At 39.1% G+C, this 72,089-nt stretch overlaps 1 protein-coding gene across 2 annotated transcripts; it reads left to right on the top strand.

The window, feature by feature from the left end:
- The first annotated feature begins 21,560 nt into the window (after positions 1-21,560).
- LOC114658150 (NADPH oxidase activator 1-like) lies at positions 21,561-68,478 on the top strand. 2 transcript variants are annotated; one of them, XM_028810229.2, is made up of 15 exons: positions 21,561-21,924; positions 27,468-27,646; positions 27,735-27,817; positions 27,892-28,000; positions 31,091-31,225; positions 36,673-36,780; positions 42,416-42,475; positions 42,725-42,762; positions 43,111-43,246; positions 57,627-57,686; positions 57,763-57,954; positions 63,436-63,602; positions 63,764-63,869; positions 67,302-67,425; positions 67,651-68,478. In XM_028810229.2, the coding sequence occupies exons 2-15, from the start codon at positions 27,473-27,475 to the stop codon at positions 67,764-67,766; spliced, it is 1,608 nt and encodes a 535-aa protein (XP_028666062.1). In that variant the 5' UTR covers positions 21,561-21,924; positions 27,468-27,472; the 3' UTR covers positions 67,767-68,478. The 2 variants fall into 2 exon arrangements, with proteins under 2 accessions (XP_028666062.1, XP_028666061.1); XM_028810228.2 differs by having other exon boundaries at positions 21,563-21,924; positions 63,433-63,602.
- The last annotated feature ends 3,611 nt before the right edge of the window (positions 68,479-72,089 follow it).

The following is a 72,089-nucleotide window of genomic DNA, read 5'->3' as shown; positions in this document are numbered from 1 at the left end:
TAATATTGCTTCAGTCCTATGAACATTAATCGTCGTACACGTAGATAGAGAGATAGAAATATAAAATGCTACAATTTATATACACACGAGCGCGCTCACGCTCCTACACATGCGCTGTGTGTAAATTAACATGCTGATAATTCCTGCACACTGTAAACAAATATTTTTAAAATGGAATTACCGGAGAATCAACTTGGAAAATATTAAGTATAAAATATAAGGATTCATCCCTCCGTTTTAAAACATGCTCGTTTAACACTTATAATAATCCTGAACGGTTCTTACCGTTATATTGACTGTCGGTGCTCTGTGCAGATGGCCGGACACCGAAAAGTCCTGTATTTTTTAAAAAAGGTCCTTCGTTATGCATAGATTTATTTTAGCAAATGTGTGGCCTCACTTTAAGTGTGTTTCAAACTGAACCTTATGTTAAAGTAATTATGTGTGAACATCTTTTGTGTCGGTATAAGGTTTGATCAGTCCTAATAGCTCCACCCCCCTTAGCTTCAGGATGTCAGAGCTGATGACCGTGAACATCCGTGTATTGTTCGGGTTGAAAAGTCAACTTTGTAAGCATTCTAAATCTTTTAATATCACAAGGTGAGACCATTTTTACACTGCCCCGAACGATCTGAGCCTTGCTGAGGTGCTTAAGACAATTTCACTTGGCAGGGATTTTTTTAAATATATAACTCCTTGGGGTAAAATTTATACGTCTCAAACGTTATTTAAAAGGATCCTGTTGCCTATTATTTTACAGATCTTATATCGATCTCGTTATCATTAAAAACTTTTACATTTCGTGGGGTTTAGCTCCTGATACGCATGCGCTGAGAACGCAGCGCCCGAGGCTCGTAGCCTTGGGGGTAGGGTCTAAACCACTCTGCTCGAAGGACGCATCCTGTGGGTCTGTCAGTTTCCTGGGGCTGTGCGGTCAGAAAGTTTGCCTGCTCTGCGTGCACGCGCAGCGGTCTGCTCCAACAGTAGACGGAGAGAACCGGGCAGATTGTGTTTATAAACTACAGGCAGTCTGCTCCGAGACAGACAGCCGGACAGCACCCTGCGGGGTGAAGTAAAGGCTTTTTCAGCTTAGAGACGGTCTGTGAGGTGAAGAAATCATTTACTTAGATAAAGAAATAGATATTTTAAATCACAGAGTTTCTTGCCCAAAGCACTAGAGACAGGAATGGACCCAAGAGGCTTGGATGGTAGGGGCCCTTCCTTAACATGTTGGGTTGCGTGTGCGTGTGTGCGTGTGTGTGTGTGTGGAGGCGATCTCTCCTCGGGCTACAGGCAGAGGCCTCCTGCTCCGAGACAGAGAGCCGAACAGCACCCGGCTGGGGTGAAGTAATGGCATTTTCAGCTTAGAGAGCGTCTGTGAGTTGGTTTAAATAAAAGGTTAGATATTTTAAATAATAGATACAGAGATTTTCTTACCCAAAGCACTAGAGTCAGGAATGGCTATAAGGCAGAATGGACAGGCTGAAACATGTGTGTGTTTGTCTCTCCTCGGGGAGAAATGATCAAGGACTGGCCTGGGGCTGGACTCAGAGTCAAAATGACTATGATGGCCATCCGTTGTGTGTGCGTGTGTGTGTGTGTGTGGGTGTGTGGAGGCGATCTCTCCTTGGGCTACAGGCAGAGGCCTCCTGCTCCGAGACAGAGAGCCGGACAGCACCCGGCTGGGGTGAAGTAATGGCTTTTTCAGCTTAGAGAGCGTCTGTGAGTTGAAGAAAATCATTTTGACTTAAATAAAAGGTTAGATATTTTAAATAATAGATAGAGATTTTCTTACCCAAAGCACTAGAGTCAGGAATGGCTATAAGGCAGAATGGACAGGCTGAAACATGTGTGTGTTTGTCTCTCCTCGGGGAGAAATGATCAAGGACTGGCCTGGGGCTGGACTCAGAGTCAAAATGCCTATGATGGCCATCCGTTGTGTGTGTGTGTGTGCGTGTGTTTGTGTGGGCGGTCTCTTCCTCTAGGGGTGGGGGATCGGAAGGGGGCGTCCTCAGGGTTAACCGACCGTGGGCAGGAAACTCTAAGTCAGAAGACCTGCGACCACCAAGAGGTGCGGACGGCAGGGTCTGCTACAGACTTGCCTGAACTTGTCCTCGGGAGAGGTGGGGGCGGGTTCAAGGAGGGGGCACCCATCCATCAAATAAAGTCTTGGCCATTTCCCGGGGTAAAAACAGGATGGGAGGGTTCAAGGAAGGGACAGGTGTTTCCTGGTTTAAAAACAGGATGGGAGGGTTCAAGGAAGGACCGGACATCCGCCAAACGGATCTTGGCCGTTTCCTGGAGTAAAAACAGGCAGGGCGAAGGTCACGGAAGTGACGGACTTCCGGCCGGGAAAACCGGAAGGGGGCGGGAGTTTATGACGTCAATCCAAAAGGGGCGGGGCTTAACTCATCAATCATTTTTTGACATTTTGACAGAAGCCGCAGTCATATAACTACTCAGTTGAGCTATCAAAAGGTTGTGGTGCTAAGCAAAACTTAATTATAATAAGCCAATAGAGATTAAAAAATCACAAAACTAACTGCTCCCCCTCCCAACCCTTCACTTACTAAAGCCAATCAGCACCACTGCCATTTGAATTCTCTCACTGTTCTGAGTAATAATTATACTTCCACAATTATCAAACTGACCATTTGGACTGCCATACCATTATGCCTGAACAAATGACCAGCTGGACTTCACCTCACTCAGGGAATCAACACATTGATCAAATCTGTGATAACTTATACAGCTCAGACTGACCATCACAGTTTTCACAAATGTCAGTTGATAATGTTAAAAAAAGCAATCATGGTGTGCACACCTGTTATGCTTCCATTCATGTTGCTCAGCTATCTTTACCTGGCAAAAACAACTGACTGGCAAACACCTGATGACCATTCAAGTTCTACTTACTTAAACTGTACTACTTAAACTGACCCCAGTATGAAATTCCATAACTTATTCTAATTCTTGTTTTGCTTTTACGAAAGTTGTAGAAAGTTTCTGCTTAGCCTTAGGATTTTGAATTTTTTCATGTCATCCTATTATTCTATTTTATTGATCCATGCTTGGCCTTTAAAATGTTTTTGATATTTTGCCCACTTATGTTTCTATATTTTTCAGTCCACTTCTCTCCACTTAAAATCCATCTAACAAAAACACTGGCAGCATCCCTCATCTGTGTAATCTGGCACAAGGCTTTTATGCACACTTAAAGGATAAGTTTGGTATTTTTCAGCCTAAGTTTATTTCCTTACATTTATTATATATAATATTTGCCATATAAAATTGTCATCTAAAGCTAAGCACTTTTTATAATTTTTAAAAATATCTTGTCTGTTCTTGATCTTACAATGCGGCTAATGAATACATGGATCAATAGTTGAACAGAAAAGTCTTAAAAGTTGCCAAGTATGCCCACTTTGAGGTAGCAAAACTTTTGATTTAAGAAAATATGCCTTCTGCATTTATGAGGCATCCTTGTGATAATGAAAGGAAACAAGAAATAATTAGTTTTAGCATGGATTCTTGGTACCATTTTTCTTGAAGTAAGAATACATTTTTGTTTACTTGTCTGTTCACAATGACCATCATCAGGGGAGTTATGACAACTCAACAAGCCCACAGCATCAAGCTTTATTTTGCTTTTAATCCTACTTTTGCATCTGTAATTCTGTTTCTCCATTTCTCTCTTTTTGCCCATTTTAAATACCCTACAGAGTGTGATTCACACCAAGTGGAGGTGTTGTGAAAACAGCACATAAGAATTTCATTGTACTTTGTACACATAACAATAAATCTGAATTTTGAAATTAAGATTAAAACTGCCTCACTACCAGTTAAGACTATAAAATGACATTAAAAACTCAGAATCAATGTCTCCATGATGGGACAGTTAACTTTGTGAGCTGGAATGTTAAAGGCCTGAATCACAAATTAAAGAGAAAGAAAGTATGCTCTCACCTAACAGGCTTAAATGCTAAAATAGTATTTTTACAGGAGACCCACTTACTGAGCAAGGATCAGTTCAGACTACAAAAAGACTGGACTGGCCAAATGTTCTATTCTAGCTTTATAAAGAAAAATAGAGGGGTGGGAATTCTCATACACAGAACAGTTCCATTTGTAGCATCAGATGTAGTATCGGACCCTGAAGGGAGATATGTGATGGTCATGGGCAACTTATTTAACAGTTAAATGATTTTGATAAATGTTTATGCACCCAATGTCGATGATAAGGAATTCATGCAAAATCTATTTGCATCCATTCCCAATGTGAACACTCATAAAATTATAATGGTTGGGGACTTTAATTGTGTTTTAAATCCACTCTTAGATAGGACTCCTGTGACATGGGGGACGACTTCTAACACTGCAACAACTTATCAGACCCCTGGAGATTTCTTAACCCAAACTCAAGATCATATTCATTCTACTCACCAGTGCATTATAGCTAGTCAAGAATTGATTATTTTTTTATAGATAATAATTTCCTGCCTACGATTAAATCGTGTAAATACGACACAATTGTTATCTCCGGTCATGCCCCTCTAGTCTTGGAGCTAAACTCATTAAGCCCCTCACACTCACCTCACAGATGGCATTTTAACCCTCTTCTATTGGCAGACGAGAACTGCACAGAATTTATATCCAAACACATCAGCTTCTTCCTAGAGACAAACACGCCCACAGAGGTTTCTGCAGGAACACTCTGGGAAACTCTAAAGGCCTTCTTAAGAGCACAGATTATTTCATATCTTTCCCACAGAAATAAATTAGAAACCAAGAAAGTGTCAGAGCTAAGAAGTGAAATTACTAGAATAGATGAAGAACAAGCCAGGCTCTTCACAGGAAAAGACAGGCCCTACATACAGAACTCAACATCTTAACAACTAAAGAAACTGAACAACTTATTTATAAGTCAAGACATCATTACTATGAACACGGAGAAAAAGCTAATAAGCTTTTAGCTCAACAAATTCACAAACAAGAAGTTCGCAATGCAATACCAGTAATCACCAACACGAATGGAGTAGAAATCATTGACCATAAAAATATAATGCATGCATTTAGAGATTATTATAAATCCTTATATTCTACTGAGTTCAAAGAAGACAACACACAATTTAATGCAATTCTGGATACATTACAGACACCACAAATAGATGCTTTAAGTGCTGAGGAACTGGATAAACCTCTAACGCTAACAGAATTACTAGATGCTCTAAAGTCACTTCAGAGCGGGAAATCAGCAGGCCCTGACGGTTACCCCGTAGAATTTTATGAGAAATTCTCCACTCAGCTAGCTCCCCTCTTATTGGCAACATTTACAGAAGCTAGAGACAACTAAATACTACCTTAAACATTTCGTCAAGCATTAATTACCGTCTTTCCTAAACAAAATAAGGACTTGTTTCAATGTGCATCATACAGACCAATTTCACTTCTGAATAATGATGTTAAGATACTCTCAAAAATTCTAGCTAGAAAGATGGTGAAAGTGCTGCCCTTGGTAATATCACAGGATCAAACTGGATTTATTAAAGGCCGACACCTATCTTCCATACTCCGACGCTTGTTTAATGTAATATATTCATCAGCAAAATCAAACACCCCAGAGATATTACTATCATTAGATGCAGAAAAAGCATTTGATATGATTGAATGGAACTACCTTTTCACTGCATTGGAGAAATTTGGGTTTGGCCCGAATATTTGTGCATGGATCAAACTACTGTATACCAATCCAGAAGCTTCGATTTGTATTAGCAAAATTTGTTCAGACTACTTTAAACTAGAACGTGGTACCAGACAAGGATGTCCCTTGTCACCACTGCTGTTTGCAATCGCCATTGAACCATTGGCGGTTCTCTTTCGAAATTCTTATCAGATAAAGGGGATTATCAGAGAAGGACTGGAACGGAAAATTTCTCTATATGCAGATGATATGGTTTTATATATATCAGACCCAGAAAACACTATGCCTGCAGTTTTAACAGCTCTAACAGAATTTCAAAAGATATCTGGTCTTAGAATTAATCTGAATAAAAGTATACTCTTTCCAGTGAACTCACAAGCATATACCTACCTTTTACCATAGCAGATCAGTTTTAAATACCTAGGGGTAAATATCACAAGTATAGCAAAGCATAGAATTATTCAACTAAAAATTATATATCGAGCTCATCAAACTCGCTTAAAACTGTCTAAAATGTTTCCAGGGCAAGATCCAACCTGCGAACGCTGCAACCAAGCTCCTGCCTCACTGGGTCATGTATTTTGGGCCTGCACCTAACTAACATCATTTTGGACCAAAATTTTTAAGTGCCTTTCAGACAGCCTTGGTGTCACAATCCCTCCTAACCCATTAACAGCTGTGTTCTGTGTTCTTCCAGATGGACTTGAAGTGGAGAAGTACAAGCAAATGGTGATTACATTCACTACACTTTTGGCACGCAGACTTATTTTGTTAAATTGGAAGAATCCTAACTCTCCTCTGATAAGTCAGTGGGAAACCGATGTTTTATATTATTTGAAATTGGAAAAAATCTAATTCTCAGTTAGAGGATCTGTACAGAATTTTTTCAAAACCTGGCAGGATCTAATCAATATTATTTTAGAATAAGAGAAATAGCTATTACCGCATTTATTTCCCTTCTCCATTTTTTATTCACCTATATGTATTTCTTCTTTTCTTTTGTTTATTGTTGCCTTATTAAAAAGCCCTAAGCAATTCTCCTTTGGCTAAGCTCTCCTTCTCAGGGGTGGGGTTTGATTTGTCTTCAATTTTTTTTTGTTATAAATTGATCTATTTGTATGGAATGATTACAATAAAATTAACAAATAATATTAAAAAAAAAAAAAAACAATAAATCTGAAGTGAACTGATTACACTGCATTGTATTTTCACTTAGCTTTTTGAAAGCCAGCTGTATGTAGAATGCATGACAAATGAATGCTTGCATGATAAAAAAAAATAAAAATGAAAAAGGCAGAGTGTGCAATGAAACAGATTGAAGGGACTCAGACCAATTATCAGCTTTTTTAATGCACAATGAGCCACTCTTGTTGAGGATATGGTAGTAAAAAAACTTACTGACATTCATTAATACCAATCAATCTTTAAATACACAGGAAGAATGAGTAAAACTGGTGCTGTGAGACAGGAATGACAGTCTGCATTACCAGGAGAAGCCGGTATAAAAGAAACTCTGCAAGCAGCAGTGGCAGCAGCAGCTGGAGGTATGCAGACAAAGCACTTAGAGAGCACTTCAGATGTTTCTCCCAGATGCTAGAGTCCATTGGCTTTGATGCGCATCCACCAAACAGGGGATTGATCATCACAAGTGAAGAGCTCAGAACAAAATACAAGCTAATTGCTGTTCCAAGATTACAAACACTTAACAGTTAATGTCAGGTAGTCAGAAATTCACCAAACAAGAAAGTCTTTAAATGCCCATTAAAGGCATTGAGGGAGTCAGAATTCTGAATGGTAGCTCATTCCAACAGTTAGGAGTTACACATGAAAAGAGCCTGGACTAAAGTTTAATACTATGCAAAGGTGGCATCACCAGATCTTGTTCATCAGTAGACCTAAGTGGGCAAGAACATTACAACATTACAACAACCTAGACAAGAACAAGCCATTCAGCCCAACAAAGCTTGCCAGACCTATCCACTTAATTCTTTTAAAATAACATCAAGTCTAATTTGGAAAGTCCATAAAGTCCTACTGCCTACTACACTATTTGGTAGCTTATTCCAAGTATTTATGGTTTTCTTTGTAAAGAAAAACTTTGTAATGTTTGTGCAAAATTTACTCTTAACAAGTTTCCAACTGTGTCCACGTGTTCTTGATGAACCCATTTTAAAATAACAGTCTCGATCTACTGTATAATTCCCTTCATAATTTTAAACGCTTCAATCATGTCACTTCTTAATCTTCTTTTGCTTAAACTGAATAGGCTTTGCTCTTTTTATCTTTCCTCATAATTCATCACCTGTAGCCCTGGGATGACCCTAGGTGCTCTTCTATGGACCTTTTTGAGTGTCTTTCTGTCCTTTTTTGTAGCCTGGAGACCAAAATTGTACACAGAACTCCAGATAAAGCCCCACTAGTGCATTATAAAGCTTGAGCACAACCTCCTTGGACTTGTACTCCACACACCGTGTGATATAACCTAACATTCTGTTAGGATTCCTATTGGCTTCTGAACACAGTCTGGAAGATGATAGCGTAGAGTTCTAAATATTAAATCCTTTTGATAAATTATACCATCGATTTTCAGACCTAAGATTTTTACTTCCTACATGCAATACTTTACATTTACTGACATTAAACTTAATCTGCCACAAATCTACCCAAGCCTGTATGCTGTCCAAGTCCTTCTTTAATGATTTAAAGGATTCCAGGTTTTCTGCTAATCCATCTATCTTGGTATCATCTTCAAACTTAACCAGCTTGTTACTTATATTCTAATCCAAATAATTTAGCTATATTGAAAATAAAGCAGCCTTAGCACTGACTCCTGTGGAACACCACTCTTAACATCAACCAATTCTGAAAAGGTTCCTTGCACCATCACCCTCTGCTTCCTGTGTCTGAGCCAATTCTGCACCCATCTAAAAACATCTTTTAGTTTGATGTCCATCCTTGTCATGTGACACCTTATCAAATGCTTTCTGAAAGTCCAGATACATAATATCATATGCTCCACTTTTGATAATACCCTTTGTTGCTTTCTCGCAGAATTCCAGAATGTAAGAAAAACATGTACTTGTCATGTGCTGCTCAATCTTATCCTTAATAATTTCTTCCATTAACATTAAGCCTACAGGCCTATATTTGCTTGGATCTGCCTGGTCACCCCGTTTATATAACAGGATAATATTTGCCATTTTTCAGTCCTTTCGAATCTCTGCAGTGCACAGTGTCATCATAAAAATATGTGTCAAGTTTTATATATATACATAATGTATATATACACACTAGCTTCTTTCAGAACTTGAGGGTAAATGTTATCTAGTCCTGGTGATTTGTTTAATTTCAGCCTATTTAATCTGAGCAGTACTTCTCCCTCTACAATTTCCAAATCAATCAGCACCTCCTTAGTAATCCCATTTACCACTAGGATGTTATCTACTTCCTCCCTTGTAAAGACTTAATGAAAAATGCTTATTTAGAGCATCCACTATTTCACAGTCTATATTTTTCAGTTCCCCTTTTTCACCTCCTCCTTGGCTGATCTTTCACTGCTAAATTAATCTTTTACAACTAGGAGCATAACAGGAAGCCAATGTAGTGATCTGAATAGAGCTGGTTGAACACCAGACATGCCACTGCATTTTCAATCATCTGCAGTGGCTTAGTGACACATAATGGTACTCGCATCAGCAGATATTTGCAATAGTCCAGACATGACAAGACCCAAGCCTGGGCCAAGAGCTGTGCAGTATACTCTGTTAAATATGATCTGATCTTGAGGATATTGTGCAGAGGGAATATACAAAACTGAGAGACTGTAGCAAAATGGTCCCTGATAAATAGCTGGTCACCCACCCTACTGACTTGGCAGATGTTAGTGATAATGAACCAAACTGAACCGAGATGAGTTACTAAACAGATGGACAAGCTCGGACAACAGGAAATCCATCTTTGCCAGGTGGAGCTGTAGATGGTGTTCTTTCATGACAGGTTACAATATAAGTGAGACATAAAGAGATGCCACATGGTCTACTGGTAGGAATGACAGTTACGGTTGTGTATCATCAGCATAGCACTGAAAACAGACACCATGAGACGGGATGGTAGGGCCTAGTGAGGAGGCATTGGGCAGTCCCAGTGAGTCCAAGGTTAGAGAAATTGGTTTTAAGTTTCCACCTAAAAGCATTGGCATATAATGACTACCTAGCCTCTACTGTGGAGTTGCAAAAGCTTAATCATAAAATGCCTTCCTCAAGAATGTCAGCATTTTATCCTAGGCAGTAAGTAAATAATATGGTAATTTAAAAGCAACATAGTTTAACTGTCCAAAGTCATAGTACTAACTAACAGTTTTCAATGGGAAATGATAATTAAAGCCAATAATTAACCAGAATGCCATGTGCTAGTGAAATAACTGTTATTATAAAGCAGAAAATAATTAAAGAAACAAACCATGAATATGTAATAAATAATCCCTGATTTAATTCCAATTTCACAGTTAATATTATCAGAATAATGAAAATCAATAAACATTTGAAATCTAAACCAAAGCTTCAGAGACGATTAAAACTCCAGAACAGCAATCCAAACTGTTACAGCCAACATTTCCCATAACATTCTATTTGGAATAACACAGTGAAACAAAGGTTGCCCAAATATACTGTAGCTTCATCCATGCCTACAACAATTGGGTGAATCAAACCACAAGAAAGTTACACAACAAATACTGCAACAAGACTAAAAATTGCTAGGGGCTGTAACATTTTAAAGCACAAAAAGTACTGAAGAATTAGGAAAGGCTAGAAAGAAAGATGTTGTTTAAGCAGAAGAACCCAGACAGTAATGTTGCAAGACAACATTGCACCTTTTTTTAATTTCACCTATTACGTAACAGATGTAAAATTAACATTAAAAATGATTTCCTGAACACATGAAACAATAAGTAAATAGCTTAAATGGCTTAAAAGGTCAAATATAATGATCATAGCCATTGGCAGGGATCATGCAAAGTGTTACTTAAAAATGAATGGTGCAAAAGAAAAATTATGGCATTGCCTTTAGCTATGGGCACGTCATTTCAATGGCCACACCTTTATGTGCTATTTCTCTTTAGCTACGCCTCCTACTGCTGTCACATGTTTGGAGTTTGCTGTCATGTTAAAAGAAGCTCCTAATGTTTAGTCCATTTTTGGCTATTGAATCTTTTACCTTATATTTCTCCCAGTGACGTTTATGAATTAAGGGACAGTGCAGCACAGTTCCACCAGATGCTGTGAAAATTAAGTGATACACTCCTGTAAGTAATCTAATGCAATACAATGTCTATAACAACCTTCGACTTTGTATTCTTATGCATTTTTTCCACATTTTCTACCATATGCTCAGTGCAATTTTCCATCTAGAAAATGTTGTGCTTTTATGTGAAATTGTCTTTCTGCCCAATGCTGCAATCCTGTTTTCGATTTTATTTAACCTGCAGTTTTCTAATGTTATACCTACATGTATGTGTGCATGTGCAGCCTCAACCCTCCAGTTTAGTAATGGGTTTTGAAGGCTACAGCCCTTTATTCTTACAATTAAAATGAGGACTGTCTTCTTCTTTTTTTTTCCAGTCATATATTTGACCTTCTATTCTAAGCTTTTGTTAGTCAAGGCTATGCAGCGCAAGCCAGCTCAGGAGTACAAAAAAGTCTAATAACATTTGTTCCATTAAAGGTAGCCATGATAATCTGAAAGAAAAAAACAAATATGAAGAACGCATCAAGAAAAAGACATTAAGCTGACAGGGTTAAGTGATTTCTTCATCATCATCCACTATTGAGGAGGACCACCCAATAAAGCTACTGTACATTTGAAAATGCTATATTTTGTAAAAGTTATGTTTCATTTATTCCACTTGGTGTTTATGGCTGAGGTTTAAGGAGACACATAAAAAGGCAGCAGAATATGATATATAAGTCAGTGCCTAGTCAAGGCTGTAATCAGTAGGACAATCCTATTGTGCATCCAGGCAAAAAACTGAAACTATTGCAGCAATAAAATCTTTATCTGGAAATTGCATCCATATTTCACAAATACCAAATTTTGTAGTTTATCTTTGCAGTTTTGGATTACTTGGAAGTACATGGCACTGACCTTTACACAGTCAAGTTTATTATGCCACACACTGCACGCTGCTGACAATCCATAGATGCCTAAAACATAGCGACTTTAAGCAAAATTTCCATAAAATGGCACCCATAGGAAACAATAATAACATTGTGGTAAGATGTGGTGACACATGCATTTGATACAACTATAAAGAAAAACACACTGAAAAATATGGTTAAACCTCTCCTGCATTAAAAACAGTCAAAGATCCCAAATCTGCCATAAAAGATGAAGCAAAAAGTCACAAATAATTAAACCTGAACATGACTTCATTGACAAGATGCCAGCGGTATGATGCCTCTGTTTCAAAGAAATAAAAATGTTCTGATGTGGAAAGAACAGGCAAGTAGAAAGTCATGTTTTCAATTATTTGCCAATTTGGCAAACACCTGGTTTCAGAGTGCTTAGCACTGCTACCAGGTAGCCCCAGAGACCTGCATTCATGTTGTGCAGTGTGTGTACTCTGCATGTTCTGTTTGTGCTATTGTGCCTTGCCTGTTGCCACCTGAAAGTCATTTATTTCTAAAAATGAGATGTTATTGTTTCAACTTCACAAAAACAAGATGTATTTATACAACATATTCCAATATAAAGTATAATTCAAGGTGCTTTACGAATCGCAATAAGAAGAAAAACAAGACAAACAATAATCAAACTAATTATACTAAGGGATAGATAGTGGGGAAAGAAAAAAGAAAACTCCAACAGAGAGAAAAATTAAATAAACCTCAGCAGTTCTGCAATCAAAAGACACAGCCAGTGCTGACGTCATCAGGCACAGGACTTCAGTGTTGCTCTTCCTCCGTCAGCCTTGTGGAATTTGGTCCAGAAGGTGGTGGCACAGGGCTGTCACATGTTAGCAAGAAGAGAAAGCAAAAGACAAACAACATGATTAGTCACAAATTTAACAAAAAGCCAGATTAAAAAAGTAAGTTTTAAAACATGACTTAAACCATTCTGCCATACTGTCCTTATGTTTGGTAAATAATTCCAAATTTTTTGAGCATAAAAACTAAAAGTAGTCTCACCACTTTTTTATGTTTTATTCTCAAAATAGCAATCAAAGCAGAATTGCAGGATCTACAATTATGATAGAAAGTGTAAGGGGACAAATATTTCTGAGCTCTGCTGCGGCTCTTCACTGAAGCAAACAGAAAAAATTTCGATGGGTGATGCAAGAAACATTGTAAATTCAGGGAACAGTATTACTTGGCCACTAACCTGGACACAAACCTTTCTGACTGCTGTGTCGGTTTATAGGAGAGTGGCAGATCCCGCTACAATAAATAACCCTGCTGTTCCTGTTTCAAGCTGAATAAAGCTGGTTTTGCTAAAGTACTGATTCTCAGCCTCGTGTTTTGGTGTGTAAGACAGGGACTTATAGCGCGACCACAATCTTTTAGGATTCACTTCTATGGCACTTTACTGCAGCGCTGTGAGCCTGCTGTTGCCCTGCCCCGGCAACGAACAAACAACCTTACACAGAGACGGCAATCGCGCTTTGGGACGCACTTCAGGGTGACATTCCTGTTGGTTGGGGGGGGATCCTAAAAAAGTTCAGAAACCTCACAATATAAAGAAGAAGAAAAGGATGATTCGGCTTCTGATTGAAAACTGTGCTGCCCACAACATGCATCCGCATTTAGGTAATGTTCGTGTTGAATTCCACCCACCCAATTGCACAGCAGTGCTTCAGCCATTGGGGTTGGGCATCATTCACACCCTGAAAGTGTATTTTCGTCAGCATAACTTGTAGACAGGAGAAGATTAAAATTAACACAAAAGAAGCTATTAAAATGATTGCAAACACCTGGACGCATGTTAAAGAAAGCACTATAGCAACAAATACAGTCTCATTACAAAGAAATTTCCATTACAACGAAATATTTTTTAGGTCCCTGAAAGTTCGTTGTAATGGAATTTTACCTGTATTTGCATTACAGGCATACAGGCACTATTGGGCACCCCACCTTTACCCACTCTGCAGACTCAGTATCCAGCCAGGCTGGAAGAGTGCTGGAGAAGCCTGAGGAGGAAAATCTGAGACAGCGATGGAGCAGCAGCACGTGGGGCAGAGGCAGAAGATACCCATTGTTCAAGTTGGCAGATAAAGTGGCTACATTCAAAGCCAAACTTGATTTATGGGGCCGACGAGTGAATATTGGGATTTTTGATATGTTTCAGACATTAGCAGAGGTTCTTAAAGATACCAAGTCAGGGCCTTCTTTCGCCCAGCTGGTGTATGATCACCTATCTCAGCTTTCAATAGAGTTTGAGCATTATTCTCAACCTCAAAAAACCCAGAAATGGGAAGAAATGGATCTATGAACCATTTGTGAATAAGTCAGGTGAATCAACTTTGTCTGTGCTTGAACAGGATCAGCTGCTTGAGGTTGCAAATGTTGGTGGCCTTAAAAGTATGTTTGAGACAACTTCAAATCTCCATAAGTTTTGGATTAAAGTCAAGGCGGAATATCCTGAGGTTGCCAGAAAAGCACTGAAAAATCTGCTTCCATTTCCAACATCCTATCTTTGTGAGGCAGCGTTTTCTGCAGTGACAGCAACCAAGACAAGATTACGGAGTAGACTGAACGTAAGCAGCACACCACGTATGTCACTGTCTTCCATCATCTTCATTCCATTGTCTGGTTGCAGGAAAACAAACTCAGGGCTCCCACTGATTCTTCATTATGGAAAGTTGTATAATTTCTATTACGATATTATAACTTAATAGATAATAGAAATGTAATGTAAATTGTGTATAAAACTGCCCTACGAACCCGCCCTGAATTCTTTCCCTGGAAAAATTTGCTTCTATAAAAACGGTCGTTGGTGTCAAAAAAGTTGGGGACCACTGCTCTAAAGTATTAAAGGACCAACCACAAGCTGTATTTCTTAAATGAAAAAATACAGTTCTGGTGACATAATTATTTTAAGATTAAAAATTAAGTTCTGAATCTAAAATAACTCCAAGATTTTTTCCCTCGTTTTTTTTTTTTTACTGATTTCCAGTTTTTCCAAATTAGGTCATTAGTCGCCAGTTTATTTTCCTGTGTAACAGATGTCAAGACTTTTACTTTGCTTAATGTTTAAATCAATACTGCTGTATTTTGGCAGATGATGCTGATGACACAATGATTTGATGCCACCTAAGAGAGACCAGGCATCCCTTTTTTATTTTTTTTTTGTGATGCCAACAGTTTGTGAACTTGCATGTCTCTGTAGTCATTAGTAAAACATGGACAAATATTATTATATAGGTAAGTTAATGTTAATGTTAGAGAAGTCTTCATTCAAAAATGATACTGAGTTCTAGTGCTCTTTTATTTTTATTTTTCTGTGTTTACAAACACTTACAATATTGCCTGGCATTTTACCATCACTATTGACTCCAATACTTTATTTTTACTAAGCAGGCACCCATCTTCTTCCTTGACCGTGTCTCATCATCTTTTGTCTGGCAGCTTCATGTCACCAGACACTTTACTTTTCTTACATTTACTGGCTCAAGATGATCTTCCTCTTCAACGCCCACTAAAAGAACCAAAAAGGGTGAAAATCCATTATAGGCTGGTTTGTGTGAGCAGTGATATGCTAGAGATTCACACGATTTTTTAGGCTTACTAGCAGAGATTTATCACATACGCAGTAGAATCAACAGACCTTAAAAAATTCATCATAGCTCTCTGATCTGTAAGAATGAGTGTTTTGCTGTTCACAAGTTGACATCAGTATGACAAAGAGGAGCTATGTAGAACTGGGCAGTTCTGAGACTCTTTTATTCCTGAGGTTAAGTGTGTTAAGTGTACCAGAACCACAAGAAAGGTTCATTTAATTTCCTGTGCAAATTAGGATTTGTCTTGGGTGAATGAAAATTCTACCAAGCAGTACAGTTATATATCAAGTTTAATTATTAGTGAAGACTGTCTTCTAATTAAAAAAACTGGTTTGAATGAATCCTGCAGCCACCACAGCTCTCCAGGACCATGAGTGAAGATTCTCGACCCGCAGGATGACATTTAAATTTGAAATCTACTTCTCCAACTCAGGCACTGCACAGCTAGATGATGAGCACATTCTATTCCTACATGCTGCCCACAATCCCCAGCTCTGCCAGACAAACTTTTAACTCCTTTTGTTTATAAGTACCAAACCATTTAAACACAGACATATTCCTAGGTACATTTGGGTTACTCCAGTCTGTTTCACATTTCTGCACCTGGGAATTGTCCAAACACTCTAGAAGGTGACTGAAAAACAGGCTATCCTGAAGGTAGGAGCTATAATGACCAGAATTAAATGAAAAAGAAAAACAAAAGTACTTCCAACTGATTGTTTTCCTGACGGCTGATGCCACCTACAGGATGGCAGATGAATCTAAACTTTGATGATGACACTTTTATTACTACATGCACAGTATTACTAGGAAATGCACACTTCTTTTTTCATGATGTCCATAATTTTTGGTATCCGTTTCAATGACCCTTATCTATACTAATAAAACTGCATGTTTGTATGTATGCATGTTTGTCCAGTTTTGAAAACCAACTTCCAAATGAGTTATAAAGTTGAAATTTGGCACATAGCTGTGTAAAGCTATCACCTTGATGGTAAAAATTTGAAATATGTGAAAAGTCCTCTATGAACCCTGAGTAGTAGGGGGTATTGAATTAACTTACAAATGTGTTAGAAACTTGAAATTTGGCACAAGTTTAGTATGTATGCTTATTTAATTAATACATAGTAAAGAAGAAATAATTTGCCATTAATAAGAAGTATTAATGAGAAGATGTCCGTGTTCACATCTCTGCCCACTGCGGCCTCTGCTGCTAGCCTACACCTGAAGCAAAAAGGATCATTGTGTGTCATCATGTGACCAGACCGACCAGCATATACCTTCACTAAACTCATTCTCAGCACTTCATAGGGGTGGTGGGATTACAGCCCGATGCTTCCATTGGTCCCACTACTCCCCTACCATACCCAAGGCATATAAGGGCGCCCGGTTCGTCGTATGGCTCATCCAATCTTATGCTCTTCATACACTCAGACAGAGGATACCAATCGCATTATTCACATTAGTTTAGTGAACGATTAGGAAAAAGTTTACGACAAAATTCTGAAAAGTGTCTACAAAAATCAAGGAAAAATATTCTTTCTGGATGCACCACGGCGGAAAAGGAAAAAACCTTTTTAATTAACTTAATATTGACTAAAATTAGATCAGATTATAAAACTGCAATAGCTGTAGCATCCTCTGGCATTGCTGCCGCTTTATTGTTTGGGGGGGGTGGGGGGGGGGTTGGGGGTTAGGGACCACTCATTCAGCTTTTCAGTTGCCATTAAACCCAACGTACAGTGAAGCTTCTCTATGTAACAACAAGAAAAGGACTCCTCTAGCCCAACTTTTAAAAGATTGTGTGGTTAATATTTGGGATGATAATACTATCTCCCACAAAGGGGGAACAGAAGTTCTGAACAGAATACTTAAGGATGTAAGAGACAATGAAAATTTAATGAACTGTTCTGTTTTCAGGCGATTTTCAACAAACTTTCCAGCAATTCAAAGAGGTGCCATGGCCGATGAGGTGAGGGTATCCCTGAAGTCATCCTTTATAAACAGTAAAATACATAAATTAACTCTTACAATTAATATGAGAGTTCTGTTGAAGGTGCATTTTCACAACTGATTTTGAAAATAGGCAATGGGCAAATAAAAGAGACATCTAATGGGGATATTGAAATTCCAAACAACCTTGGAAACTTGGTTAACTCTGTTGAAGAAACTTTACCCAGATATTATAAGTTTACATAAAAAAAACGATTCGTGATTATGTGAAAGAGGCATACTATCACCTAAAAACGATACCACTGATGAAGTAAATTATTTGCTTGTCAAACTACAAGACGATAAAAAACTTATTTATCTATCGATTCTGTTTTAGATCATGAAGAAGCAGTTCATTATACTATTGAATTTTTTAATTCCCTTAATCCTTCCAGAATGAATCCTAATAAACTGATCCTTAAAGTTGGTACACCAATAATGTTGTTAGGAAATCTAAATGATACAAAACTATGTAACTGTACCTGTTTGAGAGTGACTGTATTGCAATCCAATATTGTCAAGGCCTAAATAGTAACTGGGTGTGCAAAAGGTGAAAAAGTATTTATCCCTTGGATTTCAATGATCCCCAGTGACTATCCCTTTGAATTTAAAAGACTGCAATTCCCTTAAAGAGGTTGCTTTGCTTTAACTATAAACAAAGCTCAAGGGCAAACTTTATAGGTTCCTGGATTTGATTTGCTTGAGTCTTGCAACTCATTCTTACAACTCAATGTTCTGCAGCCTTACAACTTGTGGGCAGAAACTAGCCCTGAATACTGAAGGCTTTCTTTAAAAGGACAGATTATTTCATATCTTTCCACAAAAATAAATTGGAAATCAAGAATCAATGAAATTGCCAGAATAGATTAAGAATATACTAGGTCTCCAAATAAGGACATTTACAGGAAAAGACAAGTTTTACAATCAGAATTTAACCTCTTGACAAGAAAAGAAATGGAACAGTTCATCTGTAAATCGTGACATCAATAGTATAAACATGGAGAGAAGACTAATAAGATCTTAGCTCAACAAGTAGGAAGTTCACAATGCAATAACAGAAATTACCAACACAGAAGGAGATAAAATTATTGACAATAAAAATATAACCAACACATTTACAGGGTACTTTAAGTCCTTATATTCTACCCAGTTTAAAGATGAGAAGACACAGTCTAATGAGTTTTTGACTAATTACAAATTCCACAGCTAGATACTCTCATTGCAGAGGAACTGGATACACCTCTGCCACTCTCAGAATTAATAGACACTATAAATTCATTTCAAAGCAGCAAAGCAGCAGGCCCTGATGGATACCCAATTGAATTTTATAATGTGCATCATACCGACCAATTTCACTTCTGAATAATGATGTTAAGATACTCTCCAAAGTTTTAGCTAGAAGGACTGAGAAAGCCCTTCATCCTGTAATATCACAAGACCAAACCAGATTAATTAATGACAGACACTTGGCTTCTAATCTTTGTTGTTTGTTTATTGTAATATATTCACCCATAAAATGTAACACACCAAATATCTCATTATCTTTGGATACAGAAAAAGCATTTGGAACCGTTGAATGGGACTACCTATTCACCACATTGCACAAATTTGAGTTTGACCCAAATATATGTGCATGGATCAAATTACTCTATACCAGTTCAGAAGCTTCTGCTTGTAATAACAATATTATTTCAAACTACTTCAAACCAGAATGTGGTACTTGACAGGGATGCCCCCTATTATCGTTGCTCTTTGAGCCATTAGCCATTAACTTTGAAAATGTATCAGAGATAAAGGAGATTACCAGAGAAGGACTTGAACAGAAAATATCAGTAAATGCAGATGATATGGCACTGTATATATCTGACACACAAAATTCTGTACCAGCAGTCCTCAATGCACTAGCAGAATTGCAAAAGATACAGTATTTGGAATCAAATTTAATTTGAATAAAATTGTGCTTTTTCCAGTGAACTCTCTAGCACACAATATTAGACTGGGCACCTTTCCATTTATTTTAAGAGACCAGTTCAAATACCAAGGGGTAAACATCACAAGTACATATAAAGTTCTTTTTCAACAAAAGTTTGTTATCTGCATAGAAAAAATTAAACAAGAGGTGAACAGATGGTCTTACCTCCAACTCACACTACCAGAGAGAAATAGTACTGTCAAGATGAACATCCTTTCCAAGCTTCTATTTTTATTTCAGAGTATCCCCATATACATTAACAAATCTTTCCTTAAGAAATTAAATTCAATTGCAACATCATTTATTTGGAATTCGAAACATCCACGCATCTAAAGGACTACTTTACAATGACCTAAAGCAGAAGGGGACATGGAACTACCTAACTTTCAATTTTATTACTGGGAGGCAAATACACAAGCTATAAAGGCCTGAACAGTGATACAAATTGATGAATATACACAAGCCGGGTCTGCAATAGAAATAAAATCTTGGTGTACTTCCTTATATGCCCTTACTTTGTGCCCTAGTAAATACAAATTATCGTCAATATACTGATAATCCAATTGTCCATCAATCACTCAGAATATGGAACCAATATAGGAAGCACTTTAAGACAGAGAAGCTCTTACCTGTTGCACCTCTACATGATAAATCACATTTTTCTACCCTCTCAAACCTAAACAGTATTTAATTTTTGGAAAATGTCTGGGATTAAAACACTTAGAGATTTGTATATAGATAATGTTGTTGCATTTTATTAACAATTGTACTTCAAATTTAACTTCCCATCAACACAATTTTTCCACTACTTTCAAATCAGTTTGCTTAAAGGAACCTGCCCAATTTTCCTCAACTCCCACCCATTTCTATTCCAGAGGCAAAACTGATCCTAGGGTACTCTGGGGAATGGATCTTTTATTTAGCATCTCTTTAAAGGAGTGGAAGGAGCCATTCCTAGAATACACTCTAGCTCTATATGCGCAAAACATTCAATCATTCAACTTAAAATCTTTTATCAGATACATTTATCTCATTTAAAATTGTCCAAAATGTATCCAGGGCAATACTCAACCTGTGGAGAAGGACAAATTGATTGTAATTGCCTTTACCACACTACTAGCACATAGACATATCTTGCTCAACTGGAAGAATCCCAGTCCACCTGTTATAAGACAGTGGGGAATTGATGATCTATACTGTTTGAGACTGGAAAAAAAATTAAATTCTCACTTAAGAGGATTTGTTCATAACTTTTTAAAAATATCTTTTAAATATATTTTTAAATATGTAATTAATCAAATCTCAGAATAAGCATTTAAATCAGGGAAAATTACATTCTACCTTCTTTGTTGTTTTTAAAGATTTGCTCTTGTTGCAGGCTCTCCTCTCTTTCTCTTGGTCGGGGTTGAATTATGGCTTGTTAAGTTTGACTTGATTGTACGGAATGTTGTTCACTTCAAATATGTTATATTTGACTTGATTATATGGAATGTTGTCTTCTTCAAATAAAATCAATAAAATAAAAAAAGACACTAGCCCTGAATCTACTGGTGTGAGTGCTATTGTCTGGTATTATTTCCTTTGTTGGATGGTTGAGATCTTAAGTTATACTGTTTGCCTTTCTACAGCAGTGTATTGTATACAGTATGCCATGAATAGAAGGCAGCTGGGTGCTGGTAAGATTCTGTGCTGCCTTAACCACCCTCTGCAGTGTATTACTATCTTGAGACAAGGAGGTGACATACCAGGATTTAATGCACCCAGTGGGGATGAACTACACTGTGCAGCTGTAGAAGTTTGTGAAAAGTGATGGAAAAATGCCAGCTGCTCTCAGATGTCTGAGGTGAGCCTTTATGACAGTGATGAAATGTGCTGTGCCCATTCAGATCATCAATTATGATTTCTCCAAAAACTTTAAAACTGCTTATTCATTCAAAGGCCAAGTCACTAGATAATACACATTTCTTTTTCTTTCATGATGCCCAATGTATCTGGGCTTTGTTTCTGTGATTCACAAATCTGTGTTGTAATCTTTTTTTTCTTTTGCTGAAAGAACACAGCAGTTGAAGGATAGGCACATTCCATTGCACCTGAAGAGTCACATCTGCCTCATAGTCTTACTACCTGGATACAGTCCTATCATTTCAGGAGAAGGAGGAGCTCTGATCACTACTTTACACCTACTTACTTCTCCCCTGCTTTAAGTAACAATAAGGACAGTGTTTTGAGGGAATTCCTGGCCGTGTTATTCAACTCTTCCGTTTCCAGTAAACTCTCTTTTTTCCTTCTTTCTCCACGCTTATGTCTTCCTGCTCTCTTTTAAGGGAGAAAGAAAAGGAAATTCCCGGAGTCTGCAGGTGTAATCTGACCTGAAGCAAGAAAACTGGTGCAGCAGGCTTGAGAATCACACAGGGCCATTAGCACACAGATTACGTGAATCTCCTGGCAATTGTTGTTTTGTCTAGAAGAAAAACATCATTCTAGAAAGTGAGCATTTGCTTATTTAAAATGTACTTATTTTTAATTTTTAACTCTATTTTTCACTTCTTCTAGTGTCTAGTTGTTATATTATTTGTATTTCTCAAGGGATTGAGTGGCAAGAAGTGTTTGTTTTTCTCTTTTTCTATTGTAATTTTTTGTTGTAATCTCATCATGATGGTCACCAAACTTAATAGTTTCCTCTTTGTATCTCCTTAAACTATAGTTGCTTGAGTGAGTTTCTTGATTACGTGTCTGTATACAGTGGAGATGACAGTCAATTGCTCCTTTCACTATATTTATCAGGAGGACTGTCAGTGAAGTTATTTCTTCTTTTATTTAATTGGAATGATGTCCATTGAGGTCACTTCTTTCTAATCTTAATATGTCTTTGTGAGAGATGGAATAATTATTTACGGTTACTGCTTTTTCATTTAGCTTTATCTATGAAGGGTTTTTTTTTATCTTTCTAGTTGTAGTTCTTACTTTTACTTCTTGGAAAGCATGTTGAGCTAGTTTCGGTATGAAAATATACTATATAAATAAGTGATGCTGTTGTTTTGCATTTGGGACAATAACTATATTTATTATGTCGTTAAGAAATGCATTGAATATTCAGTCTATACAAGTGGATATTAGAGTAATTTACTCCTTTACCATGTGTCTGTTTTTAGAACATAAGATGCTAGACAAACAAGAAGAGATGATTCAGTCCATCAAGTTCAATTGGTTAGCCAATAGCAACTCATTGGAAAATGTTACTTCTCAAAGGTTGATACTTGGTGGCTCATGAGACTTAAAAAAGATTCTCATTTATGTTTAATCTAGGAATCAACTTTGTCACAGATGTTTCTCCTAAAATTCCTTAGGAGAAATAGCTTTAGACAAAAAGGAGACTTGAGATACAACTGAGGTAAAAGAAATGAAAATTGCAAATTTGGTTTGAAAAGCATATTAGGTTTTGTGAGATGACTTTCTTGCTTTAATCTTTTTTAAGACTTGATAATTTTTACTTATTATTGCACTGATGCCTTTAACTGAGTTGACATACATTTAAGATATGATTGGTTACGTTTTTTTTTTGTTTTGTTTTTCCATTTGGAGCACGGGCAGGTGAAGTCAACTGCTCATAGTTACATGGTGTCAGCAGTGGGATTTAAACATATAACCTCAGGGCTTGAAGTTCAAAGTCATATTACCTACTTTATCCTCCAGAATTGGAATGATCTAATTCAAGCACAGCAATATAAATATAAGCAATAATAGTATTATTCAGAAGGAAGGACTACAGGTTTGTGATTGTAGTAAAGTGTTTGATTACCAAAAATACATTTCACTATATATTACTGAGCACACAATGCAAATACATTCAAATTATAAAAAATGTCTACATACTACTTGGAAAATCTAAGCCTGTTTTGTGGCTTTTCTGAGATCTCTGCTAAAACTCAAAAAGACACACTTGTGAGACTACTATGTTACATTTTCTCAGAAGAAAAATCTGAGAAGCATGAGACAAAAAAACATATTTCCATTTTATTTCTTTCTGATCTCACTGTTGTCTAGGAGAAACCAAAAAAGATATTAAGGAGTTCCTGTGTTTGATATTTCATTCCTATGGGAAACTAGTTACAAAATTTCATCTATATACTTTTTACAAGTTGTCAACAAAGGCATCTGTCTTTCTAATGGTCAGGTTTGTGTTTTTATGTGATCTTTCTCAATGTCAGTTTTTCTAATTTTTATATCTTTCTACATAACAGCAATCAGGATAAGATATTATTGATTATTTGAATCTTAATTAATTCACCCATCCATTAGTGAACTTGTTTAATCCTCTTCATGGGGTTGTCCTGGTGGTTGAAAATTATCCTATATAGCTAAAGCAGTACAGATAAAATGACAATTTAAGTTTCATTTCAACTACCATACACATCTTTTTGATGTGGAAAACTGGAGTAGTCAGAGTGAAAAGAAACTACATAGGCACAGTCCAGGGGCCTCATGTATAAATGTTGCATACGCACAAAAATGTTGCGCACTCCCGTTTCCATGATCAAATCGCGATGTATAAAACCTATACTTGGCGTAAAGCCATGCACATTTTCACATCAGCTAAATGCTTGGCGTACACAAGTTCTCCGCTCGGTTTTGCAAACTGGCGGCACCCAGCGTCAAAGCAGTGCTTTTGTTTAAGTGTGCTTTCTCTTTCTTTTTTAGATCCACATCCCTGACGTGGCTTTATCAAATAACCGCATATTGTTTATTAGTTTAAGGCATCTGATTGTAATTAACCTGTAACAATATTATGGTCCACAGAATGGCCAAACTATTCCAAATACTATAGCTGCTTTAGCGTTGTTCCTCTCAATGCACCACTCAGAGTATTTATCCTACTGTATCTGAGTGTGGAATCACAGCTCTACAGCAGCTGATCGGAAAGAGAATTATTGGTTTACAGCATCAAGGACATGCTGCCTCAGCCATGCGCACAGTCTATTGAACTGCTCCCATATGGCAAACGCTTCAGAGCCTTTCCTGTAGGGACATCGTGCTTCAGAAACAGTTTCATCCCAAGAACTATAAATGCACTCAATCAGTCCATCAAGTGCTCCTTGTAGAACTGTTTGTATTTATTAGTACAATTACCTCACTGTAAACTTGCTATACAGTTATAATATTGCACAACCTGAGCCACTTTATAAAGTGCGTATTTTCATATGACGACGCTATCATTTTTAAGATGAAATGCAGCAAAATATGTTTATTACATTATACAGATAAAATGTTAACATCATTTAAATAATGTATGTTGTTAATAATTAAACATGTGAGGACACGGTGTCACAGCGTTATCTAGTTCAGGGATTGTCCCTGCCTCGCACTGTATTCTTGCTGGGGCTGGCGTGACACTGGATGGACAGATGGATAGAATAATTAAACATGTACTATGAAGATATTTCAATGTTTCTTAAAAGTTTTGAAGAATCGGCGTTCTAAGCATACAGATGGCTTAACATCTATTACAGAGTTGATTGTGTGGCGATTGGTTACTTGGAGAAAGAAAAGGAAGGACAGGAATTGGAGGTTAGTACGTTTGAAAGAGACAGTACTGCTGCAATAAATTATTTCATCGAAGGTCGCGCACGCCGCAACAAGCATCTTGCGGGAGGCAAGAACAATCTCTGGACAAGGTGTCACTATCACTGCGCCACCGTGTTCCCATGTTTAATAACATGCTTTAACTCCTATCATCATGAAAATGATATCAAGTATACATCTCAGTATTTTAATTATTCAGAAAGCTGTAATATCACAAATGTAATGGATTCTGTGTCCTGTTAGAGGAAGAGAAAGCCCGTTTAAGAAGCACATAGTGATTCACACACATAGAGCACATAGAAGAACACATTCAAAACAAAGCATTTAATGTGCTACTTTAGTTACGATGGTATTTGAGAAACTAGTAAATTAAACAATTTAAAGATGGAGATTATGATATTCTACTTTAATGACAAAATAAACTATGTGATTAAAGTGGAAATTTTGAGATAAAATTTGAGATTTCGAGCTTTTTTTTCACTGTGTCCCTATTTTTTTTTTCTTTTCTCTGTACCCTAATAAACTTTCATATGACACTCAGATGGTGGGCTACGACTCGCCTTTTCATGGCGACTTTGATATCCGACAACTTCTTTTTTATTTCGGGCACTGTGTGACTTTGTGAACTTGAGCTTTTGAGTTTCTCCGACACTCTATGTCACTCGATCAACTTCCTTTTGTTGTTTATACCACTGTTTAAACCAGCAAATAGTATGTTTTTCCTTGCCTCCACTTGGTATTCGCTGAAATTCTTCTGTATTCCCCTGTGCTTTTGCCATTGCCTTTTCACAGTATGTTGAGCTTAAGGGCTATTTATATTGATTTGCATATTCAAAGAGTCATAATTCTGGGACGAGTTGTTGTGGGGCAGCAGGTGCGTGCACGTGCGTTACTTTTCACGCTGACCCGGATTTATGGAGCTTAAGAACATGGAAGTTGGCGTTTGCACAGATTTATGCATCTTGATTTTTGTGTGCATACGCACATTTCCGCTTTTGTTCGTACGCCTTGTCTTAGAGTGAATTCTACGCACGGCATTATGCATGAGGCCCATGACTTTTATTAAAACCTTAGATTCTGTAGTTGTGAGGAAGCAGCACTTATTAGTGTCTCGCCATATTCTCCTTTTTCTTTGTATAATACTGAACAAAATGTCTTTGTAGAAGTGGCCATTTGAAACATCACTTAGTCTAAGTGTCATATTATTGAATGATTGTCTTGAAGGCCAGCTAGTATCCTCTCTACCTAATGTACATTTGAGTTCTTTATTGTTTTTCCTATGTTTACTTGCAGTATGAGCACCAGGGTCAGTTTATTGGCACTTGTTCTATCAGGCGGATAACTGTTTAGTCAATAGTTTATGCTTGTATTGTAGTCAGTCATTCCAGAATTACAGTATGGCAGTTGTCGATATAGTCATCTCTATGTTAACTAATCTGAATGTTCAGTCTGTGTCATATGTTTTAGTGTTGCTAGACATTGCTGACCACGCATGAGAATGCACAGGTTGTGAATTCCCTCCTCCTCTACCTTCAATGTCCATCTCCACTAGGTGCAATTCCTTTCGCTCATTCTTCTTTTGGCTGCTTCTGTTAGGGGTTGCCACAGTGGAAAATCTTTTTCCATATTTTCCTGTCCTCTCCATCTTGCTCTGTCACACTCATCACTTTCATGTCCTCTCTCATCACATCCATAAACCTCCTCTTAGGCCTTCCTCTTTTCCTCTTACCTGGCAGCTCTATCCTTAACATCTTTTTCCCAATATACTCAGCATCTCTCCTCTGCACATATCCAAACCAATGCAATCTTGCTTCTCTGACTTTGTTTCCCAACCTTCCAACATGAGCTGACCCTCTAATGTACTCATTGTTAATCCTATCCATCCTTGTCACACCCAATGCAAATCTTAGCATCTTTGACTCTGCCACCTCTAGCTCTGTCTCCTGTTTTTTGGTCAGTGCCACCGTCTCCAACCCGTATAACCTAGCTGGTCTCACTACCGTACTGAGAACATTCCCTTTCACTCTTGCTGATAACCGTCTGTCACAAACTACTCCTGACACTCTTCTCTACCCATTCCATCCTGTCTGCACTCTCTTTTTCACCTCTCTTCCACAATCCCTGTTAATCTGTACTGTTGATTTAAACTTATACACCTTCGCCAACTCTACTCCCTGCATCCTCCCCATTCCACTGACCTCCCTCTTATTTACAAACATGTATTCTGTCTTGTTCGTACTGACCTTCTCCTCTCTAGAACATACTGTATCTCCACCTCTCCAAGGTCTCAACCTGCTCCCTACTCTTTCTACAGATCACAATGTCATTAGCAAACATCATAGACCATGGGGACTCCTGTCTAATCTCATCTGTCAACCTGTCCATCCCCACTGCAAATAAGAAAGTGCTCAGTCCTTTAGCTCATTATCTTCATCATACTTTACTGGCAGGAGCAATGCCGTACATGGATCTGATTCGAAACTGGCATCAGGCAGTGCAAGCTGTGGACCGGAAAGAGTGGAACCTGGCCCTGGATATCCTAGAAAACATCCCTGAACCCACATCCAAAATATTTTTTACCATGTCCTCCATCTATCTGCAGCTTGGATACCTGGAGAAGAGCATTGAGGTGAGTAATAAATTACAGCTTGAAGCATGAAATAATTCTACTTGACACTATCATGCATGTAAATTTTATTCATTCTTATTTATGGCAGGCACTCAACAAGACGGTTGAAAAAGACAATTGCCTGGCTGTGGGCTTTTTCCAGAGGGCTGCTGTCCACATGCTTACAGGAAGGTAGTTCTGCGTTCATCAGCTCTAGTAACTTGGACAGCATGAGCAGCCATCACTAAGTATCCCTCTTTCTGCAGGCTCGAGCAGGCTTTGTCAGACTGCAGTCTAGCTCTGAAAAACCAGAGGGGAAACCCTGTTATTGATTACCGGCAACTCGGCTTACGCTTCAAGCTGCACAACTGGGAGGTACAGTGATCTGATGGAATAAGACACTTGGAAAAACAAAAATCTGACCACAATGGAAGTGAAGGGGGTCAACCAGTGTGTGTAAAGATAGGAATAACATAAGTGGACAGGATAGGAACAACTTGAGCAAAGACAGTCAAGTCCTATTTAGAGGGAGGTGGTCATGTCTGTCTGTCGATCCATCGATGATGCTGTCCATTTAGATACTGTAGATGGATGGAAGGAAGTGTCTGCACAAAGGAGTTGTTGATATTGGTGGTAGTGAGGGTGAGTAATATCCAATCACACCACTTCACTTCCTGGTGAGATACCACATGGGAGTAATGTGAAAAATGATGAGGAACAGCAGGAAGTTGCACCACTTTGGATGAACCCTTGGTGGGACAGGGGTGGAGGTATGGTTAAGTCAGTCTTAGTCAGGACCTCACCTTTGACCTAGCTGTGATTTTTGGCCCTACCAGGAGTATATGACTCCCCACGGTGTCAGTCCGGGCATAATTGAGAGTTAAATGGGTGCACAGTCTGAATGTAGAGGGAGGAAGAAGGCTGACTTATATCATGAGAGGTGTTTAAGTTAAAAACACTACAGAGGAAAGGAGAGAACTGCACTGGAGGAAAGAAGTCAGAGCAGAGCTGATTTGAGTATTAACAGTAGTAGAAGTAGGAGTAGAAGTTGTATTGTCATGAGTACAGAATACAGTGAAATTCTTGCTTGCTTGTCCAAGAAGTACATCAGGTAAGCTGATTTGAGTTTTCTATTAAATTTAACAAATGTTATGTATTTAATGCAGTCCTGTTTAACATAAAGCCTGAGAGTGGTGAGGATGAGTGGATGGGGGAGACACACAAGAAATCAATCTTAGTAGCAAGAGACTTTTGGAGAGTGACAGGAAAAGTAAGAAACCTGAGAAATCCTGAGCAGAGATGAACTGGTGAGAGCAGTGACAAAGATAACAAAGATCAGAAAGAAGCTTAATCAGAGAGGATAAGAAAGATGGAGGGACATCAGCTTCAGTATTAAAAGAAGAGAAGGGTCACAGCCATGGAATCAAGACAATCAGCTAGAGAAGAGTGGATTGAAGAATAAAGAGCATTGTTGAGATGAGGCAAGGAATTGCATTTTCAAAAGGACAGGAACAGGAGAGGGCAGCCTGAATACACTGGATAGAAACAATGGGACACAGTCTAACTAAGCAATAGGAAGGAACAATCTGATCAAAGCAGAAAGGAATGGAGCAGGGCGACCTGCAAAGAATAGTGAGGAAATCTAGTGTGGTATAGACAAGGACAGGAGAGAGTCACCTAGGTAAACTAAAAGGGGATAGAAGAGTTCCATCTGGGTAGTAAAAAAGCAGAACATAGAAATGAGCAACCCAATCAAGGAAGAAAAGATGAGTGACACATGAATAAAGTTAGATGGAAGAGATAAGAAAAGCTTTAACAGAGCAGGACTGGAACAAAAGCCAACCTGCAGACAACAGTCTTGGGTAGGACAAAAATAAATGAAAACCAAAGAGGAACAGGGGATAACAACGTGAGCAGGCCAGCAAGAAACATAGAAAAGCCATTTGAGTGCAATAAAGACAACTGATAAGAGAGTCGCCTGGATTGAGTAGACAATGTAGGTTACAGCCACCTTTGGTAGAACTAAGAAGAACAAGGAAAACAGCAGCCTAAACAAGAAGGAGACAGAAAAACAAATGAAAACAAACTAGGAATACAGGATTGAAGTAGCTGGACCAAAGACATATTAGGGTAAGGAGAAATGATAAAGAATACCCTGAACAAAAAGAAACCTAGGGCAGTAAGCTGAGTAGAAGCATAGAGGAAAGACAGGCAAAAAAGCAGTAGTAGATTAGGTATGGATAAGGGAGAGTGCCATATTTGAAGAAGATAAGAACAAAGAAAAATCTCCTGAGTAGAGCTGTGAAGAACAGGGGAAAACTCAAAGGGCAGACAAGAAAAAGAGAAAGGAGGAACACCTAGGTAGATTAGCAAGGAACAATCACTTAAGTAGGAAAAAGGAGAGCAATAAGGGCAAAGTAGACAATAACAAATGAAAATCATTTAGCCAGAGTATTAAGGAGAAGCACTTGGATAGACTAGAGAGAGGGTGGAGAAAAATCACCTGAGTAGGGTAGATTTGGACAAAGGGGAGCTACCTGAGGTGAGAAGAAAGGGTCAAAGGAGAGTCTTTAAATCAGATTAGCAAGGAACAGAGGAGAGACACCAACCAAAATAGTGAAGGACTGAGGAAAGCAGACTGGACAGAGCAGGCAGGGACAGAGGAAAGTCACTTAGCTAGAGTAGAGAGAAGCAAAGTAGAGAATACTCAGCAAAAGAGGAGTGCAACATAACCAACACTCGAGAACAGTCAAAATAAACTTCAGAAAGAATCAGCAAAACATGATCAAAGAGGAACAAGAGACAGTAATCTAGATAGAGTAGCAGAAAAGGAAAGAAAGTGACTTTTTTGGAGTAGAACAAGCAGCATAGATGAGCAGCGTGAGCAAATAGGAACTGTGGAAACAAGCCTGGTTAGAAGTGAACAGACAAGATATGCATGAGAAAAACTGAAATTGCACGAGAGTGGAGCACCTTTAGCAGAAACAGTGGAACAACAAAGCACATTTGTAGGTTTACTTTAATACACAGGCATAGATGAACTGCTTTACCCATGGAATTCCCACTAACCCTCATTTGGTGTAATGTTTTCTCTTTATGCCACCTAAAAAAGTCCTATTAAATTTAATTACTTACTTTCAAACCAGTTTTGTTAAACTTGACTTACATGTATGGAATGTTTTTTGATTTTAATAAAATATAATATAAAAAAAAATACTTAAACATTATATTCATTTTAGGAAAAGAGTTTTAGAAAATGGAAATATTTGTTCAAAGTGTTTTATATAGACCATGTATGAAGTTTATAGATATAATGGACAGGTACTATAAGTTGTCTGCCCATCTTGTGTTCACAAATTGAGCATGATGCACACCTTTGATTTTTTCATTTGACAAGAAAATACCTTTAAACTCATTTTATTTTGCTCAGTGACTTTTGTTCTTCATGCTCTTGCCACTGACCAGGTGCTGTACAACACTGCTGCTGTCTACAGTCAGCTAGGTCAGTGGGACAAAGCTCTGGAAGTACTGGAGGAAGCAATTAGACAAAAACAGGAAGACCAAGATACAGTCCTGCAGTCTGCAAAAAGCCAAATATTGGTAAGATATCTCCATTGTTACTTAAACCACTGGGGTAAGAATGCAGCTACAGTAGCTCTCTCTCTCCAGATGTTGTGAAAGCTCAATGAACTGAGACATGGAAAAGAATTAACTTTCTAAGATTTCCCTTTAAAATAATATGTGTATATTTCCTTTATGGAAGGACAGTGCTAAATGTAATGGTTTCTCCACCAGGTGGCCCTCTGTTACTGTCATATCTTTCTCCTCAGCTGAAGTAGCTCTTCCTAGGGGAACTCTATTTGTGCACTGAGCTTCAGTCAATAAATCAGTACATCAATGAATAAAGATTTTTCAAAGTACAGATAAGGTTCAGGGCAATGTGTTTAGAATCAGAGGAAAGGAGGGGTGCGGGAGGTGGGTCATATATCATTATCGTAAAAAGGAGATGCTGGGCAATAGATATTATTTCTGTACTTCAGAATGTATAGAATGAATGAAAATGACATAATGTCCCAGTGTGGATCTATCTATCTATCTATCTATCTATCTATCTTCTATCTATCTATCTATCTATCTATCTATCTATCTATCTATCTATCTATCTATCTATCTATCTATCTATCTATCTATCTATCTATCTATCTATCTATCTATCTATCTATCTATCTATCCTTTAAACATAACTTTCACTATTATATCTTTTTTTAAATGAGTTAACTATATAAAATTACAAATGTTTTCTGTGTACAACCATCCATCTATTCCTTTTTTAACCTTTTTTTCTTGATTGGGGTCACATATGGACAGAACTAAACTCTACAGGGACATAATGTTGCCAGTTGTCCTTAGACAGATACCACTTCACTGCAGGATACACCCAAACGCAGAAAGGCACGTTCATTCCAGGATGCATTTATACACTAATTACCCAGATGCCATGTCTCTGGGTCTGGAACTCTGGGACTCTGGAAGGAAACTGAAAAAGAATTAGCTGTGTAAAGTAATAAACGTAAACCTCAGCATTAACATTTTCAGTGCACCATGCAATTCATATGTCTCTGTTATATACAGTATATGCTGTATATTTGGTAAGGGATTCATTATTTCTAAAAATGTTTGTGATGAGGCATCTTTTCAATAACAGATATAGATATGTAGCAACTGGACAGACAAACTTGTTCTACCAAGTTCCTTGTATCTTGTGGGAGGTTCATCTGAGAGGTGGGGTCATGTGTCTATCTCCCTCTAAGGGCTACCATCAGCCCTATAAGTACTGTGGAGATAAGTAGCTAATTGTAAATTTTTGGCATTCTTGCTCTATTTATTTGACCACTTTATTTGGATTGTGTTTTGGGACTCTGGAGTTTCTTAATGGATTTCCTTTTCTATGCAGCTATTTTTGTGTCTTTCTGCTCCTTGAACTTTCTTTGAAACTGTATAGAGCATTTTTAAAAATAAATCTTTTATCTGTTTTGTTTTTGTTTTGTTTTCTTTCTGTTTTCCTTTTTAATTTCCAAGGATTTACGGTCATCCCTTTTCTAGTTAGGCATTATAACTGAGACATTCAAGAATATATTTTTGAAATTTAAAAAACATTTCGGCCCTGATGTGAGCCAAAGCAAGTCAGTCTTAGTAGATCTTAGGCTGCCTTTATGTAGACCCCGACTGGGCAGATTCCAGCCTTATTTCCTGATGTCTCATAACACTGGCCATTTTCATAGAGTGTGTCACTAAAAATGGTTAACAAAGGCTTGTATTTAAACAATAATGTCAAACATCCAGACAATACTCAAAATCAGCACAAACAACAAAATCTTGAAGAGAAACTGCTCAAGAAATTAACTTTCTTACACTAGATACTTTCCTTGATTAGCAACAAAGTGAACAAGCTTCTCTTATGTGGCCCAGTCTTTTAAAGAAGGGCATCATGCCCATATGACCATGCTTTCTGACTACATACACCTGCACTTAAAACACAATTCCTGATGATCCATGATGTCATAGCAATCTGTTTCAAAATGGTGGCATCAGAAATACATAGAAAACAGATAAGCACCAAAATAAACCAGTGAAGAAAAAAAACCAAGAGAAATAAATGCAATTTTTATCAAATTCTAAACAAAATTAAACTCAATGTGGTTACAGTGAACATTCAGATTCATCAAAGGTTTAGGGAAAGAGTAAAAAATAAAAACGTGCAATTTTTGGAAGCAATATGCATATACTCATTTTGCTTTGGCAAAGTTAAATGATCTTCACTACCTTAAGAAGTCACCAAATTAGCTGCAAAGACTGTGTGCATCGATTTGATGTTATTTTGAGATAAAATTAAGACAGGTCACTCAGACATGAGATGAGTTTCATGTAACAATGATGAGTAAAAAGCTTGCAGAATAACTTAAGGTTTTGGGAAAATGAATGAACAGGGAAATTCCAATGACAACAATCATTTTGGCCAAGGCATCAGACCACACAGTAGCGGCTTATTCAAACTGAAAACTTGGTAGAGCTGCCATTAAAAAGAGTTGTAAAAAATCAGTATTCTGCAAGGGTTAGTAACATGGTACAAAAATATGAAGACAAAGTCAATAAATAGGCAGGGTCAACATCAGTAAGTCAAATGATCCCATGCACAATATGTGAGACCAAAATAAAGTCCAAAATAACATATCAATCGAGTGGCGACCCAGCAACACAATTGTGCGTGCCCTTTTTTTCTGACAGCCAATAGCATGCCAGAGCCGGCATTGTAATTCACCGATCACAGCATTCCCTAGAGCTCCACTCTCAGTTTTGACAAGTGAAAGTGACACTTCAAGCTGTATTACATGTTGTGTTCAGAGGAATATTAGAGAAAAAATAAATAAATAAATAAGAAACAAAAACCATATTTGATGACATCTAGTTACTTACACACACATTTAATGCTCTTTTTCTTTATTCATTGTCACATTTCACAGTGCATTTATTTATTTGCACATTTATTCTGTCCAAATTATTCCATCTTACTTAAGACGGAAGACATCAGACAGACAAGGTTCTCTTTAATTTGTAAGGACCAAAACACTTGTGGTCCTTATTCCTCATTGCTACATTTTAGCATTGTACATCTGGATGAGCATTCATTGGTTGTCAGCTCTCATATATTCAGAGCTTGCCTCTAAACTTAAAGACAAAATCAAACCTATCTGACTTTATAGGAACAAATCACAGAATAGTTGGAGTGAGTAGCTGGGCATGTCACCTTAGGTGACCAACTACACAGGAGTGTGCAATCAACTGCTAACAACTCGCTAAGATTATGTAAATGAAGTATATACCTGAAAAATCACTGGAAAAGTCATGTATATGTGATATAGCCTAGACGTGTATGTCCTTGGGATGTGAGAAACAACCAGAGTATCCAGAGAAAAAGAACACATAGACACAAGAATAAAGCACAAATTCAACCCAGGCAGCATCCTAATTGTGATCTGAACCCAGCCATCCCCTGGACCTATTAAATCAGCAGCTGTAAGCCTCGTCCTTATATTACCACATCCTTATTAGTGTTTAAAATAATCATACAATCATGTAGTCTTAGATATTCACAACATTTAATACAAGAGGATAAGAATGTTTTTGAATAGTCTGGTCTGATTTGGGCTTTCATGTTAGGTAAAGTGAATATAGTTTGTGTGCTCGGAATCCTTTATATACAAATACTGGTAATTGATCTATTTGATGGATTGCAAGTCAGATCCTGTGATTTTATGTTCACATTTCATAACCCTTTGGATGGCCTTTGAGGCCAGTGCAGTGGTGTTGTTATTGGACTCAGGCTGATATTATCAGTTAGGAGATTCTTCCAATGGTACAGAAATAAATGTTCAAATGTACCCTTATTGTTTCAGATATGCTTCAGAAAAGGAAAGGCACTCTTATACCTTTTACCATATAATCTTGCTGTGTAAGGTTCTATAATCTGAGGAACACAAAGCAGCTAACAATTAACTTTCTTTGTACTTTGCGAATTGCTTTATCTAATTGGCAACTTTATTCAAAATGTTATATGGGATAGATTATTTGCATAATCAAAAGCATACACTGCACCAATAACCTTGCGGTTTTATGTGACACTGCTGGAGTTCTTTTATCCGTATCCTCCCTACTGTTAAACATGGTGCTAGCAACATCACACAATGGGGACACTGTGCCTCAGCAGGGATTGAGATGCTCAGTAGACTAAGGGTAGAACACACTGAGAAGGTGAATCTTAATAAAAGATTTTTTTTACCAAAGCATGAAGTTTGACATGAGTTTGTATGGTAGTATATGCATCTCCTTTTGGGTGGGATTTCTGTTTGATGCACATTGCCAGTGTTGCAGAGCCTGTCTCCCAGTAACATTTTGGGTAACAGTGGAACATGATTAGGTTATTAATTGCCATACCCCTTCCATGACAAGATACAGCATATTATGCATTCCAGTATGCCTCCTTCCACATCACTCTTAAACTTGATTATTAGTTGACTTATTTTTGCTTGTCTGCTACTCCTCATAAACGGTGTCAATTGTGCAACCACTGTTGGAAGGGTGGTTTGAGTTGATGGTCCATTTAAAAGTGACATTTTTTATGTTTTTGTTCCAAATATACTGTTTACTTCTCTTTTAGTGCCTGAAATGATGGTGGGTTTTGGCATCCTGGAATGCAGTTGGATTCATTTTGAAATGTTTGCATGTGTTTTATTGGGTGCTAATTAGTATTATATTGACACTATTTTGTAACAGGCTTTGCATTGCTGCAGCCGTGTTTTTATGGTTGCTATGCCTGTTCATAGATTTGTTATATGTAGTCAGATGATATATTGCGTCAACATGTTTCACCTGTATAAGATGGCGGTACACAGTACTCTCATCCAATGCATTTGAATTCACTATAAGGACAAATGTAATAATTACAGTTAGTTAGGGGCAGACACAAATAAGGTTGTGTTAAGACTTTGACATTGTTATTTTGACTTTGACATTTAGTTTTGTGCTTTTTTGCTTAATGACTTAGATTTAGCTTTCTCCTATGTGATTCTTTTTATTTTCTGGTGATTTTCATCTTACCAATTCAATTTGAATACCATTTCACTCAAGAAGCCCATGACATTGACCACTCTCATGCACTGTCCAAAGTGAATCACATCTTTAGTCTTACATATTCTTCTTAATAGCACTCATACTCCCCATTGGTCTTTGCCTACCTGCTATCATCAACATTTTGGCACATATCATGTGGTCAAAGTTTTTAGGCCATTTACAAAAAAATGCCACGCTGGCTATGTCATGCTACTAAGTTGTCTCAAAAATACACTTAAATGAATATTCTGTTTTCCTTCTAATTGATGTATCCTCTTAGGTCCTCTCATCCTTCTCTCTCTTTCTCTCTCTCCTGCTCTTATCAGCCCCTCAATTTTTTATTTTTACATTTTCTGTAATTTTAATTGTGTTTTTCACAGCACCAGGTGACACTTAAGCCTCTACTGATCCCTAAAGGAGAGATATTTCGCCCCAAACAGCAGGATGTGGAGCAGCTGGACCAGAGAGACTTTCTTGGTAAACCTAGGGTAGGTGTGTAATGAAAATGACATAACCGCAGCCCCGAAAAGCCATAGGTAAAGGTGTTGGAGCTCCCACAGTAAATCTGATTCACAATAATATGGTATGTGATATGATTGCTCTAACTAACCTCCAAATGGGACATTATACTTTAATTTCCACTCTGGCTATTGAATTGACTTTGCACCATTCGGCTTTTCTTATTATCATGCTGAGCACACTCACTACAAAACTAATGAACTTCTAACTCTGTCCAGATGATGGAAGTGAAAACAGAGAAAATTGGAAGCAATCATTATGCTATAATTTTATCAAAAGTACAGACTACTTTCACTAAAAGAACTCTGGAGTCAAGAGGCAGGGGAAGGCAATAAACAAGTCTGGGTTTAGGCTGGAAGGTCTAAAAACTAAGAAGCACTATATAATGAAGATCATGAATTTGTGAAAGTACTACTCAAAAACAAAGAGAAATGCTTCAGAAACCAAAAAAAAAAAACACTGGGAAATAAAAAGTAATAATAACTGCTGTGTCTTTTTAAAAGATATGCTTGGTATTTTCAAATGTAAATTATTTTGCTATTTTTCTTATATATTATGGTAATTTGTATTACCTAAAACACATTAATTAAAAGAATATGTACATTCTGTATATAAAAGTACATTTCTTAAGAAATTAGGAGGTAAATATGTCTGAATAGGGGGGTCTAGGTACAAAGCCCCTCCTCACCAGCAGACCATGGCCAAACCACTCAATACATTCTCAAAACATACTGTACAGCAATTGCTGCATTCAAGGAATGGGTTACAGGAAACTACACCTTGGGTATCATGTGTTATTTCCGGCTCCGGGCGTGGTTAAATCTTTCTCTCAGGACGTATAACGCTGCTCACGTTGTTAGGGAGGGATTGGGGGGGGGGGGGGGAGGGCTGAACGCATGCTAAGGAGATGCCATCGGATCAGCTGCTGTCTTTCTGCTGCTGCTGCTGTTTGTCACGGTGGGCGTCGCTCATTTAAAAGCCTGTACAGCAGCTGTCCTTTGCCACTTCGTGTCTCTGCCACTCGTGTTGTGAAGGGGGGGCTGAACGCACGCTAAGGAGAAGCGGTCGTATCATCTGCTGGCTTGTTGTGAGCTGGTGAGCTGCATGTTCTGCTTGTCGTTGTTTTAAGAGCTGGGAGCACATGAAGTGTGTCTGCCAAAAGCATTCCAACAACTGCTAGGTTAGATGTCCGTGAACTTGTTTTAAATGTTATCTCACTGCCTCGTCTTGAGTTAAAGTGTCTCTTGTGGGACGTCAAATTGTCTTCTGAGAAGATCATGTCTCATCTCCCTAGTCTTCCTCCCAAGATTTTTTTTAATAATAGAGAGATGAGAACTGTACAGAGTTTATATCAAAGCAAATTGATTCTTTCTTTCTTAGAGACAAATACATCCTCAGAAGTCTCTGAAGGAATACTCTGGGAAACTCTGAAGGCTTTCTTAAGGGGACAGATTATTTCCTATCTCTTGCACAAAAATAAATCGGAAAACCTAGAAGGCATCAGAATTAACCAGTGAAATTACCAAAATAGATCAAGAACAAGCCAGGTTTCCAAATGAGGCACTAGATAGGAAAAACAGGCTTTGCATTCAAAACTCAGCCTCTAGACAACAAAAGTAATGGAACAACTTATTTTTAAATCACAACATCTTTACTATGAACATGGAGAGAAGGCTAATAAGATTTAAGCTCAAAAAATCCATAAGCACGAAGTTCGTAATGCAATCCCGGTAATTACCAACACAGACTGGGACGAAATCATTGACCACAAAAATATAATGCACACATTTAGAGACTACTATAAGTCCTTATATTCTACTCAGTTTGAAGAAGACAAGACACAACCTAATGTGCTTTTGGATGCATTACAGATACCACAACTAGATACTCTCAGTGCAGAGGAATTGGATAAACCTTAGGCACTCTCAGAATTACTAGATGCTATAAAATCACTTCAGAGTGGGAAAGCAGCAGGCCCCAATTTCTACCCTGCCGAATTTTATAATCAAATTTCAATTAAGTTAGCTCCCCTTTTTTCAGCAATACGTACAGAAGCCAGAGACAATAAAATTCTACCTCAAACTTTTCTCCAAGCATTAATTGCTGTATTTCCTAAGAAAAATAAGGACTTATTACAATGTGCATCATACAGACCAATCTCACTTCTGATTAATGATTTTAAGATACTCTTCAAAGTTCTATCTAGAAGGATTAAGAAAGTGCTTCCTTTGGTAATATCACAAGACCAAATTGGATTTATTAAAGGCAGACACTTAACTTCCAATCTTCGACACCTGTTTAATGTAATATATTCACCCACAAAGTCTAATACCCCAGAGATATTATTATCATTGGATGCAGAAAAAGCATTTGATATGGTTGAATCTTTTCACTACATTGGAGAAATTTGGGTTTGGCCCAAACATATGTACATGGATCAAACTACCAGTCCAGAAGTTTCAGTTTGCATTAACAACATTATTTCAGACTACTTCAAACTAGAACGTGTTCCTAGACAAGGATCCCCCCTGTCACCACTTCTATTTGCAATCGCTATTGAGCCACTGGCAGTTCGCTTTAGAAATGCTTGTGAGATAAAGGGGATTATCAGAGAGGGACTTGAACAGAAAATATCACTATATGCAGATGATGTGGTACTATATATATATCCAATCCACAAAATACTGTGCCTACAGTCCTAACAGTACTAGCAGAATTTCAAAAGATTTCTGGACTCAAAATTAATTTGAATAAAAGTGTTTGTTTTTTTCCCAGTGAACTCTCTAGCACACAGCATTAGATTGGACACCTTCCCTTTTATCATTGCAGATCAGTTTAAACACTGTGATAGTTTGAGGTCTCCGTGACCCCTTGAACCCTCAGACTAGACGTCAGACACCAGGTAAAAGTCCAAATATAATATTTATTATTATAAATAAGTGCACAAAGCACCCTCCTCTCCACAATACTCAATAATAATAATAACAATAAACAATAACCAATCCTCCACTCCCAGACGCGTTGCCACCCTTCCACCCAGCTCAGCTCAACATCTGGGATTTCCCATAGTCCTTTTATAGTCCTGATCCAGAAGTGTTTCGTCCTCTTTGTCCACGTGACTAGGAACACTTCCGGGTCATATAAAAAACTCTTCTTCACCCCGGAGGCATGTCGTTTCTTCCTGTCATGTGATCTTGACGCACCTCCGGGTTATAGGGTACATAAGAGTCCGACAACCTCCCTACAGCGACTCCTGGAGGCCCCCATGGTATCCAGCAGGGCTGTGCATATAAACTACAGAGTCCATGATGCTCTGCTGGAATTCGGGGCACGTTCATGCTGTCGGGAGAGCTCCTCCTGGCGGCCTGGGGGTGAGGGCCGGAGTAGAAAGCCGGCAATCCTTCACAATACCTAGGGGCAAACATCACAATTAAACATAAAGTGCTTTGTCAAGGAGTGGAAGACAGCCATTTACAGAATTCACTCTAGCTCCATATATGCAAAGCATACAATTATTTAACTTAAAATCTTTTATCAAGCACATTTGCCTCGTTTAAAATTGTCCAAAATGTTTCCAGGGCAAGATCCAACCTGCAAACTTTGCAATCGAGCTCCAGCCTCATTGGGCCATATGTTTTGGGTATGTACCAAATTCGCAACATTCTTTTTCAAAATCTTTAAATGCCTTTCAGACAGCCTTGGTATACACAGTCTTTTCAAATACACTAACAGCTGTGTTTGGTGTACTCCCAGACGGACTTAAAGTAGCGAAGGACAAACAAACTGTAATTGCCTTTAATTCACTATTGGCACATAGACTTATCTCACTCAACTGGAAAAATCCTAACCCACCTCTTTTAAGTCATTCGGCAACTGATGTTACATACTATTTGAAATTAGAAAAAAATCCAATTTTCACTTAGAGGATCTGTTCAAAATTGTTTTTAATCTGGCAGGATCTAATCAATAACATTTTAGAATAAGCAATGAAATTGGGGATAAGGATTTTCTCCCCTTTATTTCTACTCTTAAAGTTGTACTCTGGCTGTTGGCCTTACTCTCTTTCTCATGGGCGGGGGTTGACTTGAATTTGTCAAATTTGACTGGCTTGTATGGGATGTTACTTGCTGTTGATAAATTCAATAAAATATTTAAAAAAAACAAAAAAAAACTAGAAATTAACTTTAATTCAATGTCTTTTCAAAAGCCATTTTGTTTAGATAATAAGGTGGCCATTTTGTTGTTTCACTTGTCAAGATGTAGGTTCTGGTTGCTGGGGGCAAGGTCTCTATGGTCATGACATTGGGGTAATCGGTGAAGGGTTAAATGGTTGGCCCAACGGCCATTTTATATATGAGATTGGACCAAACCTAACAACTTACTTCTGTCTCAGATATTTTGATTAATAGCTATTGAAACAAAGCTGTGCCTTTTGACACTGATTTTTGGTTTACAATTTGGCTCTGACATTCTCTGTCTTTGACTTTTGGTTTTAACCCTCTCTCTGCCACAACTCTGTTCTTTCTTCTCTGTCACTCTCCTGTTTTCTGAACTGACTGTCCTTTTTGTATACAGTGTATTACAAACAGTACATTTTAATTAATTCTAAGTGTGTCTCCCATTGGGGATAAAATTCCTCCTGATGTCTTTCTGGAGTTTTTCATGTTGAAGGAGTTCAATTTTGCACTTTACTTAATGATCAGAAGCTTACCAAGAAAGTTAATTATTTTTTAAAGCTGTTTTTACTGCCATTTTAGAGTCATTTGCATGGATGTTACTTTGGCATTGTGTTCCATAATGGGTAATGTCATCAGCATGACCATATTAAAGTCACCATGTGCATTCATGGATTATCCAACTTTGCATAATAATAGCAATACTAGCAACTCCTATTTTTGTCACTTTTGACACTTTTTTTACATCTGACATTTGACTTTGATTTTTGGTTGGAAATTTGGCTTTGTAAATTCTCTTTCCGACTTCCAGTATCAACCCTTGCCTATTAGTCAACTATATCCTTTTCTCCTCATCTTCAATCATAAACATTTTTAACTGACTGCCTTTTTCAGTCAGTACACTGAGGTGAAAGAAAGGGTTCAATCATGAGCAAATCAAAATATTCAAAATGGCAGCAAGATGATGTCACCATAATACACTAAAATAAATAATATATGCAAACATGAAAGATGTATCAAAACTTACAAAAATTAAAAATAGCAAATAAATACATATCATGAGAGTTTTAAAATAAAATACTTCACATTGAAGCGGAGTCAGATATTCAACACTTATTTGAAAACAGATCACATTGTGGCTCTCCAAAGCTGTGGTTGGCTAACTGTTGTCACAGATGATCCTCAGGTAGGGAAACCTGGTACAGGTATAGTAATCCTTGTCATTGGTTATCCTCAGGCCACTGGGGCTACTTCCCATGAGTCATCACCATTCTACTGTCGCTCATTGTGATGCCTTTGCAAGACACAAATGATTCTCCAGTGTTAACCTATTTCTTGTTATTTGCTTTGGTAGTACATGTTATTGATTTCTATTTGTTTCCATTTCATAAATGCTCTTCTGTATTAACTCTGCTCTCAACCTTTTTAGGTTATTTCCTCAATACTCCCAGATGATGACTTTGCTGGGTTCGAGGCTCTTAGACCTCAGGTACCTAATTTCTCTGATGTTTTAAATAAAAGCGCTATTTCTGACTTTATATGACCGGGTCCTCTTGTCACCATTTTGCTTGATGTCCATGCCACTTTGCCTTGGCTCTTGAATTTGACAGCTTCACCTACATCTATAACTGGGAAATGCAGAAAGCACACTTGAAATTGCCGGTATGGTCAGAGATGACAGGAAAATTTCATAAGATGCTGAAATGCTAAACTCATTTTCATTTTCTACTCCTTTCAGAAACCAGGATTTTATGAACCTGAAACGTATGACAATCAGTAAGTTTTTTTTTTGTAAAAACTCTGGTAGCTTACTTTTGTACTTGTTGTTGAACAAAGCAGGTGAGGCAAGCTGACTACTTGCACCCCTTACAGTACAAGTAGCTCCTGCACAAGGTGGTCATCCTTATGACAGCTGCACTCTCTGGTCCAGTTATACTTGCATGCCACAGTCACTGTAATGACTGCTTCATCAGTTCTTATTGTACCGATGACAGGTGCACTCCCAGAGTCAAATACTTCTAGACGTTGAGCTGAGCTTTAATTTCTGCTTTACCTTTCTTAATTGTATTGTGATGACATATCTGGCTACATGATACTGAAGTGTTTTTTTTTTCTTTTTTACAGAGAACCCCGATACTTCAATGTAATATCTGGCTACTCTGAGCAGAGTGCCAGTGAGCTGCAAGTACAGCCTGGAGATACAGTATTTATGTTGGACCAAGGACAGCAAGGCCGGTCAATTGTAATTCATGATGGGAAGGTCTGTACTTATTTGTGCTTGTTTTTTCATGAGAACATTACTCTCATTAGATATGTGAGTGTTCATGTGGCTTTAGGTGTTCTTAGAATTGAGCAATATGAATTCAACCGGGATTTTAACAAACTTTGACACATGTAATGAGGATGTAACACAGTATTTTCAAATTAGAAAAGGAGAGGTAGAGTCTTAGTCTGGCAGTGTTTAATGTTTTAAATATTGCCAACATGACTTCTGCGCTGTGGGAAGAGGCTGATGGGATAAGCATGTGTTTTGTCTTGATAGAGTAATATATATTGCTCTACTTTCCCCTATTGTATTATTAATAAGTAGCTTTTGTCAGAATGCCTAATCTCACAGACTTACCACTGTTTATAAGGTATTATAGTATATAACTTGTCCCCACCTTCCCTTCTATATCTATAGGCAATTAGGTGTAGTAAAAAGACAAGCAGGAATTAAGTTACACATAAAACAATGTATTATTGGTAATATTCATAAATAATAATAATATGCAAAGTACATTTGAATATTGGCAACCATACAACCTGATTAAATGGTGATGTGTAGTTTCAGGCGGCACACAGACTTGTAGTTATTTAAAATGTCTTTAGTTAAGGCATCATTGGTGCTCAGCTTTCTTCAGAACAGGCTGTATGCCTGTTCCAATATGGCTGTTAAGCTGTGGTCTCCATTGTGTTGTCCTTTCTGTTGAAGGTGTGATTGTCTTCATCAGTTTGGTAAGAGAGATACTTCTTCATCATATATTGGTTAGTAAGAGAGAGAAAATGTGGTTGAACAAGCAGATTTATAGATTCTCTGTCCAACCCCTAGAGCCAATAGGCCATCATGATGCTTAAAAGCTTCTGATCCAAGCCAATTCCAAACTGCTATACTTCAGACCAATGGGGGAATACAACATCTTAAAACCTGCCACCCCCAAGACCATATGTCTTTATGACTTTCTTGCGGGGGTTGAAAGACGTTAGCAGAGAAATACTCACCAAACTGGTTTAAAGCACACCCTCCCCAAACTCTGTTATAAAATTCAGAGAGACCCATTCCTAAAGGGGGGGGTACACACTAATGTAACACTAAATCACATTGCTTTGCCTAAATTACAAATAAAGACATACAAAATATTTATCAAGTTATATGCAAAATCTTACACCACAACAGCATGCAAGACCTGAGATTCAGTGAAGAGTGGTGCTTTCTGAGTTGGTCTGGCCTGAGAAAGGAATTAGTAATAGACGGTGCAATAGAAGTATGAACTGTTGGAGTGAGACGCCTCTGGATCATTTAACAACATTTGAACATTAAAGCCAATTATAAATGACTGCCATCATTGCAATATTGTTGTTTATGTTTGTTTATTTTTCTCTGGCTTTGTAACGCCCCTACCAACAATCTTTACATGGTTTTAGAGGGTTTCTATATGAAGGATTATGAATATTCCATTAGTTTTTTAATTTAATGCTTTGAAGCTTTTTTGTGTCACTCGCATCTCCCATAGCCATGGGAACTATCCCAACATTCTGCAAGAGACACAGCAAAGATGACATCTGAATCAACAACATGTGTTTAAAGGGCATCCAAAGCTGTGCCATGGCATCAAACTTTATCATTCCAAAACTCTTTCTGTACCTTGTTCCTGCGATGTTTGATCTCCAGGTATTTGACTTAGTGTTCTCATTTCTTGGTTTCTAGTTCCTGCCTTGGGCTTTTTATCCTTTATGATTTTGTAGGCTAGATCTCCCAGTTTTAACCTCTGGCCTGTTTCCCTCAGTCACTCTCCTCCTCTGTTCTCTCACCAATATGACAAAAAGCTAAATAAAAAGGAAGTACTCATTGTTAAACTTTATGGAGTTTCAGGAGAGGAAAGTAGTGAAGCACAATAAATTTGTTACTATACTTAAGTGCATTTTTCACTTTACTTACGTAAGTAGATCTAACTGCGAATAGTTTTGCCCTTTACTCCACTACATTTTACAGCAAATATCTTCACTTTCTACTTCACGGCATTTCTGCATTGCAATGTTTTACATTTTACAGTCACATGACCGGTTTGTTCTTTTCAAACAGCTCTTTTCAGTAAGTCATGGAAATCATTTTGTGAGCACAAACGAATCAATTCAGTAGAGCAGGGGTCCCCAACCCCCGGTCCGCGGCCCACTACTGGTCCGCAGCCATCTGACAGATGAGAACTGCTGGCAACGGCGACTCACTCAGACTTTTCAGAACGCTTGGCGGGCGGGGCTTTGCAGCGGTGCAGAGAGAGGAGAGAGACCGAGGTGAGAGACTATTACAACAAAGTATTTTTATGGTCCCGACAGTTTCCCCATATGACATGAGTCTATAGAAATCGCGTTTCTACGAAGTACATTCAACAGATGCTTTTGTGGTCGCAGCTCAGTTGTGCACATTTGCACAACGATCCCCAAACAGAAACATTGTAAAAAAATCTCTTTCTTCGAACTTTCCTCGTACTGTTTTAATTTTTTTTTTTTTTTTTTTTGCTGTTTTTGTTGTCTGTGGTTTTCAGTGATACTTTTTGCTTATTGTTTGTCAACATTTGAAAAACATCCATTGGAATTTAACTCATTGTCACCCTCCTATAGAAATGGCAGACACGAAAAAAAGATAGCAGTGTTAATGTTTGTGATGTGCAATCTGTTGGAATGGCAAATGTAAAGCATATGTCTTTGTTATATGCAAAAAAAGAAGAAAAATCTCAGATTGCAAACGTATGCGAACTGCTTAATAACTTTAATAATAATAGAAATGTTATGTAAATTGTGTATAAAACGGCCCCCCCATCGACCGGTCCGTGGAAAAATTTGCATCTAATAAAGTGGTCCTTGCTGTCAAAAAGGTTGGGGACCACTGCAGTAGAGCACCACATGAGTGCTAAAATGCATGCATGATGTTGTTGTCCTCTTTCATTTGGTTTCTAAAACCATGAGTCACGGACATGTCTGTGATGATTCATTGCATAATTGTGTAGTAAAATTAACCGTAACATTGTATCCACCATACTGTATATTTTATAATACTGTATTGAAAAACTCAATATGTTATTAGATCAGGGATCGTGTGTAAACCTTTAAGTCATTTCAAAGTACTGGAGGTGTCCAGGGGCTGATAATCATGAGATGCCTATGACCCCTGATGCCTATGAAATCTGACACTTTTAGATAGAGACAGCCTGTCTAATACAATGTCTGAGATGAGCATCAGTTATGTCAAAATTGGTTTAGAGTTTTAACAACAAAAGGTCAAAACATTTGAATAATTAACTGCTTTGTTGACTAGAGCCTATTAAAGGACATCAAGATATCTGACAGATGTGGGAGCTCTCAAACAAAATAGTACTTTGGCAACACTTTGTCATTATCCCATCTCTTGAGACTGGCTCCAATTTCCTAATTGCAATGTTTTTCTTGAGCAACATATCTTTTGAATGAGCAGTAATTGTACTTATGTCTTTTTTTATTTATAAGAGGTGAAAGAGTGGAAAACTACTCTTACAAGTCCCATCATGAACAAGCACACTGATTTGGGCTATATTGTTAATATGGTTGATATCCTATAATTCATCAAGCTGCAAGGAAGTGTTAGATATGGCAAGCCGCTCATTACTACTTCTTTTGGTATAGATGGGACACCAAGTAGCATATTGCTTATGATAGCTTTGCTGTCAGCTTAAGTTTAAAGTTTTGAGTTAGCAGCCAACACCATGACGTCCTTGAACCTATCATCATTACAAAACATTTTGTTTTTGCTTAACTTTAAGATGTTTAAAATGAAAAGTTATGGCCCTCAGGTGCAGTGCTGATGCATTTGTGCACAGAGGATGCTCACCTTGATCTGTTTATAATATAAGCGTTCAGCGTGCGACAATGTGCACGATTTCAGAATCCCTTGCCTTTTCCCCCACAAAGTTTTTTCTTTGTCTTTACCTTTCAATCTTAAAGCTGTTTCCATTTCTAAATGTTGTAACAAAGAGCCAAAAGGAGATAATAAATCTAACCTCGCATATTCAAATAAAATGCTATGTATAGTACGTTGAAAAAGAAAACAAACATTGTGGCGATGTGAGTCATCAAGTTAGAATGATTAAGATGGTGTTGCTTTCTGGTGACAAAGGTTCTTGGCTGGAAGAGGCGGGTGGAAACATAGTTGTCAATCTTTTGGTCTGCGGAGAGAGGAAGAGAAAAGGCATTAGTCACCCTCTGGCTTCCTCGCGGAAGATTACAATGATCCAAACCCTTAAACTGTCCCCTATGCGCATTCATGTGACAATGTACATTTCTTAAATGGTAATTAGTCTATAATGTACAGTATACATGTATTTTAATACACATTTCCATTACACAGCAAAATTACCAGTGCTAACATTATAACTAGAAGAGTTCATTTAACTCTTAAAAAATATTTGGAAAGTGAATATCTGGATAGCAAATATATGTGTAATTACATGTAGAAAATAAGATTGACTTTAATATTAGTAACCACACCTGCTCAAAACATGTAACATTAAGAAGAGGCTATCAGCTAGTAACTTACTAGTTGGGGTTGGTCCTGTTGTAGGGAAACATTAGCAAAGTCTCAACAAACAACTATTTTAGTTTTATTTAGAAACAGAAATACAAAACATACCAGAGACTGATACAATACAATACAATACAATTTATTTTTGTATATCCCAAAAATCACACAAGTAGTACCGCAATGGGCTTTAACAGGCCGTGCCTCTTGACAGCCCCCCAGCCTTGACTCTCTAAGAAGACAAGGAAAAACTCCCAAAAAAACCCTTTCTACGGAAAAAAGGGAAGAAACCTTGTGAAAGGCAGTTCAAGTACAGAGCAGAATTTAACAGAAGGTGATATCCCATAATATGATTTGGATTTGTTTAGTGTCCTGGAGACCTCAGCCATCAAGCTGCCTCCCCCATTTGGCCATTCCACAGCTGAAACAGCGCTGGGCCAGCCAATCCGATGAAAGGACCCCTCTACCCCACGATTCATGCGATCCTCCATCAGGGATGACTTTACCTTAGGAAGGCAAAACAACTTGGCAGGTGGGCCGTGGCAGCAAGTGCCACATTTGAGTACCGAGAAGAGAAACAGAATAGGTGAGGGTTAGTAACAAATTATAACAATCATGTTACTTATGTTTTAGTGGTAATGACTAACAACAGAGATGCAGTCTGTACAGTTAATCAGCAGCTCTAGTCAGGATATGCTAAACTGAAGTAGTGAGTGTTCAGCCAGGATTTAAAGGCTGAGATCGAAGGGGCATCTCTTATCGTAGCAGGCAGACCATTCCACAGTTTAGGGCCCTGTAACTAAAAGCTCGACCTCCCACTGTTATTTTATTAATCCTTGGAATCATAAGCAGACCGGCATCTTGAGATCTTCATGTGCGTTCTGATTTGTAAGTCATTATAAGTTCAGATAAGTAAGCCGGATCTTGGTCATTTAATGCTTTATATGTTAAAAGGAGGATTTTGAAATCTTCCCTAAACTTAACCGGGAGCCAGTGTAAGGATTTAAGAACTGGAGCTATGTGTTCGTACTTTCTTGTTCTTGTAATAATTCTTGCAGCAGCATTTTGAAGAACAGTTTGAGTATCCAGTGAACACCACATTGCCGTAGTCAATTCTACTAGAAATAAATGCATGAATTAATTTCTCAGAATCTTGTTTATTTAGAAAGCGCCTTAATTTCCCAACATTTTTATGATGGAAGAAATATGATTTGGACAACTTTGTAATATGCGCTTTAAATGACATGCTAGAGTCAAAGATAACTCCATGATTGTGGGCTGATTCAGTAAAAATAATGCTGATTCCAACTAAGTTAAATGATGACAAAATATTGTTGTGATCAGCGTCATTCCCTCCAACAATTAACGTCTTTGTTTTATCAGAGTTTAAAGACAAGTAGCTCTCATCTGTCCACTCCTTTAATTCATTAACACAACTAATTAAAGACAACATTGGAGAAACTTCATTTCATATAAATGAAAGGTATAACTGGGTGTCATCTGCATACGAGTGAAAATTAACATTATGTTTCCTAATGAGAGATCCCAGTGGAAGCATGTAAAGTGAAAACAGTAAAAGTCCCAGTACTGAGCCCTGCGGGACACCATATCATATGACATCATCCATTCTGCTGTTGCTAAGTTACAAACGCAGCACCCTGAGGTGCTTATGCTAATCGCTGGAGACTTTAACCATGTGACGCTGGACAAAACATTACCTGCATTCTCCCAGTATGTGGACTGTAACACCTGGGGAAATAAGACTATTGATTTACTGTATGCAAACGTTAAAGACACATACAGCGCCACCCCGCTGCCTGCGCTTGGGAAAGCAGATCATAACCTGGTTCTGCTTCAGCCTCACTATAAACCAAAAGCGAGAGTCCTACCTGTAACCACACGATCATTCAGGAAGTGGACCCCGGATGCTGAGAATACTCTGAGAGAATGTTTTGGAACTACAGACTGGGATATCCTGCAGGGATCTCATAGTGAGAACATTGAGGAAGTTGTTGACTGCACTACTAACTACATCAACTTCTGTATGGACATTGTAGTACCAGTAAGAACTGTACGCTGCTATGCTAACAACAAACCATGGATTACAAGTGACATCAAGGGCCTTTTGAAACAGAAGAAAAGGGCTTTTAAAGACGGTGATCAGCATGAGCTCATGCGCGTGCAGAAGGAACTCCGAGTCCAGCTCAGGGCGGCGAAGGAGCTGTACAGGAGAAAGCTGGAGCAGAAATTGCAGAATAACAGCATGAAGAAAGTGTGGGATGGGATGAAGATCATCACTGGCTGCAGCTCGAAGCGGGGTACCACCATCGAGAGAGACGTGAAGAGAGCAAACCAAATGAACAACTTCTTTAACAGATTTGACCACCCTAACCCACTCTCACTCTCACCTCGGAGTATTGCACCCTCCACACATCCTTCTGCTGATACCAGCATAGGAAAGACATCCCCACCCATAATTACAACAGTGCAAGTGAGCAGAGAGCTGAGGAGACTTCGTGCCAGCAAAGCAGCGGGTCCAGATGGAGTATCGCCACGACTGCTGAAGGTCTGTGCATCGGAGCTGGGGGGTCCTCTACAGCGCATCTTCAACCTGAGCCTGGAACAGGGGAGAGTCCCAAGGCTTTGGAAAACATCTTGTATCACCCCAGTCCCAAAGGTATCACGTCCTAGTGAGCTGAATGACTTTCGGCCTGTTGCTCTGACATCACATGTGATGAAGACCATGGACAGGCTGCTGCTTCACCACCTTAGGCCACAGGTTCAACACGCCCTTGACCCTCTGCAGTTTGCATATCAGGAGAAGGTGGGAGCGGAGGATGCCATCATCTACATGCTACACCGATCCCTCTCCCACTTGGACAGAGGCAGTGGTGCTGTAAGAGTTATGTTTCTAGACTTCTCTAACGCCTTCAACACAATCCAACCTCTGCTCCTTAGGGACAAGCTGACAGAGATGGGATTAGATTCATACCTAGTGGCATGGATCGTGGACTATCTTAAAGACAGACCTCAGTATGTGCGTCTTGGGAACTGCACGTCTGACATTGTGGTCAGCAACACAGGAGTGCCACAGGGGACTGTACTTTCTCCGGTCCTGTTCAGCCTATATACATCGGACTTCCAATACAACTCGGAGTCCTGCCATGTGCAAAAGTTCGCTGATGACACTGCTATTGTGGGCTGCATCAGGAATGGGCTGGAGGAGGAGTATAGGGACCTAATCAATGACTTTGTTAAATGGTGCGACTCAAACCACCTACACCTGAACACCGGCAAAACCAAGGAACTGGTGGTGGATTTTAGGAGGCCCAAACCCCTCATAGACCCCGTGATCATCAAAGGTGACTGTGTGCAGATGGTGCAGACCTATAAATATCTGGGAGTGCAGCTGGATGATAAATTAGACTGGACTGCCAATACTGATGCGCTGTGCAAGAAAGGACAGAGCCGGTTATACTTCCTTAGAAGGCTGGCGTCCTTCAACATCTGCAATAAGATGCTGCAGATGTTCTATCAGGCAGTTGTGACGAGCACCCTCTTCTACGCAGTGGTGTGCTGGGGAGGCAGCATTAAGAGGAAAGACGCCTCACGCCTGGACAAACTGGTGAGGAAGGCAAGCTCTATTGTTGGCATGGAGCTGGACAGTTTAACATCTGTGGGAGAGCGAAGGGCGCTTTGCAGGCTCCTATCAATTATGGAGAATCCACTGCATCCACTAAATAGTATCATCTCCAGACAGAAGAGCAGCTTCAGTGACAGACTGCTGTCACTGTCCTGCTCCACTGACAGATTGAGGAGATCGTCCCTCCCCCAAACTATGCGACTCTTTAATTCCACCCGGGGGGGGGGTAAACGTTAACATTTAACATTATACATAGTTATTGTCTGTTTTTCACCTACATTATTATCATTCTTTAATTTAATATTATTTATTGTATCAGTATTCTGCTGCTGAAGAATGTGAATTTCCCATTGGGATTAATAAAGTATCTATCTATCTATCTATCTATCTATCTATCTATCTATCTATCTATCTATCTATCTATCTATCTATCTATCTATCTATCTATCTATCTATCTATCTATCTATCTATCTATCTATCTATCTATCTATCTATCTATATCTTACTTCTGTGTATAATGATGGAGTACTGTCACCACATTTCTATACATATTGGAATCGATTTGATAAATAAGAACTAAACCAAGCGAGCACAGTGCCTATAAGCCCAATATCATTTTCTAGCCTGTGCAGTAAAATAGAATGGTCAATGGTGTCAAATGCTGCGCTTAAGTCTAACAACATAATTATAGTGGAGTTTCCTTCATCAGAGGATATCAGAATGTCGTTTACAACCTGCGTTAGTGCCATTTCTGTACTATGATCAGTGCGGAAACCAGACTGGAATTTTTAAAATAAATTGTAATGCGTAAGGTGTGACTGAAGCTGATTGGTGACTACTTTTTCTAATATTTTAGAGAGAAAGGGTAAATTTGAAATAGGCCTATAATTATTTAGTATGTGTGGGGTTAGGCCTGACTTTTTAAGTAATGGTTTAATGACTGACACTTTTAGGGCATGAGGTACTGTGCCATGCAATAATGAACTATTGATCACTATTGAACTATTAATGTTTAGAATAGGCACTGCAAGAACATCCATTGCACATTCTACTAGTTTTGTTGGCACTGGATCTAGGGAATAAGTAGTGGGTTTCATTTTAGAAATTAAAGTTAAGACTTCCTGCTCTGTTACAGGATTATAATTACTTAAGTGCTGAATGCAATGTGAGGCAGGGTCTGCTAAGCTAGTATGCGGTTTGTACTTTGATGCTGAGAGATGGGATCTTATATTTTTAATTTTCTCATTGAAGAAGTTCATAAAGTCTGTACTGCTAATATCTGTTGGTATTTTGCACTGTAGATCTGAATTATCATTTGTTAGTTTAGCAACTGTTCTAAACAGTACCCAAGGATTTAATGCTGATGTCAGCATTAAATTTCAGTGATGCCCCAATGACAAATTAAAACCCCACTACTAGCTGTGCTCACTGTAGTGATAGATTTGTCATTAATGCAACTACTTCTGTGATGGAAAATGTACAACTAGCCAGCCGACAAATGTCAAAGGAACGGCCAGGTCATAAATTTGTGTTATATTCAAGAGCCACAGACTCAATCACTATTAAAGTTACTCCCATTTCTGCTACAGCCAGTAAGGCATGCATCTTTGTAGCTCATTGAAACATCAGTGAACAGTATGTGGCTGGGAAAAATGTGATGTTGGCATTTTTGTATTAATCTAATTAAGGACAGATTCACTTGTGTATTTATTCAGGGACTGGCAACGCACATATCAAATATGCATAGACAAATTGTAAGGAATTGAGTCCAACTGTTTGCTGTTATATAAGGCTACTGGTGAAAATTATAACAGATGTTATTTGGGCATTTGTGCCTTTGAAATTAACTGGTATGTCTTTTGTATTGTCAAAACGTAGGCAGTCAGTTTATCTTCAACATTTTTAAATTGGTTTAAATTTCATATTAACAAATATCATTCACACTAGTCGTCCAAATAAAAAAACAATAATGCCATTTACATTGGTATTACTGGACTTCTAAAATGTCCATTTGGCCCACCCTTTTATGAAATCCTGTCACCGCTATGGCCCCCAACTTTGGCACAGGATGGAACCAATCAAATAAAAGTGCATCATTCAAACAAATAAAGTATTTATTTGTATTAATAGGATGTCAAACACAGTCTAATAACTTCATTATACTAGTTGTATATACTAGTAGATACTGTACTACATAATTTACACCAGAATAATTGGAGCCATGATTAGTCTGCTTTACATGAAAAGCTGGCAATTGGAGAAAAACATAATAGCCTATACACACCTTGCATTCAATAATAATGAAAAACAAATAAGGTAAAACACACCTTGTAGAAACACAACTTGGAGAAATTATGTGATGATTGTTTTTCTTTCTCAGAATCGATTATAAAAATCAGTCACTAGTTCGCTCAAACTGAGACTGCCCTCACTAAAGTGGCAGTGCTGGATTTTGCAGGCATGTAACATATGGTGGCTAAAGCTCACAAGCTACACACTATAGAGATAGCAATAAGGTTTACTTGACTGATTCCGTAGAGGTACAATCAATAACATTATCACCATCAACATTATCTCTGTTTAATATCCTAACTCAACCAACCAAAATAGGCTAATGCTTATCAGCATGTCTAAGTAAAGTAGAAAACACAACTAGAAAAGACATATAATAATAATTAGTAAATTAGTTGCCCTATCTTACAGAGGCTTCTGTTGGTATAATTTTCATCAAAGGTTCTCTGACCTCTGATCCTCTATCTTGGGTATAACATTAAACTATATCAAGTTGGAGGACCAAATCTTGGAGGTTGGTGGAAGTATTATCAATTCAGCCACTATAAAAAAAAAACTTCATGCAGCTCTGAAACGGCAGGCAGGGCTTCTGTCTGCTCTCCACAGAGAGTAGCTCTGCTGTACCTGCCAATAGGAAAGCTGCTCGCATTATGAGGGCAGGGTGAGGGAAGCTCACGGGAGCCTGATCCCCGGAAGAGTCAAAACCATTAGAGAGCGAAATGGGTCAGACTCTCGGTTCCCAATCAGGCTAGGCACATGGAATGATGATAATTTTTCTCTGCTTTGGAGGCGCTTCATAAACTCCACATTTCAGTGGCGGCCATCTCTGAAGTGTGCAGAGCTGGGAATGGCCAGATCTCTATAGGTGGGTACACCTTTAATTGGTCTGGTTACTCTGATGACTGTCATACTCAGGGAGTAGCTGTTGCTGTGGCAGATCGGCTCCTTGGTAAAAGTGGTTTCATGTTCCTTGATTTTGCAAAAGGTCAGGTGCTGCAGATCAGTGGATCCTGGTTCCAGTGCCTGGAGCTGCATTGTTGGACTTGGTACTCCAATACTGGTGGTGTGGTGAAGGAGATTAATCACATCCATGTGGTCAGACACTAGAGGCTCCTACAGAACTGCAGGGCCTACAGAAGTGCCCAGTTTGTGAATTCAGACAACAGACTTTTTGTTACTCTGATCCAGCTTAGGTCCAAAAGGCTACCAACAACTAGAAGAGTGAGGCTGGCCCTGGCCGGAGTCCAAGATCATGCTGTTTCTAATGAGTTTGCACGCAGTTTGCTGCTGATCCTAATGTGTCTTGGTGGCACAGTCTCTGAAGGCTGCTGAGGGTTGTGTCGGTGCTGCCTGTGTTCCCAGAAGGAGGTGTTTCATCTTGATGGGCACCTTGGATATCATCAAGAGGAGTCACAGCACACAGTTTGAAGGCAAATCCACTATGAGCCGGGAACGTTTTTTAGAGGAATCTGTGAGTAAGTGATACACCATCTATGGCCTAGTGACCCACATCTTGCTTACAGAGGAATCGAAGAATTACGCACATCTGAATCTGTTCTTGGATAGTCGCAGTCAGTGTGGGTGATTAAAGGATCCTTACAGATGATGATGCAATTGTGACCCACTGGGCTGGCTACTTAGAGCAGCTGTTTAAAGCTGATCCTCCAGCGAGGACGTTGGACTTCTGAGGGTCCACAGTTCTTGAGGCATTGAACCACCCAGTCCCACTTAGATTGTACAGGTGGTGAACCAGTTGAGGGTAGGGAAGGCGCAGGGATCAGTGGTATTCAGGATGAACTTCTCCAGGCTGGTGGTAAGGCTATCCTCCTTGAATTGCAAGCAATCTATGCTTCCATTTGGGATACAGGCATCATCCTAACTGACTGGAAAATGGAACTTGTTGTCCCTATCTGGAAAAAGAAGGGTGATTGCCTGGATTGCGGCAACTACAGGGGAATAACACTGTTCTTGGTGTCTTGCTAGGGTCATGCTCATTAGAATTCGTGATCACTTGCTCACCTACTAGCAACTGGAGCAGTCTGGTTTTATGCCTAAGAAGTCTACCATTGACTGCATCCTGGCACTGAGGGTTCTCATGGGCGCAAACACGAATATCAGTGGAGTTTCTTGGCAGCCTTTATCGATTTTCATAAAGTGTTCAACTCATTTGATCAAGCTGCTCTATGGGACATCCTGAGATGCTGGTTGTCACTGGTCCTGTGAGTGCTGTGCAGAGTGAAGGTAGAACCTCTACGTTTTTCCAGTTGATTCTAGGGTTTGTCAGGAGTGTGTTCTTGCTCCTACTCTGTTCAGTGTTTGCAAGGACTGGGTGTTGGGAAGGTTAGTGGGGTCCAGCGGCTGTGGGGCATTTGTTGGTGAAGAGAGATTCACTGATCTTGACTTTGATAATGATGCTGTGATCTTGACGGAATCAATGGAGGTTCTGATCGGGGTTCTCGAGAGACTGAGCGAGGAGTCTGAGTGTCTGGGCTTGCAAGAGTCTTGGATATAAACCAAGTTTCCAGGCCTTTAATGACTTCTTGGGAACAGCCATCAACATTGTGTCTGTCTGTGGAGAGAATGTTGACCTTGCCGAGAGGTTTACTTACCTCAGCAGCGACATTCATGTCTCTGGTAACTCTTCCTATGAAGTCAGTAGATGAATTGGGAGAGTATAGGGGGTCATGAGTTCGCTGGAAAGGGGTGTGTGGGGTTTCCCAATATCTTGCAAAAGGACAAAGGTCCAAGTCTTTAGAGTCCTAGTGCTTCCTGTTTTGCTCTGTGGTTGCGAGACATGGACGCCATCCAATGACCTGAGATGAAGACTGGACTTCTTCGGTATTGTGTCTCTTCAGAGAATCTTTGGGTATCACTGGTTTGACCTTGCGTCAAACGAGCACTTGCTCACGGAGTCCCAAATGAAGCACATTACCTGCATTGTGAGGAAGCATCAGTTACGGCACTATGTCCATGGGGTGCGATTCCCTAAGTGTGATCTGACTCACAGGATTCTCATTGTTGAGAGGACCAAGCTGGACCAGGCCAAGGGGTACGCTAATGTAACACTTGTCTGCGTCGGATAGATGGTCATTTCAGGGGGTGGGACTGGATTGCGTGTCTGTCTTGGGGGATGGCAATCAGGATCCTGAGCTGTTTTATTGTATAATGGGTGCGGCAACAAACTGTACCAATGAATGCTCCCCAACTTTACCTGATTTGTTCCCTGATATTTAGGTCACTGGGCCTGTGTCCAGGTTTGTCTAAGTATTCAAATATATAACTGAAAAAGCATGTTTTGTGTGAGAGAATGCAGTTGAAGGAAGTGGGGGACAATTCCTGCTATTCTTTCTGGGATTTCAATACAAGAAGTGAGAGACAGGCTGAAGCAATTGCAATGTAAAAGCATTTCCTCTGCACTGGTGGAATATCAGGTGGCCTGATGGTACAGTTGTTAGAAGTGCAGATTCACAGTACTAGGTGAAGGGATGTGAGTCCTATCCTGGTCATGCTCTGAGTGGATCTGTGTTGCATGTCCTCTTTGGGACTGTATGGTTTTTCACTGACTGATCTAGTTTTCCCGTCACTTTGCAAAGACATGTGTGTTTGATTAATTGGCATCTGCAAATTGTCCTGCTATGAGTGAGTTTGCCTTTTGATGGTCTAGTGAGCTATTCAAGGCTGGCTAATACCTTGCACTTAATGCTGTTTGGAAATGCTCTGACTCTCCACAACACTAAAATAATATGCATTCAACTGGATGACTCAGGATCAGGGAAATGCAGGAGCAGATGAGTTGCTTGTCGGACATACCAGACATACTGTATATGCTGCTGACATACTCACCACCTTTAATCCACTAAGTGGTCAGGATTTTCTGTCTTTTTTTGTGTCCTCAGAAAGGCCTGCTTCCTACAACCTGCCTCCAGCCTATGAGCACCAGTGAGTTGAACAAAAAGGTATGTAAACATCTATGTCACAACTGCCTTGCCTTCAAGACCAAACCCACTCATGTTCTTCTGTTTCCTGTCTCAGCTACAGAGTGGATTATTGAAAGGGATTCCTCTGCCTCGGCCTCCTGGACACACACCTCCAGGTCGCCCTCAAACCAGTGCCATTTTGCCACCCTTAGGAAAAACCCTGGATATCAAAGCCTCATCTTTAACAAGCAGACCTCCTGAATGGCCAAGCCCACCATATGGAACAGCCCCGGGTTACCAAGCCATGGTGAGTACATAAAATGATCACAAAACTTTTTTGCATTACCATTGGCCATTTCTTAGAATCTAAAATGGTTTGAAATCTAGGTAATCAATGTAGACCTCATGTTTTTTATTTGATAAATTGGTTGTCCATTTGGTTTGGTTCAATAAAAAGCATCAAATCCCTTCCTCTCAACCTCATTCACCAACCCAATCTCTCTTATAGTCAAAATGATTTTCTGGGAAAATACAGCGGTGGCCACTACCGCATTGGCCTGGTTTAGCATCTCTAGCATAGCTGTGTCAGGACTTTGGTTTCCCAACTTGCACGTCAATTTATTGTTATTTTCACTTATTCACTGCCAACCATGAAAAGTTATCAGTTATTAGCATTACAGCTATCAACCTCATTCAAGTGGCCTCAGCAGGTACAAAAAAGTTGCTAGCACATTGCTGTTGCCTGTGTATAATTTCGGACAACAAAATAGGCCAATAAAACCAATTTTCTTATTTTTGGGATCTTATTTGGTACTTTTATTATTATTTTTGATTTCTTTTGCTTGTTTTTTAAATTTTATTCCTAACCCTAGCAACTAGACAGACACATACAAAGATACTTGTCTTTTTATTAACATGGATAATAGATAATAGTAGAAAATCCACTGGCACAATACAGGTAATAATAAATAAACCTATTAAAATATTAATAAATTTGAGAAATGCACCTCAAGAGTAAATGACAAATCACTGTAGAATTTATTCATGCCTGTAAGCTAAATTAAAATGCATGCTTACCTTTCAGTCCACATAAGTTGGCAGTTTTCACAACACAGAGACTGGCATTGTCCTTGCCACTTTCACATTTAAAATTGCATACGTTGCTGTTGGGCAAAAAAATCAATCCAAAGCACATGGTGGGTTCACCTTTAGGTGACTATTCAGGACGTCTGACAGCTGGCTGCAATGCAAAATGGTTTTCTTACCTGAGCTGTTACTTTACTCAAATTTTAAATTGTCACTTTCCCCTTCACATGATCAGTAAGGTGAATGTTTTCCAGTAAGTGAAGCCATTCAGTGCTTGGAATGGTATGTTATTTTATACGCAGCTATCCACCTCTTAGTAACTTTCTCATTCATCTTCGTTTTAAAGCTCAAAGTTTACAGCCAGGCATGCATGTAGGTCAGCTGGTGACTCTAAAATGGATGAAGGAGTTTGTGGGTGTGCTCTCCAATTGGTTAGTGTTCAGAATAGCTTTCTATCTTTTGTCCTTATGTTGCATGGGTAGTTTCCACATTCCTGAGACCCTAAAATAAAAAAAAAAATAAAAACAGGATTAAAAAGTTGTTGGATAATTTGATCGTGACTACCTACTCCAAACAGGCTCTGTATAAGTAAGTGTGGATGTGTACATCCCATTCAGGTTTGGTTCCTGCCTTGTTTTTAATGCTGCCAAAATGGACTCAGGGTACCCAATAATACCCTGGATAGGTTAGGCTCCTAAAATCAACTTGTTAAAGGTTTCTACTCTTTTAGCCAGGAGTCGCTTTTTAGGTACAATCTGAGGAGGATGCACTAAGGTTTTAAGTGTGCTAACATTTCCCCAAAGCAGAATGTTAATCTATTCAGATAAAAGGCCTTTACCAAAGTCTGTCATTCCCATTTTTTAAAGTTTATTTGTCATGTTTGTGGCTTATTGAAAGTTGCAGTTTACCTGTGTTGATAGCACAATGAAGCTGTGTTTAGTGCTGCTGTCTCACAGCCTCAGGGCCTTAGATTTAAATCTTAAATCGTAAGGCTTGGATGCTTTCTTCACATCCACTTGTTTTTTCTCTGAGTATACCTTTCCAAAGATGGAATGGTTAGTGACCCTAAATTGGTCTGAATATAAATTAATGTGTTTGGTGTTGGAATGAGTAAATGTTACAATGGACTGGTACCAGGTTTGGTTCCTAATTAGTGTCCAGTGATGCTGAGATATGGTTGGACACTCTGCAAACTTGTATTGGAATAAGTGGATATGGAAATTGAATGAATGCTTAGCCATGTCACTTGAAAAGAGAATCCAAGGCTCCCTTATTGTTAAAATATACCTTTATGCTGAAATCCGTTAAGCAGGCTCAATTACTTCCATTTTACAGTTAGCAGAGTTGGGAGTTTTCTTGAGAAAAGAACACCTAACGCACAGGAGTGAGCAGCACAAATTCAGTACGTTCCCTTCCTTTCAGAAGGCAACTTACATTCAAAGTCTTTTACTTTGTACCCAGTCTTACCTTTTTTAGATTTGACAAGGGGCAATTGTTCAAAATTACCTCTGCTCTCTAAAGAAAATCTAGGTCTTTGGAGAGTTAATCACTTAAAGTGTCTTAGTCATTTGATATTTTCAATGGATTTTATCCCATTTGTGTGAGAAATATATTGAAATGGAATCCTTTTCACTGCATTTTGAATTCTTCCCATTAAAACTGAACATACCAGCCTCAATGACATTGGAACAGCAGCTACAGTACTTAGCTTTTTTAAGTGCATGGGCACTGGTTTGTCAAATAATGTGACTGCTGTAACTCCCTGGGTTACGTATGACAAAAAGTGGTTCTCTATATAAACACAAACAGACATGACTCTACTTTTGCTTTTGTACTAGTGCTTGCTAGTTTCTGTTCACTCACTCACTCACTAATTTTCTTGTTTGTCAAATTTCTTGCTCACTCATCTGTTAAGTATTTGGTTCATTTGCTCAGTCAATCACTTACTGTACTACTTTGTGCTGATGCTCCACCTTAGTTGACAGGCGACTCATTTTTGGGTCTCACACCTCTCCTTTCTTTATGAAGTGTTTTCATATTTAAAATTCTCCATGTGCTGCAGATGTCCTTAATTGCTTTATCTGTTGTGACACCAGTAGGGGGCGTACCAGCCACCCAACCAGACACAGAGTGACACAGGAGGCACACTTGCAAAAGCACACGCTTTTTGTTTTCTTTTTTCCCTTGTGGGAAACGTCTTCCCCATCTCCCACAAGCACAACAACACAGTTCCAAGCACGGCACAATATTCTTTTTCTATATTCCTTTCTCTTTGTCCTCCTCCTCCTAACTCTGGCTCCCTGAGTAGAGTAGTGTATGCTGGCCCCTTATATAAGGCACCCAGAAGTGCTCCAGATACTCGATGACCTATTTCCGACAGCACTTCTGGGTGTGGTGGAAGAGCTGCTCTCCACGGCTCAGTAGCAGCTGCAGCACCCCCTGGCAGTGTCCACAGATCCCAACAGAGCTGCACCAAAATCCAACTCCCATGAAGCCCTGCGGCAGTCCTAGGCACCGCTGCAGCCCAAGGGGGCTGCCATCCAGCACTCCAGGGGAGGTTACGCTCTGGCCACGCTTGCTCCCCTGGTCCTCCCAGCATGGAGTCGTCCCAGCCGGGCAAGGGCCCCTGCTGTCTGCCACACTGTCTATTCAAATGTATTTCTCTTTTTTTTAGTGCCATTTCATCTCTTCATTGCACAGTTCACCAGGTACCTGTGTCAAGTCAGATGTTTATTAGAATAAATTCCTGATAGACATCTGAACTGAAAGGTTTCTGATGTCTTCTCAGTAGTGTTAGAGGTTTAACTTGTGAGGCACTGCTCCATCGTTTCTCTAAGAGCCATTTGTTAGTTATTTAGATTATGTTAAATTGATAGAAGTATTTCTTAGTTACTGTATATTATGCTTATATATTAATGCATAGTCTAAGGGAGATACTATTATAACCCACACACGCTGAAGTATAAATGGAATATTCTAATTATTTTTTATCCCTCTGAGTACAGATTAGTCACAATTTAAGCATGGAGGGCAAACAGTTTCAAACCGTATTGAACGTGCTGTATGTATAGAATGTACTGAATGTACTAAGTGAATCCTATGTAAGTTTGCCATAGAGACATAATACAACCATTAAGTATAGAAAGTAACTGAAGTAAGTTTGAAGAAGAGATATTTTGTTTTCTTTTTTGCCTTTTGTTCATGTGAATTTTCATGATTTGTTCCTTTTTAAATTTTCACTATACCTTTTTAAAACAAGCTTTATTGGTCTGAGAAATATCTTTTGTTACGTGTTTAACTCATGCTGGATCCTACCTTGTCAACTCAGTTATTGCTCAATTTTGGGAACCTGAAAAGACACAGCTTCAATTTCTTTTAAATGATTAACTTCACATTTTCCTCATTTACTTTTGGGCTGGTTGGTCTGAGCTGTTAAGCTATACCATGCAAGAAAGAAACTGAGCTAAATCTTTCAGCATCTGTTCTGTGTTGTTCACTTGCACAGGGTTGTGTCAACTCTACCTCTGATACCTTGATTTATGGTACCATTGACTCTGACTCCTCTATTTGTAATTAGACTTTGTGAGCCACCAGGGCACATACAGCCGCTCTAACCCGGACACATACAGACAGAACACAGGTTCAGCACAACATTTATTTACAGTTTTAAAGTGCACAATCACCAGCACCAACACACCAATACACAGTCCTTTCTTGCCGCCAGTCCTTCTCCCTCCACTCCTTCTCAGGCTTTGTTCTCTTCCTCCTGACTCTGGCCATCGAATGGTGGGGACTGGCCCTTTTTATAGGGCACTCGGAAGGACTCCAGGTGCACAACAAGCTTCTTCCGGCCACACTTCTGAGTGTGATAGAATTGTGGCCAAATAAGGCCCTGGAAATGTCAATGCGCCCCCTGGCGGTGGCCACAAGTTCCAACAGGGTTGAGCTCCCCTGAAAATAGTCTCTCCCCCGTTCCTTCCACACTCTGGACGTCCTGGCCAGGTAAAAATTCCAGCCGCCCGCCACAACTTGTATATTTACCATATTAATTGAAAGCACATAACATCCATCTATCCATTTTCCAACCCGTTGAATCCTAACACAGGGACATGGGGGTCTGCTGGAGCCAATCCCAGCCAACACAGGGCACAAGGCAAGAACCAATCCTGGGCAGGGTGCCAACCCACCGCAGAGCACATAACATACATGATACAAAACATTTCATCACTGCCAACGTGGATCATCATTTTACCACCCTAAGCTGTTAAAGTATGTGTTAAAGGACTATAGCAATGCCGTAGTGGCTTTTTAAAATTATTTATTAATGAAGTTTCAAACATTGAGTAATATTAAACAAAAGAAAAAACATACAAATTTAAAAAATAGGCTCTCAAAAGGCTAGGCAAAAAAAAATAGCTTACTCAAAGTAATATATTTGAAATTGGAAATTTTAACATATTACATTATAATTTACATTTAGTCAGAGTTAGCACATTTTTTTCTGACTCCGACTCCGGGTGACTCCACAGCCCTGCACCTGCATAGATGAAAAAGGCATTCTGAGGTTAACATCTTCGCAATAGTCTTATAGACATGGCTTCTGAAATTTATGGAAGTCCCTTGTGCTGAGGGGGTCACATCCCCCATATCAGAGTTCAAGAAATGTCTGACTGACTATGACTTCTGAATTGATCTCCAGCAGGAGCAGGATGGCCATGAAATTGGCACACAGAGAGATGATGCCGTACTGATGGAGGTCCACTACACCAGCAAAATGGAATTTCGAATCCATACAAGAACCAGCTATGTTGAACTGCAGGACAGGATCAAGAAAAAGTTGCAGCAGCAGCTGGAGCGACTGCATCTCAGGTACTGAAAATATATAATTTATGTCACTAAAAGCTTAATAAGGTGATGAGGGAGTCAGCCAGAGTAAGTAATGGAAGAAGCAATTTACACATTTGGAAACCAAAAAGGAATGAATCACCAATCTCCTGCTTTCTTATTCAATATTTTCTCTTTCTTTCCAGAGTAAGAGAGGTGGAAAGCCTGGAATGGAAACCTGTTACTGCTGAGGCCAGCCTCAAGGAATTATGGGCAAATGTTGAGGGGGGCAAGATTTTTGTTAAGTGTCAGGTGAGTGATGTGCTGTGATGGAGAACATTTTCTGGTTACTCTACTCTTTTGATTTCATTCTAAATATATAAGTGTAGCAGGGCACAGAATGAACAAAGCTGTGAAGAAGACTTTGATCAGTCACTTGAGTGGTGCAGGCCTAGTGCCACAGCTGAGGTTAAAGAAGCATTGTCTGCTAAATTGAATTATCTCACCCCCTGTTTTGGATGAAAGAATTTTTTAATACTTTGCCTACTTTCACTCAAATAGTTGTACTTTGTCAGTGATCAGACAAACCACATTGATGACAAATTAACAATGAAAACTACCCATCAGTATAGCATAAGCACTCATTCCACTAGTTCACACCAACACCACTTTTAAATATTACAAGTGGGAACAAAGACAGAAGTCTCAGTTTTTGGGAAATCCTTTCGGTAATTTCTTAACATTCATGTATCAGTTATGAATAAAAGTTATTTTATTTCCATTTTGAATCAGCATTGCTTGTTTAGCAAGCGAATTACGGTTTAAAATTCACAATACTTGTGAATATTCAACATATAGTGAGTTCATCTTCTATTAACATTTATGCATATGTTGTCCTGATATTCTATGAAAAAGTCCTGTAAGGTGTAGCTGGAAAAAGTCAAAGATGCCACCATATTAGCAGCATGTTTTTTGTGCAGATTTTATTACAGTAAATTGGTAATAAAATATCAATTAATGCAATAAATCTCTGACTGATTTCATAATACAAAATTTTACTCCTTAGTATTCTTTCTACTAAAGTGTTTATTGGAACTGAAATTGAAAAAACTTCTCTTGGGTAGTTGTGTTGGTTCCTTTTTACACTTTTTCTTAATCACTTAGATGCAGTTCTCAAAACACTAATGTTATTCTATCCATCCATCCATCCTCTTCCGCTTATCCGAGGTCGGGTCGCGGGGGCAGCAGCTTGAGCAGAGATGCCCAGACTTCCCTCTCCCCGGCCACTTCTACTAGCTCTTCCGGGGGGATCCCAAGGCGTTCCCATCTGACTCCTCTCGATGCGGAGGAGCAGCGGCTCTACTCTGAGCCCCTCCCGGATGATTGAGCTTCTCACCCTATCTTTAAGGGAGAGCCCAGACACCCTGCGGAGAAAACTCATTTCAGCCGCTTGTATTCGCGATCTCGTTCTTTCAGTCACTACCCATAGCTCATGACCAATGCTCCCTCTAAGCAGTAGCATATAGTGAGCAAAAAACATTGTTTATGAGCGACATTTTGTTTAAGCCAAAAATTTATGAGCACCAACTCCGACAGTCGGAGTGAGCGATCGTGCAATAAGTACGAGCGACGCCGTCGGAATGAGTGATCGTGCGGGAAGTATGAGCGACGCTCTGAATTCGTGTGAGCGATTGCTCACGCGCTCAGCTTAGAGGGAACATTGCTCATGACCATAGGTGAGGGTAGGAACATAGATCGACTGGTAAATTGAGAGCTTTGCCTTATGGCTCAGCTCCTTTTTCACCACGACAGACCGATGCAGAGCCCGCATCACTGCGGATGCCGCACCGATCCGCCTGTCGATCTCACGCTCCATTCTTCCCTCACTCGTGAACAAGACCCAGAGATACTTGAACTCCTCCACTTGGGGCAAGATCTTGCTCCCAACCCTGAGAGGGCACTCCACCCTTTTCCGGCTGAGGACCATGGATTTGGAGGTGCTGATTCCCATCCCAGCCGCTTCACACTCAGCTGCGAACCGATCCAGAGAGAGCTGAAGATCACGGCCTGATGAAGCAAACAGGACAACATCATCTGCAAAAAGCAGTGACCCAATCCTGAGTCCACCAAGCCGGACCCCCTCAACACCCTGGCTGCGCCTAGAAATTCTGTCCATAAAAGTTATGAACTGAATCGGTGACAAAGGGCAGCGTTATTCTCAAATTCTTAAATGCAATTCTCAAAATAGTAGAAGCATTTCTATCAGTACTATACCTCCTGTTCAAAAGAAGCTAAAGCACTCAGATATAAATACTAAATGTCAAACCACACAAAGTCAGTCAATCACCGTCAGACTGTTTCCAAATGGATAGCACTCTTAGTTTATTGTGTAAATGCTGAAACAAATAATGCTAAGTACTTGAATCACACCTGGACATGCCATGTGGTGTTCCTGAGAATGCAGAATATTGTTCAACCCACATAAATCAGAAAAACATGTTTATTGTATAACAGTATTCATATATTTGAGTGCAGTGAAAATGAAAAGCAAGTGGGAAATTGTAACAAATGTTCATTTTAGGATTTAACAAAAAGTGGCAAAGGCAGTCCTGATTACAGTTTGAACAAAATACAATATGAAGAAAAACTAAAATTCTGATGTAACTGATATAACACCAAGATTAATAATGATAAAATAATAATAATAATAATAATAATACATTTAATTTATATAGTGCCTTTCCCAGACTCAAAGTTAATTGGTCATTAGCTCTCTCTTTTCTGTTGGACCATAAGATTTCATCACATGTTTTACGTTGTAAGGCATTGAAAATCTTCTGGCATGTCTCTGCAATCCTCACCTAATATGTCCTAACAAAGCAGCAGCCATTGCTTCCAGTAAGGAGACTTGATTGTGGGGCTTATGATCATACACCTTCCAACTCCACGATGAAAAAATGTCCTCATTTTGGTTGAGAGAAAGTGAACAGGATGGCAGAAACTCCATCAACATTTCTCGGTGGACAGTAAACCATACCTCGGTACATTGAGGTGGTGAAATCTGAAATTGCCTCTAATTACCACATAATTAGGCAAGTCTGGCCTTACCACGACTATATCATTCTCGGGAATGAGAGCATCGTATATGCCATTTAAGAAGTCAGTAAGACGAAACACTGTGGATAACACCTTTTTCTGATACTGCTGCACACATTTTTATGTTACCCCTCCACGTTGCCTTGGCCCATCCACTGTGGCTCTTTATCCTATGGTGTTTCTCCCACAGTGCCATGTTCAGGTTGAATCCAGTCTCATCCTCATAAACAACCATCTTCACTATCCACACAAATCAGTTCACATACTGTAAAATCCAAATAGTGTAGAACACCGTTCCAAACAACAAAGCACACATATAAACACACATTCACAGTCATTCAATTGTTATCAAGTAAGCAAAAATGCATGTCTTTGGATTGTGGGAGGAACCCAAGGTACCCTAAGAAACGCCAACGCATTAACACAGAAAGCAATCAGGCTGGGAGTCAAACCAGGGTCCCTTGAACTGTACTAGCCATTATGGCACCATGCTGCCATAAATTTAAATATCACGACTGACAGATGAGGAGCTAAGCAGATAAACCAATAAGCCTCTCAACTACTAACCTAGCATCCTGGGACTTGTGTGTACTTTCAATATAGTTTGAAGGCATTGCTCCTGCTGATTATTTATGTATTCTATTTTAGCATAATGAATCCCTTTCTGGTCGGAAGGTGCTCTATCAAGCTGAGGCACTCTATGACTATTCCGGACAAGGGCCTGAAGATTTAGATTTCATTAAAGGAGACATCATCGACATCCTTTCTGAAGGTACAAGGAGTGGACAGCAGGGAGAGGATGAGCCACATGATAGTTCTGGTTGACTGAGGTTTTGTTTAGTGAAGAGAGGGGAGGAGGTCTTTGTGAACATTTACACATTGAGAGTTGAATTAGAATGCCAGGACTCTATGGGGGACTTTGGACTTGGCATAGCCTACCTATATTCACTGGTGCATACAAGTTCAGCTAATTCATCTTCTATGCTTGTTCCCACAGTAAATGAAGACTGGCTGGAGGGACATATCGCTGGGCATGTGGGAATCTTTCCAAGATGCTTTGTTACCAAGGATGTTGAAATCACAAACAAAGAGACAGAGAACCATGTTGTGTGAGCTCTAGCTGGTCAGAACTGTCACCTGGAAGTGACAATGACTAAGCTTACAATTACTCAGGAGGGCAGCCCACCACAATGACAAAATATACATCTTGGCAGGCTATTAAAATACTGGAAGGGATTTGAAGGAGACTTAAAGTGCAGTAAATCAGTAGTCCTTTCTAGGCACCACACTCAATAAATATTGAATTGAGTGAAGCTGTTATTTTAACTCCTAATATATTTTATTCTCATGTGCAACAATCATTCATTTCCCAAGTCAAATACACAGAGTGGCAAGGAGAAGAAGTCCATTCTGGTAGCTTTGTGTACAACGAGGGAACAACCCTCAACAGGGAATATTCACAGACATTGGGCAAATGCCATGCAGCGATTACCCAACTTATGCATGTTTAGGGTGTGGGAGATAACTGAAGCACTCACATTGATACAGGGAGAAAATGGAGACTCCACATAGACAGTGATGTTAACCTAGGAGCTGTGAGGCAGCAGTGGTAACTGCTACACCGTCATGCTGCTACACTTCCTCCATTTTTAAGATATAACCTCCACGCTGAAGTTGTTCTCTTCCAGTAATTCTTCTTCACTGAAGCCATCTGATATTCATGTTGCTTGCAGTATCCTGTACTCAAATTATTGTGTAGTTTTCATGCACATTTTTTTCTTTATCTGTACTAATAAATCAGATTATTACAACTATTTTCTCTTGACTCTATGTTTGTTTTTGTGGGACAAGATTAGGTGTTGGGCCTCCTACATGAATTAGTCTGGATTTTTGATAAATATGACCTTCTGCCATTCCTGTACTTCAGTCAGTTAGTTAACCAGTCAATCATATTAGTGGAATTACATTAAAATGCCCAGATTACTACAATTCATTGTAGAAAATATTGTTTCCATTAAGGAAATTTTGAAGCTATAAAATAAATTTATAGAAACTTATTATTCATTTATTCATTCATTTTGTATACCAGATCATTCCAGTGCTGTAGATCTGCAGAACATCCTGATGGAATAAGACAAAAACGAAATCCCCTCTGGATGGAGTAGCAAGAATGATAATTGCCAGCAAGCCATAAAATAATTTCCAGAACTTTCGTTATTCAATTTAAAGACTAAGGCGAGCAAAAGCCTAGCCTGCAACACTGGATGCAAAACAGGATTTAAACTCAGCTGGAGTAGTGACAATTCTGATTTCCTACTAGGCTTCAGAGACATAATATATTCAGTACTGAATATCAAAGTTGTGACACTTTTAGTTATTAAGCCATAGAAATGCAACTACGCTGACATTATACATTAATGTTCACGTGAACGACCCCTATGATGAAACAGACCACCATATTTAAGCATCCAGGTGATTAAGCAGATTAAGACTGAAATAATAATATTTCAATTGATATCAATTCAAGTCAAGTTGGGGAGCATACACTGGTATAGTGTGTTGCTGCACCCACTACACAACGAAACAACTCGGGATCTCGGTTTGCAACTCCCCAGGCAGACACGTGGTCCAGTCCCACCCTCTGGAAATGACCCTCTATCTGCCGCAGCCAGGTGTTACGTGGGCGACCCCTTGGTCTGGTCCAGCCACTCGGGTCCCCAACAATGAGGATCTTATGAGCTGGATCACCCTCGGGGAAACACGCCACATGGCCATAGTGCCGTAACTGATGCTCCCTCACAATGCAGGTATTGTGCCTCATCCAGGACTCCATGAGCAACCTCTCATTCGACACAAAGTCAAACCAACGGTACCCAAGGATTTTCCGGAGAGACACAGTACCAAAGGAGTCCAATCTTCGTCTTAGGTCACTGGATAGCGTCCATGTCTCGCAACCATATAGTAAGACAGGAAGCACCAGGACTCTAAAGACTTGGACCTTCGTCCTTTTGCATAGAAATCGGGAGCGCCACACATCCCTTTCCAGCAACCTCAGGACCCCCCATGCTCTCCCAATCCGTCTACTGACTTCATAGGAAGATTCACCAGAGACATGAATGTCACTGCCCAGGTACGTCAACCTCTCAAGAAGGTCAACACTCTCTCCGCAAACAGACACACTGCTGATGGCTGTGCCCAAGAGGTCATTAAAGGCCTGAATCTTGGTTTTTATTCAGGACACTCACAAGCCCAGACACTTAGACTCATCACTCAGTCTCTCCAGCGCCCCGATCAGAGCCTCCATTGACTCCGCGAAGATCACAGCATTGTTAGCAAAGTCAAGATCCGTGAACCTTTCTTCACCAACAGATGCCCCACAGCCGCTGGACCCCACGACCTTGCCCAACACCCAGTCCATACAAGCATTTAACAGGTAGAAACAAGAACACACCCATGACGAACCCCAGAATCAACTGGGAAAAACGCAGAGGTTCTTCCTCCACTCTGCACAGCACTCACAGTACCAGTGTCACCCTTCCCTTTCCAGGTAGGGACGACAAGTCCCATTTTCCAGTCAGTTGGGATGATGCCAGTCTCCCAAATGGAAGCAAAGATTGCTTGCAATGCCAGGAGGACAGCCGTACCACCAGCCTGGAGAAGTTCACTCCGGATACCACAGATCCCTCCAGCCTTTCCCTAATATCAATTGATATGTGATTAGTAAAAACAATTTGTCCAAATTTAAGTCAACTGTATTTTGAAGTGCATTTTCTTAAGTAACGTGCTAGTTTTTAACATCCCTGTCTGCCACTAAACCAATTATGGTGTCATTACGTTAAGGTGGGTGATGCTCAGGAGGCACAATGCATCCTTATTACACAGTCAAATCCTTCTTGTTTTCCTGGGCTACTTTATCTTTATGGTGACTTATTTCATTACTGAGAATTGGGTGTAGTGAGAAGTCAAGCAAAATGACACCTATTATTAGCAAACTAAAAAGATTACAACATTCATGTTTTCGGGGCAACTCAGGCCCCTTCTTCAGGCAAGATAGGGCCTTGAAAGCTTGCATATTGTAATCTCTTTAGTTAGCCAATAAAAGGTGTCATTTTGCTTGACTTCTCACTACATCCATAATGGCTGACATGGTACAACACACTAGTACTACATGAGAATTGGGTGGAAATGCTATGAAACAACAATGCCATGCAGCCTATGGGTTGGTAATATGGAGAGATCGTGTTACAGGAGAGTGGTGATGTATTGCATGTTGAATAGCACATGAAGATAATAATTTCCCTGCACTCTGTACATATGTCAATACTGTACTGTACTGACCTTATACATCTATTATGAAGAGAAAGACCATATTATCCTTATGACTAAATGTACTCTGACAAATGGCTGATGAGGCAGTTTGTTATATATCCATATGAAAAGCCTGAAGTAATCCATAGCTTCCTTTTCAGTTTGCCATGCTTTTCATATTATCTGGATGGCCATGTCCTCATTTAATTGAAGCCAGGCAGTAGTCATCATTGTTAAAAATTGAGCTTTTATTCTTGCTATTATTAAAGGACCTTAGTGATGGTCCAGGTCAACCTGAAACCATTGATAGTCGTGTACTAAGATGAGCTTCTCAGTTGAGGACACACACAGCAAATTGTAGGTGCAACAAGTGTCAAATGTTATTTCTTAAAACAACCCAAAAACGGTGTGCAAAAGTGCAGTGCATCACATCATCAAATAAACAATCCAATAAAATCAAAGTGCTTATGAAGGTTAAAATAATCCAAATAAAGAAACAATAAATACTTTAAAATGAGGTTAATATAACAGCAGGAAGAAGCCCTTGAAAAAATATAAGCCCTTGTGCATCCTTCTTTCATCTGTTCGGATCCCACAACCAAAAGGGGCTGTCCTTCCAACAGGCATCGTCACCTTTTAATAACTGGCTTGGCTCACCCATTGCCAGTCTATCGGCATCCCTGGGGTGATGCACCAAGTCACACACATACATCTCCCACCGCTAGTCCTTTGGTGACTGTGAGAGATACTGCCTAATGGGTCACTCCTACTCACCCAACATCACTCAGTAGGAGCTGCCCTTCTTCAGCCCCAGGCTCCTCTTACTGAGGCTCGTTCTTAACCAACTGCAACTGTCACATTGCACACAGGCATCTCCCAATCCTGCTGACTCTATCCTTCTTTACTTTAACCTCCATTCTCCATGTCTTTCTCTTTCTGTTTCACTGTTCTTATATTTCTCTGACCCTGTCCTCATCTTTATGTTCCTGTGCGATTGAATGCAGGTGTGATATGCCATTACCTCCAAGGTGGGAATGTGGCACCTGACTGATGTGCCCGCCATTGTACATGTATGCATGATCAGTAAAGTGCCCCAACCAAGCCTGGAGTGAAGAATGCCTGCGCACA

The sequence above is a fragment of the Erpetoichthys calabaricus genome, chromosome 9 (genome assembly GCF_900747795.2).
Source record: "Erpetoichthys calabaricus chromosome 9, fErpCal1.3, whole genome shotgun sequence".
Classification (NCBI taxonomy): domain Eukaryota; kingdom Metazoa; phylum Chordata; class Cladistia; order Polypteriformes; family Polypteridae; genus Erpetoichthys; species Erpetoichthys calabaricus.
The sequence above is the reverse complement of the archived record's forward strand: the minus strand, read 5'-3'. Positions and strand labels throughout refer to the sequence as shown.

Bases quoted from the DNA above. Each gene is read 5' to 3' on its own strand.
- LOC114658150 (XM_028810228.2), top strand. From the start codon at position 27,473: ATGCCGTACATGGATCTGATTCGAAACTGGCATCAGGCAGTGCAAGCT. The intron at 27,818-27,891 runs GTAGTTCTGCGT...CTCTTTCTGCAG, and splicing joins GTCCACATGCTTACAGGAAG to GCTCGAGCAGGCTTTGTCAG. The intron at 63,870-67,301 runs GTGAGTGATGTG...ATTCTATTTTAG, and splicing joins AGATTTTTGTTAAGTGTCAG to CATAATGAATCCCTTTCTGG.